The sequence below is a fragment of the Pan troglodytes genome, chromosome 10, assembly GCF_028858775.2.
Source record: "Pan troglodytes isolate AG18354 chromosome 10, NHGRI_mPanTro3-v2.0_pri, whole genome shotgun sequence".
NCBI lineage: Eukaryota > Metazoa > Chordata > Mammalia > Primates > Hominidae > Pan > Pan troglodytes.
Genome location: NC_072408.2, coordinates 37,114,766 through 37,186,854, shown reverse-complemented (window position 1 = coordinate 37,186,854; position 72,089 = coordinate 37,114,766). Strand labels below are relative to the sequence as shown.

General features: G+C 39.9%; 2 protein-coding genes across 5 annotated transcripts; both read right to left on the bottom strand.

Moving 5' to 3' along the window:
• Window positions 1–507: 507 nt before the first annotated feature.
• LOC129136578 (uncharacterized) lies at window positions 508–3,196 on the bottom strand. Its single transcript, XM_054663891.1, has one exon. The coding sequence runs from the start codon at window positions 2,420–2,422 to the stop codon at window positions 1,604–1,606; it is 819 nt and encodes a 272-aa protein (XP_054519866.1). The 5' UTR covers window positions 2,423–3,196; the 3' UTR covers window positions 508–1,603.
• Window positions 3,197–20,618: 17,422 nt separating this feature from the next.
• Window positions 20,619–69,077, bottom strand: LRIG3 (leucine rich repeats and immunoglobulin like domains 3). 4 transcript variants are annotated; one of them, XM_001167069.6, is made up of 19 exons: window positions 68,462–69,077; window positions 62,724–62,795; window positions 62,440–62,514; window positions 39,081–39,212; window positions 38,412–38,555; window positions 37,237–37,380; window positions 36,747–36,890; window positions 36,211–36,354; window positions 35,233–35,313; window positions 34,254–34,325; window positions 31,968–32,039; window positions 31,317–31,480; window positions 29,020–29,340; window positions 27,279–27,560; window positions 25,860–26,312; window positions 24,905–25,063; window positions 22,887–23,030; window positions 22,512–22,787; window positions 20,619–21,286 (listed from the first exon to the last, which is right to left on the bottom strand). In XM_001167069.6, the coding sequence occupies exons 1-19, from the start codon at window positions 68,695–68,697 to the stop codon at window positions 21,042–21,044; spliced, it is 3,360 nt and encodes a 1,119-aa protein (XP_001167069.4). In that variant the 5' UTR covers window positions 68,698–69,077; the 3' UTR covers window positions 20,619–21,041. The 4 variants fall into 4 exon arrangements, with proteins under 4 accessions (XP_001167069.4, XP_001166924.4, XP_016778629.3 ...); XM_001166924.8 differs by lacking the exon at window positions 68,462–69,077 and adding an exon at window positions 67,889–68,085; XM_016923140.4 differs by lacking the exon at window positions 31,968–32,039 and having other exon boundaries at window positions 31,317–31,528; window positions 68,462–69,041.
• Between the last annotated feature and the right edge of the window lie 3,012 nt (window positions 69,078–72,089).

Here is a 72,089-nt window from a genome sequence, read left to right as displayed (position 1 = left end):
TTATAAAACAAAACCAAACAAACCTCTTTTTACGTAGTTTTTCTTTTGCAGTGACTGTTCTATTTCTTGTTCCTCTGATAGTAGAATTGAAAGGATTGTTTATTTTTTTATCTATTTTTTCCCCTCCCACTCTCTCTTGAACCCACTGTAATCAAGCCTTGCACCCATGAATCCATCGAAACAGTGACTATCATGGTCACAAATGATCTCCACATTATTAAGTTTACTGATAAATTGTCAGTCCTCATCTTGTTAGCCGACTTGATATGGTCAGTATATTAGTCTGTTTTCATGCTGCTATAAGTGTTACCAGGGGTTCCTTGCTCCCAGAGCTACCAAGAAGGTGGCAGGCTGCATCCAAGATGGTGGCAAGCCTTGTGTTCTCTGACCTGGGGTTATTGGCCTCACGGATTCCAAGGAATGGAATCTTGGGCCAAGCAGTGAGTGTTATAGCTCTATTAGAAGCTGTGGGTCACGGAAGAGAACCATGGAACCCAGTGACTAGTGTTCAGCTCGATTAGGATGAACCCGGGCACATAGCTGTGCAGGAACAATGGCAAGCCTTTAGCCCAATCCGGAGCAGCAATGGGTGCCTCACTGGATCAGGAGCACAGCGGACACCCTGCTGGATCTGGAGGGATGGAAGTCAATGGTGGGTCTGCAATGGCAGCAAACAGCAGTGGTGGGCGGCGAGCGAAAGATGAGCTCGAGCCATAATAAACATGGACCAAAAGAGAGTGCAGTTGCAAGGTTTAATAGAGTGAAAACAGAGCTCCCATACAAAGGGAGGGGACCAAAGAGGGTAGCTGTTGCTGGCTCGAATGCCTGGGTTTATATCCCGATCATTGTCCCTCCTGCTGTGATCTCAGGTGATAGATGATTGGCTATTTCTTTACCTCCTGTTTTTGCCTAATTAGCATTTTAGTGAGCTTTTCTTATTACCTGATTGGTCGGATGTGAGCTAAGTTGCAAGCCCCGTGTTTCAAGGTGGATGTGGTCACCTTCCCAGCTAGTCTTAGGGATTCTTAGTCAGCCTAGGAAATCCAGCTAGTCCTGTCTCTCAGTATCCCCTCTCAACAGGAAAAACCAACTGCTGTTGGGGAGTTTGGCCAACGACCACTTTAACTGCCTCCTGCTGAATCGGGGCATAGTAGGGGTTGTGCAGTTGAGATTTCCTCGGGAGGGGTGCCTTCAATGTCATTAACATTGGAGCATGGGCTAGCAGGCCAGTCCAGGGGTCCACAGTAGTTTTTAGTCATGGACTGCATCTGCGGCTCCATTTGAAGAACTATTTGTAGTTTTACAGCTTTGATTCTGGAAGAGACAAACTTAACAAGGAGGGTAAAGATACAGGGATTGAAATGTATGGCCTGCAGTGCACGGGATTATTTCTTTGGCATGCTTCACAGGCCCCGACTATCTGCTTGATAGTTTCGAAAAGGCCTGGTCCAGTAAATAATGATTTGGCCATCTGATGGGTGCTATCAATGCCTAAGTGAAAGGTTTGGTGAAGGGTTTTAAGTAATTTCCATTGGTTAGCTGCAGGCAGAAGTATTTTTTCTTCTTCAGTGGCTAGCCATCCTGAGGGGAGGAAACTATGTTCTCATGAGGTTCCCCATTCTATTTCTTCTGCTGAGTACTGGGGTTTGGTTTCCCAGAGGGGATTACCCCATACTAGGTGTCTTTCTATAAGCATTTCTAATGGAGGGTCCTGCCTTGCGGCTCTTTTGGCTTCAATATCCGCTTGGCAGTTCCCTTCTATTTCCCTTTCCTTTCCTTTCGGATGACCCCAGCAGTGTAAGACTGCCACCTCTTCAGGTTTCTGTACAACCAATAATAATCTCCTAATGGCTTCCTGATGTTTGATAGGTGTTCCCTCGGAAGTTAGGAATTCCCTTTCTCTCCATATTGATGCATGGGCATGGAGGACTAGGTAAGCATACTTAGAGCCTGTATTTATATTTACCCTTTTTCCTTCTCCGAATTCTAGTGCCCAAGTGAGGGCTATCAGTTCTGCCAGCTGAGCGCTAGTTCCTGGAGTGAAGGGATTACTTTCAAGTATTCCATTATCACTGACCACTGCATATTCCGCTTTTTGAAGTCCTTTTTGTACAAAGGAACTTCCATCAGTATACAAGTTGAGGTCGGGATCAGTCAAGGGAACCTCTAGAAGGTCCCCTCGAGTGGCATAGGTTTGAGCAATTACTTGTTGACAGTTATGTTCTATCTTTTCTTCATTGTCTGGAAGAAATGTGGCTGGGTTAAGAGTTGCACAAGTGCGCACTTGCAGCACTGGCCCTTCAAGTAATAGAACCTGATATTTAAGTAAATGGTTGTCTGACAGCCACAAGTCTCCTTTAGCAGTGAGTATGCTGTTCACATCATGAGACGTCCACACAGTAAGATCTCTTCCCTGTATCATTTTAACTGCTTCAGATACTAAGACTGCTACTGCCGCCACTACCCATAAACAATGAGGCCAACCCTTTGCAACAACATCAATTTCCTTACTCAGGTATGCCACGGGTTACAAGCTCATCCCTCGGACCTGTGTAAGGACTCCTAGAGCTATTCCTGTTTTTTTTCTGTGACATAAAGAAAAGTCATGCCCCGCTGGCAAGCTTAACACTGGGGCTTAGGTTAGGGCCTTTTTTAGGGTCTGGAAAGCTGCTTCTGCTTCAGGTGTCCATCTTACTAAATGGGTATTGGCTTTCCGAGTCTCCTTAATTAGTGTATATAATGGTCTGGCTATTTTGCCGTACCTGGGAATCCATATTCGGCAGAAACCTGTTATGCCAAGGAATGCTGTTAGTTGCTTTAGGGTTTTGGGATGAGGATAAGCCAGTATAGGCTGGATACATTCCTCACTGAGGGCCCTGGTGCCTTTGGGTAATTTTAGCCCTAAGTATTTAACCTGCTGTGAGCAGAGTTGAGCTTTTGGTTTGGAAACCTTGTAACCACAGGTAGTGAGGAAATTTAAGAGTGCTTGGGTGGCTTGATGGCACAAGGTTTCTGAACAGGCAGCTAAAAGTAAATCATCCACGTGCCAAAGGACAAGAGTGTCCAGGTATGAGAGCTGGCTCAAGTCTTGGGCTGATGCCTGGCCAAATAGATGGGGGCCATTCCTGAACGCTAGGGGTAAAACAGTCCAGGTGAGTTGAGATGTTGAGTTTGAAGGATCTTCAAAGGCAAACAAGAATTGAGAGTCAGGATGTACAGGGATGCAGAAAAGGGCATCCTTAAGGTCCAGGACTATAAACCACTCTGCTTTCTCTGGTATTTGGGAAAGCAGAGTGTAAGGGTTAGGTACAGCTGGGTATAGAGGAACAACAGCCTCACTGATAATCCTGAGATCTTGCACTAACCTCCACTGTCCGTTGGGTTTCTATACTCCTAAAATTGGAGTATTGCAGGGGCTATTGCATGGTTTTACTAGGCCTTGGGCTTTTAGGTCCTTAACAATATTTTGGAGTCCTTGTTGGGCCTCGGGTCTAAGGGGTACTGCTTTTGGTAGGGAAAGGAGGTGGAATCCTTTAGTTTAACTTGAACAGGATGGGCATTCTTTGCTCATCCATATTGTCCTTCTGTTGCCCAGACTTCAGGATTAATTCCTTCCTCAAGCAGGGGACAACAAACAGGTGTTCCTTCTCCTATGTTCAGGTGTATAATGGCCCCTGCTTTGGCTAGGATGTCTCTCCCTAACAAGGGAGTGGGGCTTTCAGGCATAATTAGAAAAGCATGTGAAAAGAGTAAAGTTCCCCAGTCACAACTTAGTGGCTGGGAGAAGTATCTAGTGACTGGCTGTCCTAGGACCCCTCGGATAGTGACAGATCTGGAGGACAGTTGTCCAGGACAGGAGAGTAAGACTGAGAAGGCTGCGCCAGTGTCCAGGAGACAGTTAACCTCCTGGCCCTCAATGGCCAAGCATACTGGAGGCTCTGTGAGGGTGCTGGCATGGGCTGGCACTTGCCCTGGGCACCCTCAGTCCTGCTGCTGGATTATCTGGTTAGTGGCTTCTGACTCAGAGGACCTTCATCCCCTGGGTCAGTGGGCCTTCCAGTGATTCCCTTGGCATAAGGGGCATGGACGAGGGGGTGGCTTATTTCTACTTGGACAATCTTTTTTAAAGTGTCCTTGTAGACCACACTGGAAGCAAGCCCTATTAGGCATTCGATTTTCCCAGCTCTTCCCTTTCCAGAGGCTCCAAAGTCCGCTTGCCTGAGGGCCATGACTAAAGCGGTGGCCTTTTTTGTATCCTGTTTGTCCCGTTCCACTTGCTCCTCCTGATCTCTATTATAAAAAACCGAGGTTGCCAAGTTCAATAGGGTTTCTAAGTTTTGCTCCACGCCTAAGGCAGACTTTTGAAGTTTTTTTTTCTAATGTCTGCAGCTGACTGAGTGATAAACTTATCCTTTAAGATTAGTTGGCCTTCAATAGAGTCAGGTGACAGGGAGGTATGCTTCCTCAATGCCTCTCTTAGTCTCTCCAGAAAGGCAGTAGGATTTTCTTCCTTTCCCTGTTATAGTGGACATCATTGAATAATTCATAGGCTTATTCCTAGTTTTCCTTAAGTCCTTCTGGCATGCAAGTTACCAAATATCTGCGACACCAATCTCCATGTTCTGATTCTGTGTCCCAGTGGGGGTCTACACTGGGAACTGCCTGCTGGCCTGTGGGGAATCGTTCTCTTTCCTCTGTTGTCATCCTATCATTTACCTGAGTGAGATACCAGAGATCGCCAAACTCTCAGGCTGCAGTTATGGCGGCACTTCTCTCATTTGGGGTTAGTGTCTGATTTAGCAGTAACATTATATCTCTCCATGTCAGATCAAAGGATTATCCTAACCCTTGTAAAACATCAGTATAGCCATCAGGGTTATCTGAGAATTTACCAAGGTCTATTTTAATTTGCTTTAATCTGAGAGAGAAAAAGGTACATGCACTCTGGCTGGGCCGAATTATCCTCCTCCCACTGCTTGGAGGGGGCATAATCGGGGAATATTGGCACTCTTTGGTTCCTTGTTTACCCCTTTGTCTATCTCCTTTTGGACAGTTTGGGTTAAAGGGGGGTCCTTATTAGTTGGGGAAGGGGTCGGGGGCATGCTGGGGTAGGGAGGTAGACTCTGAGGGCTTCCTGTAAGGCATAAATCACACTTTTTACATAATTGCGAATTGTCTTTTAATGAAAAGAAAGTTTGTACGTATGGCATTCCACTCCATTTGCCTTCTTTTCTACAAAAGAGGTCTAGCTGTAAGATGGTGTTACACTTTATACTTCCCCCAGGAGGCCAGGTTTCTCCCTCTTGAAGAGGATATCATGGCCAGGTGGTACTGCAGAAGAATATAAGTCATTTCTTTCTTAGCGTCTGAGGGTCAAAGTTGTCTCAATTCTCCAGAATACATCTTAGGGGCGTTTTTGCCTTGGGGGGAACATTTCCCATCTGGAAAAAGAACATAGGGATGCCAGCACCCCTAGTCATTTTCCGATGAGCATTAGTCCTAGAGTGTCCTCTATGGTACTAATGCTTATTCCTTTCCAGGGTGCACAACCATGGACTTCTGCTTATCAGATTAGTTAAGCTCACTGATGCAGCAGTCCTGCACTCCTTTTCCCGCCTTTCTTGACCACAAAGAAAGGGGTCTGGGCTGCTGAATTCTAGTGGTCCTTTACCAGGGTGCCCAACATTGCTTTTGTGCTCAGGGGTGAGTCCTAGAGCTGGGCTGGGTTCCTGAGTATTTCATAACAACCCAGCTGCCCCATCAAGATGAACTCCCATAAACAGTTCTTATGCAAATTCATTTCAGAGAGGGTGTAGGTAACCTTTTGAGTCAGGATTGAGTAGTCTTTTTTGATTCTGTAAGTACTTTAAGGCTTGGCTGAGTGTAAACAGCTCACACGTTTGAGGAGACCAATTATTAGGCAATTTTTCTAACTCTGCTTCCACAAGAGTCTCCCTATCAATTACTGAATACTCATTGTGGTTTTTTCCTCAATCACCTGGGAGGAATCATCTATCATCCTGTCCTGAAGGGAATTCCTCCTAGGTCTTTTTGGACTTTTATATGGTAATTAAGATTTAAATCCCCTGTTAGGAAATCTGCTGGGTTAAGGGAATTATCAGTGGTTGGTGTTAAATTACCTTTTTTTAACAGGATAGCCCCATACTTTAAGATTTTTGAGTTAGTATGCTACTTTTTTCTTTTTTGACTCAGGATAATTCTGAACTGGTGAGGTGTGCTCACAATGAGGTTTCCTCACAATGAGGTTTCCTCTAAAAGTTTCTTTTCTACTTTCTTCTGTTAGCAAAGCAGTTGCCGCTACAGATTGAATGCACCTGGGTTACAGGGTTAATGAAGGGTTTTTGATAGGAAAGCTACGGGTTGTCAGTGGTCTCACTGTTTTCAGGCTATGCCCTTGTTTACACTGACAACAAGGTAGTATTGGAGTGTTATGGGGTCACGGAGAAGACCTTCAATTATCAATTATAGGTTTTAAATTTACCCTGGCTTTTAAAGGAATAGGGCACACTGATTTTTACTATTACTATCTTTCTCTTTCTCTTTGACTCCCTATTTTTCTCTCTCTCTCCTCTTTCTCTCTCTCCTCCATCTCTCTCCTCCGTCTCTCTCTCTCCTCCGTCTCTCCTCCGTCTCTCTCTCCTCCATCTCTCTCTCTCCTCTGTCTCTCTCTCCTCTGTCTCTCTCTCTCCTCTGTCTCTCTCTCTCTCTTCCCTCTCTCCCTCCTCTATCTCTCTCTCTCTCTCTCTCCCCTCCGTCTCTCTCTTAGCCATTTACAAACTTGAAGCCCTGGCAAGGGTGGTAGAGAATGGGTCCCACGTAACTGCCCATGTTGAGAGCTGTATACCTAAATCGGGAGGGACACCAGGGATAAGACTCCCCGGGTTTATTGTCTAGATGCCTAAGGATGCAGCCTAGAGCTTCCTTAGATCCCTTTGGAGATACAACTTGCTAGAGGAAATGAAGTCTGAACCATTAGTGCCTAGGAGGCAGGGATCAGAGGAAGTAGATTCGGAGGTAAGGAGAATTTTGGGGCTACACTTTCAAGAAAGTCCTGGTCAGGACCCAAGAGGTATGGGTCAAAAGGAAAGGTAGGGGTGCACACATGGGCAACTGTTAAGTAGAGACTTCTGGCTGTGCCATGATCTCAATGGGCTAATGCTGGGCGTTCGGGACAACAGGTTTCTGCCTCTAGTCAGCCCTCAGCTTCCCCAAGAAAATTGAAAGTGGAAGCTGGTTGTAGGCTCCCAACCCCAGATAGCCTCACACCTGAGTCTTAAGTCCGGTGGCCACACTAATCGTTTTTAACTGGCCGACAGGTGCTCGGTATTTTCCTCCAATTCTAAGGAAGGATAGGACAGAATAGCAAGTGAAAGTGGTCCAATATTACTCACCACTTTGGAGGTCCCTTCGTGGTCGCCAAAATGTTACTGGGGGGTCCTTGCTTCCAGAGCTCCCAACATGGTGGCAGGCTGCTTCCAAGACGGTGGCAAGCCTTGTGTTCTCTGACCTGGGGTTCTTAGCCTCATGGATTCCAAGGAATGGAATCTTGGATCATGCGGTGAGTGTTATAGCTCTATTAGAAGCCATGGGTCATGGAAGAGAACAGTGGAACCCAGTGACTAGTGTTCAGCTCGATTAGGATGAACCCGGGCACTTAGCTGTGCAGGAACAATGGCAAGCCTTTAGCCTGATCCGGAGCGGCAATGGGTGCCTCACTGGATCAGGAGCACAGCGGACACCCTGCTGGATCCGGAGGGATGGAAGTCAAGGGCGGGTCTCCCACGGCAGCAAACAGCAGTGGTGGGCAGCGAGCGAAAGCTCAGCTCGAGCCATAACAAACACGGACCAAAAGAGAGTGCAGTTGCAAGAGTTAATAGAGTGAAAACAGAGCTCCCATACAAAGGGAGGGGACCCAAAGAGGGTAACTGTTGCTGGCTGGAATGCCTGGGTTTATGTCCCGATCATTCTGCCTCCCGCTGTGCTCTCAGGCGATAGATGATTAGCTATTTCTTTACCTCCTGTTTTTGCCTAATTAGCATTTTAGTGAGCTTTTTTAAATTACCTGATTGGTCGAATGTGAGCTAAGTTGCAAGCCCCGTGTTTAAAGGTGGATGCAGTCACCTTCCCAGCTAGGCTTAGGGATTCTTAGTCAGCCTAGGAAATCCAGCTAGTTCTGTCTCTCATAAGGACATATCCAAGACTGGATAATTAGTAAAGGAAATTGGTTTAATTGACTCACAGTTCTGTAGGGCTGGGGAGGCCTCAGGAAGCTTAAATCATGGTGGAAGGGGAAGCAAACACGTCCTTCTTCATGTGGGGGACGGAAAAAGTGCCAAGCCAAGGTGGAAAAGCCCCTTATAAAACCATCAGATCTCATGAGAATTCACTATCACGAGAACAGCATGGGGATAACTGCCTGCATGATTCAATCACCTCCTATCATAGGTAATTGAATCATGTGTGTGATTCAATTCCGTGTGTCCCTCCCACAACACATGAGATTTATGGGAACCAAAATTCAAGATGAGATTTGAGTGGGGACACAGCCAAACCTGGACACTCCCAAATCTCATGCCCTCACATTTCAAAACCAATCATGCCTTTCCAATAGTCCTCCAAAGTCTTAGCTCATTTCAGCATTAACCCGAAAGTCCAAGTCCAAAGTCTTACCTGAGACAAGGCAAGTCCCTTCTACATAGGAGCCTGTAAAATCGAAAGCAAGTTAGTTACTTCCTAGATATAATGTAGGTACAGGCTTTGAGTAAATACACCCTTTCCAAATGGGATAAACTGGCCAAAACCAAGGGGCTACAGGCCCCAATCAAGTCCGAAATCCAATAGGGCAGTCATTAAACCTTAAAGCTCCAAAATGATCTGTTTTGACTCCATGTCTCATATCCAGGTCACACTGATGCAAGAGATAGGCTCCTGTGGCCTTGGGCAGCTCTGGCCCTGTGACTTTGCAGGGTACAGCCTCCCTCCTGGCTGCTTTCACAGATTGGCATTGAGTGTCTGCGGCTTTTGCAGGCACAGAGCGCAAGCTGTCAGTGGATCTACCATTCTGAGGATTGGAGGACAGTAGCTCTCTTCTCGCAGCTCCAGTAGGTGGCGCCCCGGGGGGAACTCTGTGTGGGGGCTCCGGCACCACATTTCCTTCTGCACTGCCCTAGCAGAGGTTCTCCATTAGGGTTGAACCCCTGCAGCAAACTTCTGTCTGCACTTCCAGGCATTTACACAGATCCTCTGAAATCTAGGGGGGAGTTCCCAAACCTGAATTCTTGACTTCTGTGTACCCGCAGGCCCAATACCATGTGTAAGTCATCAAGGCTGGGGGCTTGCACCCTCTGAAGCCACAGCCTGAGCTGTAAGTTGGCCCATTTTAGCCCCAGTTGGAGCAGCTGGGATGCAGGGCATCAAGTTCTGATGCTGCAGACAGCAGGGGGGCCTTGGACCCCCTAGGGGTCCCTCCTAGGCCTCCAGGGCCTGTGATGGGAGGGGCTGCCGTAAAGGTCTCTGACAGGCCCTGGAGACATTTTCCCCATTGTCTCGGCAATTAGCCTTTGGCTCATTTCTTATGCAAATTTCTGCAGGTAGATTGAATTTCTCCCCAGAAAATGGGTTTTTCTTTTCTACTGCATTGTCAGTCTGCAAATTTTCCAAACTTTTATGCTCTGCTTCCTCTTGAATGCTTTGCTGCTTAGAAATTTCTTCTGCCAGAAACCCCAAATTATCTCTCTCAAGTTCAAAGTTCCAGAGATCACTAGGGCAGGGACAAAATTTTGCCAGTCTCCTTGCTAAAGAATAGCAAGCGTCACCTTTATTCCAGTTCCCAGCAAGTTCCTCATCTCCATCTGAGACCACCTCAGCCTGGCCTTTATTGTCCATATCACTATCAGCACTTTGGTCAAAGCCATTCAACAAGTCTCTAGGAAGTTCCAAGCTTTCCTACATTTTCCTGTCTTTTTCTGAGCCCTGCAGACTGCTCCAATGTCTGCCTGTGACCCAGTTCCAAAGTCACTTCCACATTTTCACATACCCTTATAGCAGCACCTTCACTCCCAGTACCAACTTACTGTATTAGTCCATTCTCATGCTGCTGTAAAGGCATATTCAAGACTGGGTAATTTATAAAGGAAAGAGGTTTAATTGACTCATAGTTCCATAGGGCTGGGAGGCCTCAGGAAACTTACAATCATGGCAGAAGGAGAAGCAAACATTTTTCTTTACATGGCAAAAGGAACAAGTGCCAAGCAAAGGGGAAAAAGCCCCTTATAAAACTATCAGATCTCATGAGAACTCACTACCCCAAGAACAGCATAGGGGTAACTGCCCCCATGATAAAATTACCTCCCACTGGGTCCCTCCCACGATATGTAGAGATTATAGGAAGTACAATTTGAGATGAGATTTGGATGGGGACACAGCCAAACCATGTCCGTCAATCATTCCCCTCTCCTTGATACTTTTTTCACTTGGCTTTCACTACCTTTGCTTCTTTTCCTCCTATGTAACTAGTGGCTCCTTCTCTATCAGCTTAGATGAATACTCCTCATCTTCCAGACCTGTTACTGTTGGAGAGGCCCAGAGCTCAGCTTGGACCTTGTCTGTTTTCTGTCTATGCCCACTCCCAAGGTGAACTAATTTGGTTCAAAGGCTTTAAATACCATCTCTATGCTAATGACTCCTGAGTTTATACATTCATCCTAGATTCATATTCAACTACTGCCAACTTGACAGTTCCATTGAGATGTCCCTCAGAATCCATACATCTATCCAAAGCTGAGCTGTTTTTTTTTTTGTTTGGTTTTTTTTTTTTTTTGAGATGGAGTCTTGCTCTGTCGTGCCCAGGCTGGAGTGCAGCAGCACAATCTCAGCTCACTGCAACATCCGCCTCCCAGGTTCAAGAGATTCTCCCTCCTCAGTCTCCCAAGTAGATGGGATTACAGGTGCCTGCAACCATGCCCAGCTAATTTTTTGTATTTTTAGCAGAGAAGCGGTTTCATCATATTGACCAGGCTGGTCTTGAACTCCCGGCCTCAGGTGATCTGCCTGCTTCGGCCTCTCAAAGTGTTGGGATTACAGGCGTGAGCCACAGCGCCCCACCAGCTGACCTTCTCTATGAACCTGATCCTTCCGCAAACTTCCTCATCTGAGATTTGAAAACTCCATCTTTCATGTTACTTGAACCAAAAACCTTATGGTCATCTTTGAATCCACTTTTTATGTTATACCCTACAGCCAACCTATGGCTATATAAACAATAACCTCACTACCTTTACAGGTATAACTCTAGTCCAAGTTACTATCACATCTTGCCTGGATTATGAAATGGTTATAGTCTTCTTGCTTCCAGCCTTGCCCTCTTTAGTTTATCATCAGCATAGCCATAAAATGAACCTGTGAACATGCCTTCCCTCTGACCAAAGTCGTTCAACTTCTATGCCTGTCCCATAGAGAAAAAGCCAGAGTCCTTGCATGTAAGGCCATTTTTAGGACCCCTGTGTTACCTCTCTGGCTTCATGTGTGACTCTTTTCTCTCTTGGCCAGCTGCTTCTAGCTACCTGCTCCTGCCCCAACACCACTTCACTGGCAGTTTGTCCGTTCTGTGTGGAGTGCTTTTCCTGCACATAACATGACTGGGTCCCTCACTTCTTTAGGACATAGCTCAAATGAGTGAATTTCCCCTATCTAAAATTTCAGCCCCCACCCCAAATACTAGTAAACTCATCTCCTCGCTTTTTCTTTCTAGCACTAGTCACTATGTAACATACTATATAGCATTTATTTTGCATAATCATCTATCCTTCTCTATAAGCTCAATGAGAATAGCATCTTTTGTCACTGTATCTTCTGCAGGTAAACACAAAAAATAAAAAGTGTTCAATGCATGTTTGTTGAATAAATAGTAGGCAATGAATACATTTTAAAACTCTTCGTTGCTCTTCATTTTCCTTTTACCTTTCTGAAAACTCTTTTCAGGTTTCCTTTCAATTCCACTTCATCTGTTTGTCCTGTATACTTTTGTATCTTATCTACACACTCAACAAACTCTCTTCATCTTGTAACCTCTCAGAACCTAGACTCTAACTTGCATGCAAGTTAGATTCTCGCCTCTTCAATCTCGAGCATTTTCACATTATACCCACTTTCTAAGAGCCTATTGGAATTCTATTTTAGTTTTCTAATAAATCTTTCAAATTGTATAAAATAAAATGTATTATGTCCTCTCTCCAAACTTACCATGTTTCATATCTTGCTTAGTGATGTTAAACTCCATCTAATCACAAAAGCTAGAGCCACAGTCTCTTTCTCAGTTAGGAAATCCCTTTATGGCCAGAATAGCACTATGCTTTAATCTTCACCCAGCAAATATAAACATATATGCATGTGTATGTGTCACATATATGGTACATACACATGGCTACATATGAGACACAGAATTAGAGAACATATTTATGGACCACACTCAAGCAACAAAAAACAACAGACACACACACAGCAGTGACAGAGACTAAAGTCAGTGCTCTATAAAGCTCTAAGTCACAACACTGGCAGAGCCAAAAGCTTAATCAAGAGCCAAAAGTTCCCTTGGTGTTGCAGGAAATGGAGGCAGGCTCAAACTGGACACGGGAGCAGGGCTCTCCACCTACGGAAACAGCAGTGACCACTGACTAGGACTAAGGTATATGTCAAATCTGTGAACTTACAGCGCTTGAAGGAGGTAGTACTTGAGCCAATGCTGGCCAGCTCTATGACTGACTATGACAGGTACCTACATCATCCCTAGCTTTTAATACAAAAGCTGGTTCTGGACTAAGAGTCCCGTGGTACCACAAGGCAATCATAAAACCACTAAAAAGGGAGAGTCAACACTAAAAGGAAGAAAAGGAAAAAGATAAACCTGCAAACAAAAATTCCAAAGCACACAACCAAAACTAAGAGAGATGGTAAACGACACAGAAATTCTGTCAGTTTTGAAAAAATAAAAATACAACAATCTTGGTGATTTTGAAATAATTTTAAGATTATCAGAGACACAAGAAAGCACCATATAATTTTGTGAAACACAAGCAGGCAGATACAATTTAATAAGAAATGGCTAAAAACAGAAACATCTAGCATTCTGACATATGTAAAGATACAGTCCTTGACATAAAAAAGGACTTTTTAGATTGCAGCTAAAAATTAGAGCAGTAAGATAATTAATCTTAATAATTAAGATAATTATTCACCTAGAAAGAACACGTGAGAGTAAATGAGAAATATAAAAGATTATTTGAGGCTCCAAAACACATCTTAAAGGGATTTGAGAATTTAAGAGTAAATGGAAAGACAGGTAAGCAGTTTTCTAAAAGGTCAAGGTTTTTCCAGAATTATAACAAATTTTCAGATTAAATGTGCATCAGGTCAGGTATGTTAAATAAACGCACATTTAGAACCATTACAATGAAACTGAAAAGGATGAGAGATAAAGCAAAAAGACTTAAAAGCTACCAGACGGAAAGATGGATCAGTAGCAGAGCACTAACAATAGAGTGAGAACAGATTTCAACAAACGATTCTGAAAGACAGTCAAGTAAAACGACCACCAATTTAATACTTTTTATTCACTAAACCATTATTCAAGTTAGGGCAAGATGAGGATATCTTTAGACCCACAAAAGCCATGAGAACATATTTTTTAACAGGTTAAAATAATTCCTAAGGAATACACAGCTGGCTCTTGAACAGTCTGAATTTGAACTACATGGGTCCATTTATATGGAGATTAAAAAGAAAAAACCACACACACGGACCAAAAGTACAATATTCAAGGGATGCCAAACCTTCATATAAGGAAAGTTGACCTCAAATATGTGGGTTTCACAGGGCCAACCACAGGACTCGAGTATGTGTGGATTATGGTATACACAGGCGCTCCTGGAATGAATCCCTGGAGTATACTGAAGGACAACTGGTTTATCAAGAAGAAAAATTAACCAAACATAATGAAATTAAAGTGACTGAAGGAATGGTAAAGTATGTTGGTCATTCTAATAAATATGAATGAAGACAATGTAGGTGAGCAGGAAAAGTTTGTTAAATCACTATCTTTTCTTTTCTGGGAAGACAAAGAAGTATAACCCTTTATTAGTAAAAAAACAAGAGGAGAGGGATAGAGAGAGAGAGAAAACATGTTAAAATTTTAGTAGTAACTTTACAAAGAATAAAAATATAACTAACCTGTAAGTTCCAAACTAGCAAGGGAAAACAAGAAAAAATTCAAGTCAAGAAAAGGAGAAAAAGAAAAATGATGGGAAACAGAACAAAAAAAAAAAAAAATAGCAGAAAGAGTTCTGCAGAGCGTGGTGGCTCACACCTGTAATTCCAGCACTTTGGGAAGCTGAGGCAGACGGATCACAAGGTCAGGAATTCAAGACCAGCCTGGCCAACATGGTGAAACCCCGTTCCTACTAAAAATACCAAAATTAGCTGGGCATGGTGGCGGATGCCTGTAATCCCAGCTACTCAGGAGACTGAGGCAGGAGAATGGCTTGAACCCAGGAGGGGGAGGTTGCAGTGAGCCACTATACTCCAGCCTGGGTGACAGAGTGAGATTCTGTCTCAAAAAAAAAAAAAGAAAAAAAAGTTCCAAAGGTATTCATAATTCTCAAATGATAATAGCATGAACTCACTGTGATGGTTAATTTTACATGTCAACTTGACTGGGTTAAGGGATACCCAGATAACTGGCAAAATATTATTTCTGTTTTTGAGGGTGGTTCCATTAGAAATTAGCATTTGAATCAGTGGACTGAGTAAAGAAGATCCCTTCACACCAATGTGGACGGGCATCATCCAATCCATTGCGGGCCCAGATAGAACAAAAAACAGGAAGAAAAGTGAATTCACTCTGTGGTAGAACTGGGAAATCCACCTTATCCTTGTCCTTTGACATCAGAGCTCCAGGTTCCCAGGCCTTAGGTCTTGGACTGAAAGTTACATCATGTTTTCTGGTTCTCAGGTCTTTGGGTCAGGCTGCATTACATCACTGGCTTTCCCGGTTCTCCAGCCTGCAGACAGCATACTGTGGGATTTCATAGCCTCCATAATCACATAAACCAATTCCCATAAAAAATCCTCCCATATATCTATATATATCCTATTGGTTCTGTTTTTCTGTAGAACCCTAATACACACGCCTATAAAAAACTATAGATGACCATGTTGGGAAAAGTTTTAAGTATATTTTGATTATAACAGACACAATTTTTTTATTGTGATTAAAACAACACAACATAAACTTACCATCTTAAAATTTAAGTGTATAGCTCAGTAATGTTAAGCATATTCACATTGTTCAGGAACAGATTTCCAGAACTTTTCCATCTTGCATATCTGAAAATCTATACCCATTAATCAAGAACTCCCATTTCCCCCTCCTGCCAGCCCCTGTAACTACTATTCTACTTTGTTTCTTTGGCTACTTCAGATACTTCAAAAATGGCACAGTAAGATTGGAAATGACAAAACTGGGAAAAATATACCAAGCAAATAAAAAATTAACTTTGTAATGAATAGACAGATATCAGACACTCCAAGCAAGTTTAAACCCTGAGTAACACTGATTTTTAAGAAGTGGGCCATGGGAGATATATCAATGAAAGAGACAAAGGAAAAAGACCAGCAAGACAAGTAGGACTAGAAAAATGTAGAGATTCAGAAAGGTGCTACAACAATGTTTAAGTCCAGTAAAATAAAAACTGTAAACATATGGTCAAGTTTGGAAGTTAGGAAAACTGGCAATCTTGGCAAAAGCAATTTCAATTGAACATGAACACATTTTGATCTTCCTAGGTTGAAGAGGAACTAAGATTTTAAGACGTTTGAATGAGAAAAATAAGAGAGGGGATAATCTAGAGGCAAGGTTAAGGGAAGATAGATATTGAATTATAGGATTCTCACAATCATATTTATAGGTTGAGGACAAAGTTAAGATGGAGGGACAGCAACTTCTCACTCCAGCTACATCACTATAGTTCGTTCCCCCATAAACCCCATACTTCTTAACTTGGAGCCACTCACTGTTCCTACAGAAAAAAAAAAAAATCTCTTGATGCATGTGGCCATCTGTTTACCTTTAGTAAACTGCATAAGTTGACTTCCTGCTAAGTGCCCACACATCATCTAATTCATCATGTGATTACACTGCTAAGTGCTAGACCACATCATCTGGCGATTGTCAAAAACACAGATTGTTTCACTTCATTTCTTCCTAGAAAGTATCTGATTAACACAGAGGTTAACTGTTTTTAGTATTTCTTATACAATGATATCACAGCTGGCTTAGTAACTATCTGCTTCCCTGTGAGTTTCTCAGATGGTTCACAGGGTTCTACGGGAAAACAGCTATTATGCTTGGGGTAAAAGCAAAAGCTTTGTCTTAGAAGAACTGGATTCTGCCAAGTGAGAAAGAAGAAAAAACATTTCAGGACAAAAGTTTTGTCATTTATCTAGCACTTTCTTGAGAGAATATTTGTCTTAGTAATGTTACCATAGCCATAGCATCTAAGATAGCACCTAGCACGGTAGCCACTCCAATGTTTGCAGAACTGAAGATGAGATAATATATACAATGATGTTTAGTTTATAAAAGGACACGGTGCATAGGGGCGGATAAGGAGTACTGTATGGTCAAAACATTCGGGGGTGATGAGAGCATGGCTTGAAGGGTGAGCTGGGATGTGTACGAAAGGTCTTATATGACATAACTAGGATTTAAAATTAGTCATCGAAGGTTTTTAAACAGGGAGGTTGCCCATTCAGATTTATTTTAGAAAAAAGTATTTCTGGTGACAGCAAAGACAATGGATTGGATAAAACAAAGGAGGATAAAGACTAGTTAAAACACTGCTACAAAAGACAGACAAGGGGTGGAACTTCAGCTGTGGCAATGGGATAAGAGGGAAGGTATCATCAGCCTTGAGAAAACTCAGGAGCAAAACCATCAGGAATGGTGATTACTGGTGATTAAACAAGAAAGAGTACCAGAACTGGAACTGCTGTGGAATGCAGGTGGAGAAAAGAGATAATTGGCTTAGCCTGGGACACGCTGGTGAGGTGCATGTAACACTTCCAGGTAGTACAGTTAGAAAGTAAACATTCGGAGACAATCACTGCCAATAACAGGGGCCTACTGAGCTATAGCATTTAACACATCGATAATAAGTATTTATTCATGAACGTGCTTCCTGTCCCACTGATAATTAGAATAAGATTTTATTCATTTTTCACATCACCAGAGCATAAGAAATGTTTGAAAACTGAGTGTATTGTTACCAAATTTCAACTCTGAGCTGTAGTTAGATCAAAATAAAACCATAGGAAGTAATCTCAAAATAACCAACAAAACAACTACGATAACCTCATAAAAGTATTAGGTGTTGTACTGAAGAAAAAAAGAATTAAGAAAAAAGTTATACTTGTAAAATAGAAGACAAAGTTCAACATGAAACCCAACAAAGGTATATAAAAAAATTATAGAAGAAAAGCAAGAACTGTACAGCAGTTGTGAATTCCCTTGTCATATTCTTTAAACTGTATTCTTAAAATTTCTTTAATTAAAACATGTAATTTTAATTAAAAGCCACATGTGAATGTTGGTTTAACTTTCCTGGTATTCATGGATATCAACCATCATGCAGGCAGATACGGAATCCAGATCTGACACTAAAAAAAAATAGGAATGAAAAATGAACTTGTAATTTTTACAGTAGTAAGAATGGACTTGATAAATTATGCACATTTTAATCTAAAATATAGACTTTCATATGTTTTATCTTAATAATATACCTTGAGTAAAATAAAATGTCTTTGTCAAAAGACATCCCATTCAGTAACAGATTTTTCAACAACAACAAAAAACCAAATGGCCCAAGATATTGAGATAATTCAGAAAATATGTGGGCAAAACCTCTTCTCTATTAAAATAAAATACCAATGAAAATACTTCTGTGCCATTTTAGCTCACGTTTGAGACCAAGCAAGACAATTATTTCAGGACTTTCCTATTACACATTAGTTTAAGAAATGCCCCATAAAAAAGGTTAAGTTCTGGCACCTAGATATTTCTGGAGTATGAAAATTATTCAATTCATGAAGAAACTGTACCTCTCTTTGAAGACTAATTGTTTTCTTGGCAGGGTATTGTGTTATCCAATGTGTTAACAGAATGCTGTCTTAAACGATGAGTTCAAAGTTATCCTATTACATAAATCTGATCATTTCAGATCGCAAGAGTGGGAAGGACAGCTCAGGCATTTTGCAAGGACATTTGGTTCCGATCCTCTTGAAGAATACCAGTGTAGCACATCTATCATAATATTGGTTATAAATTACTTCCTATCACATTGAATTGAAAGAAATAAAGCCTCCCAAGTGTGTAGAAACACCAAACCACTTTCCTTGGTTCTGTCAATCTTTAAAAAGTAGTGTGGCTCTATTCTGAGCAGTAACTTTTGGTTTCTTTCTGTAGAAAGGCTGTGAAAATAAATTATATATATTCCACAGATACTTAACTTTCATAAAATTTTGCCAGAACTAAGGAATATTTTTCCCCAATATCCTACAATTAGTGCCAATAGTGGAATTAAGATATAAATAATACAGAAATTTTGTGAACATCTATTAAAATATGTTGTACATTAACTCATATCAAAAAGCATAGGATGATTAAACTGGAATTTTTAAGTATTCCTCCAAGCAATGTGACATTTATCTACATTAGGCTTTTTACCTTGAGTCTATGTTATTTTAGGTTATCTTACCACCTACTAGATTGATTTTGTTAATTCAATTTGGAGTCTCAAAATCATATATATTCTTTTCCTGCAAATGTCAAAGAGAAATCAAGTTCCTACTCTTTCTCCAGACAGTTAACATTACATCTAATCCACAAATTTCAGCACATACACCCAGTAAAAGGGTAAAATCATACTGATGTAGAGTGAATCTAATTTTTGAATTTCAGGCGTTAATGATTTAAACCTTTGTGCTTAAGTACGGAAAAATTAAATCCTTTAAAAGAAGTTCATAATAACTGAAAAAGGCCCCATCTGGCAATAATGAAGACAAATTAACAATAAAATTTTGAAAATCTGGCAATATGATCAAGCCAAAGCATACGAAATTACTTCTCTGTACTTAGTCACTGGTGGTCCAAGGAAGGATCAACTTCCTGTCTTGGATTCTGGCGTCTAAATTAAAGCAGGAAAATCGACTGCAATCTGGGTTCCAGGCTTCTGGCTCACAAGCAACAAAGCTCGAAACTCACTAAAAGCAGGAAGACTTTAACCCCAACATATTCTCTAAGAAGAATCTGCTTTTTGAATAGCTGCTTTCAGTTTAGTTCAAACACAAGACTGGCATAAATTCACACCTTGGAGGTTAGTTGACTTTTAAAGCTTATTGTGCTATATTAACTCCTTTTGTGCCAATTTATCTTGAGCAAGAGGGTTTTTCTTTAAACTACACATATGAGCTAGAATTTACTACAGAAGAAAAAAGTTTTATAATCTGAATTATTAAACTGAATTTTTTTTCCTTTCAGTTACTTTGAATTGTGTCATCTAGTTTTGAAAATATGGTTATATTCCAATGAGAACACATGGACACAGGAAGGGGAACATCACACACTGGGGCCTGTTGCGGGGTGAGGGGAGCAGGGAGGGATAGCATTTGGAGATATACCTAATGTTAAATGACGAGTTACTGGGTTCAGCACACCAACATGGCACATGTATACATATGTAACTAACCTGCACGTTGTACACATGTACCCTAAAACTTAAAGTATAATTTAAAAAAACAAAGAAAATATGGTTATATTCATTTTTCTGTGTATATATGCCTGTCATGTAATTACATTTTTCAATGAATACTGTTTTAAAACAAATGTTTTAGTTTTATGTGCTTAAGTAAGAGATTTTATAGTTTTTAACCAAAACTTGATGATCAAAGAAAATATTTTGGTAATTGCTCAAAAATAGCTTAGAAGTACCATTTATATACAAACTGCTCTTCCAGCAGAAAATCAATAAAAACAGAAAACAATTCTAGCAGCATCTCATTACAACCTGGAACAGTGCATGAAAGTCCACTTCTGCTAGAGCTATTTTAGCTATAGACATATGCAATAAACCACTCGCTTGCTGTAAGAAAAGGGACGGCAAAAGTGAAACTACTTGGATAAGCATAAGGCATCAGACCACGTAAACCATTATTATAATTAAAGAAACATGAATTGAGCAGTGATTTATGGTAGTTGTACTATATTACACCAGATGATAACAACAAATCTTTTTTTGTTTGCAGATTTAGAAATAAATTAATGTACCTTAAATCTCTGTAGCTCCTTCTCGTTTACAATTGTGCTTTCATATGCACAATCTGATTTCAACCTGTATTACAACAATCCTGGGAGGTAGAAAAAATGGTCATTTTTGTTCATACTTTAATGGGCTAAATATAATTCCCATCCGTTTGAGACATGATAATGTGAACTAATTAAGCCTAAATTGTGCTCAAAATAATAAAGATTGTTATTGTATAAATGGGGCTTGGCATCAAATTGACACATTTTATTAAATATAATGTGCAAAATATAATGAAGTAACTTCTATTTAAAAAATGGTACAAGGCAGGTATTATTTAAAATGCTTTCGTAACTCATTTTCCATAAAAAGAAATCTGGCATTATAAAAATACATAAAATAATCATGATTTATATCATTAATTTACGTAAGATACTTTTTTGCATAAAACAAAGTTAAAAAATAGTTTAAAAAGGTATTCTTATATGAGCATCATTCCCAGTATAAAAATTTTCATAACTTTTTGTAATTTTGGTTCATCTGTATAAATAAAGCATTTTTATCCTTTTAAAATTCATAACTCCATTTAAAAAACATAAGATTCTCTCTCTTTTAAATAAAAGTTCACTTGAGGTAGTATGTTAAGCTTTTCCTTTGGTCTCATTCAGTCTATGTGTCCAAGTCATAAGACTGAAAATTTGGAGTCCTGTAGTTTTCTAAAGTCTGTTTAAAGGTACAAATGTGATTTTCTTCCTGAAAATCTGTCCTTTCTTTCCCATCTTCCTCTGACCCAGAGTCCAAGTCTGGGGAAGAATGAGCTTTCAAATAAAAGGCTCTTGGCTGACAATCTGATGGCTGTCCAAAGCTTGAATAGGCATCTAGGTGAGGTCTCCTGAGAGCTTTTCCAAATGTACCTGAAAGAAAGAAACACTTTGAGCACATGGGTCCCTTTGCTAGCATGTGAATCAATAAAACCCATTGCAAATGAAGGAACATGAATATGAGTAAGTGTTTTCTACAAATCCACATTATGGCACTCACATACATGTACATCTGTGTTACAGCCAGATCACTTCTAGAATGGAGCAAAAGACATTTGCCTTCCCTCATATTTACATCCACTGAACAAATGCATCTATTCTTTATCATTTCTCATGACCCGTAGTAATGTTAATGGTCATGCAATAAAGTTCCCCAATATAAGTTTCCCCATATCCTAGCTGAGAGCCCAATTTTGGTGACGGGTGTGTTGGATGGTAACATCCAAGTTAACTGAGGCTAAATAAAGAAATTTTCTTTCAAAATAAACCTGCGTCCTGCCCTTTCTTCATTAATTGTAGCCAAATATTACTCAATTGAATCAAATTCTTGCCTCAGTTATACAAAGCATATTATTTTAATTTTTTCCAAAAAAGGAATATAAATAATTACACTGTGATAAAACATAACATTTCGTAGAAGTTGGGTAAAATATTTGAAAATTCTTTTTTAAATTTTATTGTCAACATGGCAAGTTGTGGCTGATTTTTCCATCTCTCTGTTCAGTGAAAAGATGACCTCAGCTCTTCCATCCTATTATCCCCATGCATCAGACGAAAAAATTCACTACCTAATCTCAGTGCCAGCCAGCATCTACCACCACCGACTTGGACCTTAAGGCTGGTTTTCTTGGCCAAAGGTAGTCCAGCTTGTCAGACTAGCAGTTGTTGCTAGGTAGGATGCTGTTTTCCACCCTTCGACTGCGGGTTCAGTTGGAAGCCACCAGACATACCAAACCACAATCATGCAGAGCACACAACTCCACCCCAAAGGCCGTGGGAGCCCAAAACCACTTTTTCCACATGGCTGACAAGCTGAGCTCCTAAGTCCTCCCCAAACCCTTGTCTTGGAGTAGATGCCACACACGGTGCTACCCAGAAAGCTCCTGAGGCTTAGTTATAGATTAAACACATCATCAAGTAAAATCCCACCTCTGACTTTGCTTTTGGAGGCATTTACACTAACTAGTCGGATGTCATGGCAGCCTCATTCAAGAAACCATTTTTTACCAGTTTGACATTCAAGGCTGTCATTGCTCTCTCACACACAACTTGGAGTATGGATCCTCAGACAAGGTACCTGATAACTTAATAAACTTACCCATGAAAGAATTACTCGAGGCAACCGATGCTGGCTCTGGATTTGCACTAAAATCTAAAGAGGACTTGTTTAGACACAGATTTTTCATTCCAGGTCCTTCATTTTGAGAGTAACTAGTGTTAAGTAGCTTCCTCACATGTGAAGGCCATGATATATTACTGAAGCTCCGTTCGCAGGATTCTTCTGAAGGATGAGAACATGGGTAGCACTCCTTTTTCTTTATGTAACTGGGCTCATAGTGGTCCATTAAAACTGTTCTTGGGTCAGGACTGCAACCTTTTTAATATGGGGGTAATAACAGAAGGAGATTACAGTTAGCACATCTAGAAGTCTCTCTAAGAAACAGAACTGTACTCAAGCAAGAAAACCACCTACCTGTATGATATGTTTCAAAAGGATCTGAGCCATACACATTTCCCTTCAAATACATAGGGCCTGTGGATCCCAAAAAGGGACAAAGGAACAGATCTGTGGCAGCTTCCACATCAGCTTCACTGCTATTGTCAATATGGCAGGTCCCTTTGAAACAAAAATCTTAGTCAATGATCCAATTATTCAAGTGCCATTCAACATTCTCCCCAGTTTTGGCATCTTCCATATTTACAGATGAAAGTTTGACTAGAACATCATATAGACAAAAAAATTGCAAAAATTTACAGTAGGGTTTTAAGAAATTTATTAGAGGACTTAATTAGCCATTGTGCTAGGTGTGGTGGCCTTATTGCTCACTTGGTTTCTACGGGAAACTGATATGTGCAGATCCTGCAGCCAAAGCAGCCATGGTCTAAACCACATACCATCAGCACTGTCCCCTTCTTACAAAAGGTCCCAGATGACCAGAACCAGGATTGGCACTTGGCCAATGACCTCTTAATGCCCATCTCAAAGATAAGCTCAGCTAAACATATCATCTCATGAGTATCTGAACCAAACAACACAGAAATGATATGCCATTTACTGCTGGACACAGCAGGTGAAGAGTAAGTGATATCATCAGGGTTAGAGATGTCACGATGACGCATGTGTCTGGGAAGCAGAAACTGGGCAGTAAGAGGTGGTGGGTTGAGAGAAAAGCAAATATGCAGAACGTGACACAGTAATGCTGGTGGCCCAGAGCTACTCTGGGAGCAGCCTCATCTCCAGCCTCAGCATCTAGGCAGCCTGGCATTATTATGCCCCAGTTCTGTCCCTTTAGGTTTTCCTTAAGTGTCTTTTCAGTTAACCCCATTATGCTTTAATGAGCTTGGGTCTCCACTCTTTGCCTCTAAACGGGTCTAACCAGAATACTCACTTCTATGCTCAGATCCTGTAACTCTATGCTCTTTATTTCTGGCTTGCCAAGCACTTTTAGTTTATCCACCTCTGACGAAACTGTGAAACTGAAAACATATACTTCTCTCCCAACTACAATGTCTCGCACAGAGCGTATAATAAATACTTATGGGAAAAGTTGGTCACATATTTTAGAATAACATCGATGGCTTCCACTTGCTGAGCCCTTAATATGTGCCTAGCGCCATGTAGTTTTCCATCTTCATTTCATTTGCACAAGTACCTCACCAGAAAGTATTGTATGTGCCCCACAGTACATGCAGTAAGTAGTAGGTCTTGTACCAAACCTGTGCTCTTGTATTATGCTGTCTCCATTATTATTCTCAAAACTATGCAGCATTGAAAGCAAGGGTCAGAATTAGACTTCTCAAAGAGGCTGGGTGCGGTGGCTCACGCCTGTAATCCCAGCACTTTGGGAGGCTGAGGCAGGCAGATCACCTGAGGTCAGGAGTTCAAGACAAGCCTGGCCAACATGGCAAAACCCCGTCTCTACTAAAAATACAAAAACAAAAGAAAGCATTAGCCAGGCGTGGTGGCATGTGGCTGTAGTCCCAGTTACTTGGGAGGCTGAGGCAGGAGAATCGTTTGAACCCAGCAGGTGGAGGCTGCAGTGAGCTGAGACCACGCCACTGCACTCCAGCCTGGGTGACAGAGCCAGACTTGGTCTCAAATAAATAAAAATAAATAAATAAAAAATAGACTTCTTAAAGAAAATAATGTAAACCATTAGACTTTTAAGCCCATTCATGTAACCAGTTAATATCATTTAAGGGCCAAAGAACATTTATAATGTAAAGGATACACAGATATCCTTTACACATGGAATAATTACATTTTTCTAAACCTACTAGTCTTTTTTTATTGTTAGAAACAAAGATTTATTTCTTTCCTAGTATTTAAGAGAAGGATATAGAACTATACAATTTCAACCTTGCTAGTGATCTTGGGCCAGGTCCTAAATGTCAGTGTTATCAATGTCTTGTGAAAATGAGTATCATATCTGAGCCTTCCACCATATGACTTCAAAACAATTACAGCCCACATTCATTTTAAACACTTACCACTACTGTCATGTTGTGGTAAGAAAAATCCAGCACCTGAAGATGTGACAAACTGGTGGTGGCTTCCACTTTCTGAAGACACGTACCCATCCTGCCTGTCAGCTAACGTTCCCTGAGATGACAAATAACTAGGAATATCTGCTGGCAAGTTGGTCTCATCTGTAATAAAACAGCAGCATTTTATTAACCAAGGATGATCGTTAATTGTCCCACAGGCATCCCGGGTGAATGGCATAGACTATTTTGGCTTCTGTATACATCAAATTAAGGGAGATCTACTCTGGCAAAACCATCTCGATTGTACAGTACTCTGGAACGGCAAATTAGGGCTTTGCTGCTCTGGGATGTATAAGCTGACTTTCTGTTTTATCACCCATTGGATGCACCTCCCAAATTTCAAAACAACAAATGTTTAAACAGATTTTTTAAAAGGCTGAAGGCCTAAGAATTTTCATGAGACAGTATCTAAGCTTTCGAATTATGCTTGATTATTGCCATATTCCCTGCTTAATATTACTAATCAATATCTGACTTTGCACATACTAATCAAGTCACAGCCCCTCTTCCACTAATAAAATCCAACCTAAGTACATGCACATACGCATACACAACAAGACATACAACCACTGCAGAGAGTAAACCTTATCATTAAAGGGCTGTTCCTGGTTCTCCATCACTATCTTATGAAGGAGTTAGAAATATTTTAGTCAGTGACTTGGATTTTATCTCACAGCCACAGGATACCCTGATGTCATTTTAACAAAAAGTATTAATCTTTAAACATCAGCTTTATTTGGGGCTGGAGTTTTTTAGCGAATCATATTTCTGCAGCTTGAAACAAATGAGTCACTCTTCTGAGATGAACTCAGACTCCAAGACACACGTTCTAGAAGTATTTGCAGAACCACAAAAACACATGACTCCCGTGACCTGTGCCAAGCTTCTGTTTACACACCTGTGTTGGTAATGCTGCAATCTTCATTCCTCCGCCTTGTGTGGTATATGATGACCACCCACACGAGTGACGTGCCCACCACACAGCAAACCACGGCTATGATCACAACACCCACAGTGGCCCATCCGTCATCGTCTAACGATGGGGCTGTCATCTGAGGGGAGTCGCAGGTCGGAGTGGGGATCACACTGAGGCGCACGTTTCCTCTCTCAGTGCCAAGGGTATTAGACATCTCACATGTGTATTTCCCAGCATCACTGACATCTGAGTCCACAATAATCAGAAGCTGATTGCCTGCTGCAAAAAAGTGCCTCTCGGTTACCACCAATGGGCTATCATCTTTGGTCCAGTTCAGTCTGGGGGGAGGGCTTCCTCCAGCAATGCACTGTAGGACGGCTGTTTCTCCCTTGGTTACAGTTCGGTCCAACAGTGGCCGCAAAAATGATGGTGTTTCTGAAATAACAAGTTATGCTTTTAATTTCCCAAATAAAATTTAGTTTCCATATCATAAAATGTAGCATTTAAACTTATTCAAATTGTAACCTAAAATTTTATTCTCCCACAACTTACTGGACACACTTTTCTAAGAGCCTAAACATATACACCATTCAGTATTTCACTATTCTGCTGTCATTTACTCATAACACCAGTTAAGGATAATATCTACTATTTTAAAAATCTCAGCTTCCCTCACTTTTGCAAAAGTCGGGAAGCTGGTAGTAGGGGGGAGAGTGGGAAACAAAAGCTTTTTAAAAATAGAAAGTACAAAAATAATTTCAAGCACAAGGGTATGTTGATAAATAAAAAAAATCAGAATGCTTAAGTTTTTTAAGTGAAACTTTTTAGGGCTGGATGCCTGGGCCTATATTAAAACTCTGACAATAATTTACTTTTATTATTTAGTATCTTAATAGGTTACTTTAGCTCTTTCAAAGATACGTGAATAATAATTGTGTTTACATTTTTAAAAAGCATTTGTTTAGGTAAAAGATGAAAAAAAACCTCTGACTTCCGGAGAGGTATGGTAGGCTGAGAAAAGAGAGTAAGGCCTTCCCAATTTGTTCCTACATTTTTTTTTAATGTTCTTTATGGTGTTAAGACTACTGATATGGACAGCACAGTGGGGAAATCAGAGGAGGGTGATCCCCCATAAAAGGGAAAGCATCCCAACTTTTCCTCGGCCCCTCTCTTCAGGATGGAGGGGGCAGGGATTCACCTCAGTGGCCAGACTTGAGGATGTCATGCAATCCCTGACTTCAAAGTGTTCAAGAGGCCATTTGCATTAATACTTTCTAGGAAAAGGCAATGCCCCATACATCTTCATCTCTTACTCTCACAACTTCTGGTACTTAGGGACCTTGGATGAGCTAGTATCTTCAAGACTGATTTATACTACAGAATCTTAACAAATTCACCCACCTAGGACAGTCAGAGTTGCATTTGCTGAAATACTTCCTGCACTGTTCTGAGCTGTGCAGCTGTATACCCCAATGTCCTCTATCTTCACATCCACGATAAAGAACACGTCATCCTCGGGCATCACATGCATGCGTCTCTCCCGTGCAGCTGGGAAGTCTGTGCCCCCATCCTTCTGCCAGGCTATCTGGGGGGCTGGGTGCCCCACAGCAGCACACTCCAAGCGTGCCATGGCCCCAGCTCGGATGGTGAGGTCCATGGGGGTCTTGGTGAATGAGGGAAGCACTGAAATCAGATAAACAATATAGGCATTAGCACAGTGGAGTCTTACAGGTTCACTTGCATTCCTTTTTATTTTTTTGTTTGTTTGATACTTACAGATTGTCCCTGACATAGATTGGGCATTCCAATTTCAAGTCAAGGAAACTAAAGTTGAGATGGAAAGATTAAAAGGCTTGCTCAAGGTTACAGATACAGAAACAGTGAAGTCAGGATAAAACAGAGATCATCTGATTCTCAGAATGAAGGTCTTCCTGCTATTTTCTGCCACTTTTTAGTTTCCTCAACAATGAACTGTGAGATCTTGGGTGTATCAATTAATCTCTTTGTACCCTGACCACTCACTTCATCTATTTTTTTTAAAGTCTCTCCTGGTAGCTCTAACATTCTGTGACTTTTAAGATACATGTTTTGCCCTACAATTTAAACTCAAAACTGTTCTATGTGCCAGGCCACAGCCATCATTTGCTGAGTGAATGCATTAATGAATCATATTCAAAATCTTCTACCATGGCAGATACAGATAGTTAAATGATAAAGTGGCAAGGATCCTACTGTAAAACTGTATACCTACCACATAAAGCAAACAAGAATAGACTTCTGTTAACAGTGGCTAACAGTGCATTTACTGAGCACTACCTTGTAGCCATTTTGCTACATCCTTTACACATATTATTTCACTAAATGAGCATAATGCCTCTAGGGGGCAGGTCCTATTATCCCTAATTGAAAGATGTGGAACTGGAGGCGGAGACGTGAAGCAACCTGCTGAAAATCACGGAGGAGTGGCAGGATTCACACACAGATCTCTGAATTAAAGGCAGTGTGCATCCAGCATGATGCTTTGCAGCCTTCCAGATCAGTATATTACACTGTAAACTCTCAAAGAGGAAAACATTGCTGGGCACGGTGGCTCACACCTGTAATCCCAGCCAGCACTTTGTGAGGCCAAGGTGGGCAGATCACAAGGTCAGGCGTTCGAGACCAGCCTGACCAATATAGTGAAACCCCGTCTCTATTAAAAATACAAAAAATTGGCCAGGCATGGTGGTGCACGCCTGTAATCCCAGCTACTCAGGAGGCTGAGGCAGGAGAATTGCTTGAATCTGGGAGGTGGAGGTTGCAGTGAGCCAAGATTGCAACCAGGATGTCATCTAGCCTGGGTGACAGTGCAAGATTCTGTCTCAAAAAAAAAAAAAGAAAAAGAAAAAAAAAGAGCAAAAACATGTCTGGTTCATCTCTGTGTTACTCACCACACTGAGTACGGTGTCGTCTTCAACATAATTGCAGGTTTAGATACAAATAACCAAGAATCTTAATTTTGTGGAATGAAAGGTAGGGAAAGGAAGAGTCAGGTGGGGAACTGTGAGAAGAAAAGACAGGGTTAAGATTAAGAGAGAAAAACAGGTGCTTTCTATTTCTAAAAGGTATCTTTAAATGCTAAAGGAAAAGTCAGATCACATACTATTTACTGTAAGCTTGGCTTTGACAGAGTAGGATGAACCAAAGTGATTGGAGATGACACACTGATATTTCCCCTCACTGGCAAATTCCACCTCGCGCAGCCGAAGGATGGTGGTATACTCCATCACCTCGCCACCTTGGGCCCGGAGGTGTGCATAATTTTCCATTTCGGCATCATGCAGTAGTTCATTGTCTTTTTTCCAAGCAAAAGTCATTGGGGAATCACTGCTGCTGGCAGCTGAGCAGATGAAACTCAAATTGGAACCTTTTATTGCCGACTGTGTTTCTGGCTGAACCGTGATCTGGGGTTTGGGAAAATCATCTGTTAAAAATGGAGAGGAGGAGACAAAACAATGTTAAGGCTCAAGAGTCCAAATACTACTCAAATTTGAACACCAAGAAATGCAAAAACAGTGGCTTAGGTTTTACCCTTTGTGTATGTTTTCCAGATGGACTAGCCGTCCCCGTGTTGAAATGATATACTGGGAGAGTATTTATAAAGTAACTCATTCATCTCGAATACAGATGCAGATCTATTTATCAATCACTATTACCTGAGAAAAGACTGTTATTTTGGAGCTATCAGAAAACCCACACTTTATTCCTGATCCGTTATGCTTTCTATAAGTAGAAGAAGAAAGCAGTTTAAAAACTTCCAGGCTCAGGGATCATTTTTGAATGCTACTACTATCAGAAACTGCAATTGTTCCCATGTTCTCCCCAGATAATGAGCAGCAAAATTAGGAAATCAAACATCAATCATGATTAATCAACAAAGACAGCCATTAACACTCCATTTACCAAAACAGAACCACTATTAAAAAACAGTAATTTAGGTAGAGGCAAAAAAAAAAAAAAAAAAAAAAGCTGATAGCAAAAGAAAAAGCATCTGTAAAACAAACTGTAAGACACTGGCTTCGGCCTGGAGCTTCGAGCGGCCAATCATGCTGCTGTGCTACCCTGTCAAAGCTACATTATAATTAAAGCTAAGCAACTCTTTCATTCTAACAGTTATTTTTAGTTCTCTGTTACTTTTTGGAAAAGTTACCTTTTTGAACTTCAGTTTCTCAGCCATGATCTAAACCCAGAAGGAAACATCTGAGATCCACCAAAGCGTACCATTTGGGTGCTACTACTATTAGAAAAAACAACTTTTTATGTGTATTGAATGGGTTATGGGGGATGCTTTGATAACTCCAGTGCTGCTATTTTTCAATGTCTGCATATTGTAATCGAGGTGTTTTCTGTACTATTCTGAAATTCTCATCTAATAAATCGATGTTCAGATTCACAAGGAAGTGAAAAAAACTATGGATACTATACATGTGTTTCAACGTAATAGGGGGATCAGATCTTGGGACTAAAAAACTATGAAATAAGGACCATGGGAAAGGAGCAGTTCAGGCCCTTACAGATGAATGCCAAAAGCTTATTCAGTTCCAAAAGCTACATCAGAGGTTTTATTTCCAGAAACTACTGGCACTGCTTAATGCTGCAACCTAAAAATATATATCGTGGACAAAGCAGTTTTAAGTAAATTTTTAAATGCCAATGCAAAAGAAGGTTCTTAATATTTTAACACCCATGCTTAAATAAAAGCAAATTCTGATTTATTGGTTTATAAAACATATTTATTTTTACAGAGGTCTCCATGGCAGCTAATAGTAAATAGCAGCATCATGTAATAGACAGAAAGTTGCACCAGAGATGAAAACTTTTCTTTTAAATCCAGATCTGCTACTAACTAGCTATGTAAAGTTCAGGTAACTAGATTTCTAATGCTGAGATTCTTGGATGCTAAAACAATGGACCTTAAAATTATTTATAATAAATTCACATTTCCTATTACTTGTAAATGTTTTACCTACCAATAGTTAATTTTTTAGCACCCCATAAATCATTAATAATTTTCTCTTTCATGTAAACCTCCCAACAAGCCTCAGAGTTGGGAAGAGAAGAAAGGAGAGTCCCCATTTCATGGATGCAGAGACTAACATTTAGGGAATTTAAGTTAAGTAGAAGGGCTGGGATTATCCTTCCATTCTCCCAAGATCCAATTTCATTCTCATTCCACCACACCATCCTGATGCCAAAACAAAGATGAAGCAATTTTAGAAAACTCTCTTTCCCATCTGTGAAATTAAAATAATCAGCAAACTATAGACCCATTTTCCTCTACCTCAGCAGAAATAAAAGCTTTATAAAGAGATCATAAATCTATTCAAAACCATTATTTGGATAAATGGGAGGGGGAAAAAAGAAGAATAAATAAAAGGCAAGGGCAATACTTATACTCACCACACACAAAGCCATCTGGGCTAACAGCAAAAATGCTTCTTCCTTTTAGCAGCTGAGGATGGGCACAACTGGCATTTACAAAGCTCTGAAAGTTGTTTTCCGCCACCCACTGTGGGAGCCATTTTAGTTGGCAATCGCACAAAAGGCTTGATGTATTTAAATGCCTGAGGAGAGTAATTACATTCAATTTGTTCTGTATGAAATGCAGATTTCTACAAGTAAACCAAACCCAAGTAAATATTAACAAAGCAATGAATTTGGAAACTGAATACACACATCCCATGGAATAAGTATCCTACAGTCCATTTTAAAATACAAGAAATGTATTTAGCATGATTTTCTGTTGTTCTTACTGTCCTACTGAGACAGAAGTGTTGATTTATCAAAAGTTCCTTACAACTGAAAAAATTACTACTATATTGGGTGACTGTACTATATTTGGTCCCACAAAGTTGCGAATTTAAAATAGAAAGAAAAACTCATTTCAACAAAAAGAACAAATAAACTCCTTTTCTGTTGCCTAGTATAAAAATTAAGTAATGTTAAGAATGTGCCAGGCACTTTTTATAGATACATAATCCAGGATGCCACACCATATGACAGTTTTCCCCTCTATACTTTCAGACTCCTAGAAGGAAAAGAAAAGCTTACAATTGTTGCAGTTTCTTCATTTGTGAAAATGCATTGCCTTGTAAAGACATGATTGCGTTGTCACTCAGGTCTCTGAAAAATCACCAAATCAAATGCATCAGAGCAAACTACCATCATTTCGTGCTTTTGGACAAAGTTTGGGCCCACACTGCCCACCCCATTTGCCAAATAAATACTCCCTCTATGTGTTAAATACATGACTGGGGCAACCCCAGGAGAATCCACTGCAAAGCTTGTGCTGAAGACCCAGGGCATTTGTGTCACAGATAGGTTTTGTTTTAGTGAAAAAGATTCATTTCTGTCATCACTTAAAGATTATTTGACTCATTAGGGCCCATGTTGTTCTATTATTTCATTCTATTACTCTTTATTCAAATTAGCAACTATTGGAAACTTCTAAATATACAAATAAAATTTCTCATAATTACGCTTTTATAAAACATTTACACAGTATTTTTGAAGATATGCACTCAGTTAAGTGATTTACAAGTGTTACTGCATTTATTCCTACAACAACCCAAAATATGACGGTATTACTACTTAGCTCAGCACGAAAGGGGAAGGTAAGGGTTGAAACAATTATTTTCAATTCCAAAACCTGTGCTTTTAACCATTAACCTAATTCTGTCACCCACAGCTCACTAACATAAACGCAGTAAGATGTTCAGACAAGATATACTTGTTAAAACGAATACTTCAGGCAGGAAATTCATAAAATGAGCACATATTCTGGGTTAATTCTCTTTATACAGAGACTTACAGGCACTCTGCATTAAAGTATTCACCACAATGATTACCACTCTGTTTTTCTTTACAGGGGTCACTGTATACAAAGGGAATATTGAGTGAGACAAGTGGGAAGAGAAGACAAAGCAAGAAGGGACCAGACATGGCTAGACGAAGAGGCTGGGGCAATCAAGGAAGATTTAAGAAAACTGAAGCAGAGATTAATACTCCACTGATCCACTAATTCCACGTTCCCAGAAACGGAATGGGCCAAATGACAAACCCTTTTGGCTAGTTTTCTTTTCAAAATAATCGGTTTCAATAAATACTGCAATGTTGGTCTGCCCTTCCAAAACTCAGCTTTGCAGAATCATTCTACTATAATTTGAACTGCCGCACTCACTGTCAGGGTGGCTCACGATCCAAGTCTCCCTCAGACGAACTGGTGCAGTCAGAAGGTGACAACACAGTGGTTTACAGATAACAGCTAAATCTTCACTCTCAATACACAGCACACATAGGAGAACCCAATATGTATTTTAAATTGTAACTTCTTCTGTCCTGGTTAATACATATTAAAACTTCTGGATACAAGCATTCCTTAACAGTCAGAGTCGATATTATACATTACTTTGTACTTTTACTGTACAAGCGTAAAACATACAACCATGGTTATAAGCAGCTGGTTGGTTCCCTTAGTTAAAACATGCAAGTTTTGATTCCTATCAATGTTAGCTAGCTTTCCTCTCTTAGTGGCTGAAAATTCCTGAGCCCCTAAATGACATTTCAGAAATGTGTGCCAGGAGTTACTAGGAGCTACTGGGAGTAGCGGCAGAGATTGTACAGGCAAGAGCTAGTGTGATGCAGGGACACTGTGAAAGTCGGGGCAGCTCTGGGTTGCGTCCTGCTTCTGACAGCTACTAACTGGTGGGTCAAGACGAAACGAAAGAAAACAACAAAAAAGAGAACAATGGTAAGGGGGGGTTGTATGTTTCATAATTAAACAACAATAAGAGACCAACAATTCTCAAAGTAGTGCTAAAACTCTCCTATGTCACTCTTAAGGATTGTGGAACATTGTCTTTCTTCTTTAAAAGCCAAGTCATCTCCTTTAACTGTCCAGTGGAATCAATAAACTCTTAGAACCTCCGCTTAACAACAAAGATAATAATAGCTATTGAGTTGTATTCTAAGAATTAAATCAGAATATATGTGAATATGTGGTACAATGCCTGATATGTAGTGGATGAACTGCACCTAGTAGTTTTTTTTTAATTAAGTAATCACTGTTTGAGAAAAACAATTAAAAACCCATTAAGGAGATATAGCTTTTGTCCTTAAATACAAAGGAAAGCATATACCTGTATACTTCTATATAGGTAGGTAGGTAAGTAGGTAGACAGAGAAAGAAACAGAAAGATAGGCAGATGTTTAAATATATTTTATGGAACCGGAAGGATGCCAACAAAATTACATTCCAGTTTGTTTTATCTTTCATGACACATAAGTAAAAACCATCTTAGAGATTCTCTTTAGGGTAACTAAATTCTAGCTACTCACAGATGCTCCAATGCATCCAAACCAGTGAAGGCTTTTTTAGTAATAGATCGGATCCGATTTCCTTGGAGTATCCTGGGGAAAAAAATTACATTGGAACACTTAATTTAAAAAGCCATTTTGGGGTGGAACTCTCATAAACAGAACTGCTTTTTAAATTATGTGTGAGCAATTCCATTTTCTTCAATTAAACAATATATCCTGTAAAAATGTGTCCATGCCATCTATTTCAATAATGTAGTTGAACATGGTTTTTGAAGCATTCAACAAAGAGCCCAACAAAAATAGGTATTCAGTAAGTCACTCTGCTGATTAAGTTAAATCACTGTTTTTCAGAGTCCTTTTAGGAATAGGTAGAGACTTTATTTCAAGTAAACTGTCTCAGAACACTAACAAAGCAGATAATAGTGAACGTTTTCTCCTTCCTCTCCTTCTCTGTGGATACCTTCCATCCATAGGAGTTTGGTACTATAGGGAGCTGAATTTGAATACTGCTGGCTTAACACATGTAATTTGACCATCTGCAAGACCATTTTATGGCTAATTATAAGATGTTTTCATCCTGTTTTGCTTGTAACCAACCACAGCATTATCAGTGGCTACTAGATTACTTCATTAAAAAAATTCCTACGAGGACAGTACAACATTGAGGATTTCAAGCTGTGGAAGTGCCTGCACTAACTTTTACGCAATGATAATTCCAAAAGTCTAAGCCCTCAACATAGATGAAAATTATTATGAGGATATTAAAGTAAATTACACATACTAAAATGTTGAATAAAACATTTTCACCTAAGGAAGAAAAAGTTAATAATATACATCTTGTGCAACAGCAGGCATCTGGGGAGAGGATCAAGGGTGGTAAGCAGATTAAGCACTGATTTCTCATCTCTTCATGATGTCAACTTGTATAGCTGACTTCAGGGAAGACAAAATTTTTAAATCAAAGAGTGAGCTAAATTATGAGGCAATTCATACTCACAGTCGCCTCAGTTTGTCAAGCCCAGAGAAAGCACCATTCATGTCTTCAATAGTCCAGGAAATTTCATTGTTCTTCAGATCCCTAATTTTAAAAGAAGCATTCCCTTTAGAGTGATAAGCTCAGAAAGCCTAGTATCACCACGCAGGTGGCATATCATTTGTAAAAAATTTCTCATAATTCCCCACATTATCTCCACCTCTCTCAAAATAATAGGGAACTCTTTTTCTCCAACTTACTTCTTACACCCTGCCTGACTCCCTCAACAACATTTTAAGTTTTTCCCTAAAATCAGAAAAAGCTGACACTGGCCCTATTAATTCCTCTATCAAAATGACTACATTCTGTATGATCCGAACAGTCTGAAAAATACATTAAACTTTAAAACCACTCTTCCAACCACACATGCAGAAGTTCGCCAAAGCATACAGTATGTCTTTCAATTATGTAATGCTTCAAATAGCGAACAGAGCAAAAGTTTCTGACAGAGCAAAAATCAAAAGCCCATTGCACAACCTTAAATTACCATTTGAGAAATTTGTCAAAGGTCAATTAATTCAACTCCCTTTTCTTTCTCTTAGAAGAGAGATCAGGTTGAGGATATAACTGGCATGATAAACAGTATCTTCCTTGCCCTTTGTAGACCTTTTTGCTCTAAGTAATTTTTAATCTGTATTTTACAAAGAAAACTTAGTGGACTTAAAATTGTTTCCCTCTTAAGCAGTTACCAATTTCCTGGAGATCCTGAGAAGGTTCACTGTAATCACCAAAACAAACTGATCACTGTCCTTTTTAATCCCTTTACGAAACACATATGGATGAAATGGATCCATTTTAATCAAACTGATCTGGGAAAGATTAAGATACTACTTCTGAGGCTGTATGCATTTCCTTGACAACAAAGGAAATCTGCTAGGAGAAAAGTGCGCACATTTAGGAACCAATTACGTTCGTGTACTGACAGCAAAACGTGTAACTTACAAAGTCTTTAAACTGGAAAGCCCCCGGAAGGCACAATCAGCAATGTAGCTGACTCTGTTGTTCCCAATGTGCAGTGTATTTAGTAAGCTTAGGCCAAGGAAGCTTGAATCATCTAACCTTGATAAGTGATTGAAAGTTAGGTCCCTGTAAAGAAAAAAGAGAAAAGCAATAGCTTTTATTTTTCAATTCAACACAATGATTTGTTTTCCAAAAGACAGGTACTATATGAGCTACACTAATCCTTATTTTTAAATTCTGCCTTAATAATACCCAAGTAAATATTTCTAATATCAGTAATTAAAAAAATACGTTCTCTTTACTTGAAAATAACCATCATTGCTTTTGCCAACGTGCCACAGAACTGCAACAGTAGAACTGGCTTCAACTTATCACAACAAAAATAAGACTAGGTTGCATGTGAAAAAAGCTGTCACCTTGGAAACTTTGTTATGAAAATTTCACACATCAGTGGTAAGAAGCTCATGCCCTGGCATGATCCCTGCTCTCAAACCTGAGGAGAATAAAAGGCAACTCACAGCTCACTGAGCTTCTGGCAGAACTCCCAGGCATCAGGGCTGATCCTGTTGATGGCATTTTGGCTGAGATGAAGTTCCTGCAGCATCAGCAAGCCGTAAAGCCAGCCTTTGGTAATCTCTGTTAGGTTGTTATGGTCCAGCTGCCTACATTTACAGTAAGAATCAAAAGCAGGATCAAAACTTCATTATCTAGTCTCTTCAAAGGGGACATATGATTACAACCTATTACAGATTCCTATTGTTATTAGATGTTTAGCTTTTGTTATATGAAGACGTCAGCAAAAAAATACTATATAGTTTATACTATACTAAATTTAGGTACTTATAAATTATCGATCACATTACCTGAATCAAAACTGAATACTGACTTATAAGTAAGATTGTGGATGATGAGATTTTAACATAGGATTTCACATAAGACCTGCTGAATGTACACTGAGCATTCTATGATCATACTACCTCAGTAGGAACTGTGATAACCCACACTTACAAAATTTCCATGTTGCTCAGCCCCCAGAAAGCTCCATCCATAAGTTTCGTTACTCCATTTCTTTGCATTTTCAGAGACTTCAGAGCACCAAGCCCTTGGAATGTCAGTCCATCTACATTTTTAATCTTGTTTCGGTTCAATTCGCTGCATTGAGTATTACAAGAGTTAGCTTATATGACAATTAAATTCTGGAGGTAGTAATAAAATGTGTCATTACTACAATATAGTTCAACCAGTCAGTGTTCAATTACATACAGTGTTTTCAGTTTCTCAACATTTTTACTGCAAAGAATTTCAATTTGTTAAGCAGGCAGTGAATTTCCTACTGAAATGTGTCATGTGTTTTTGGAATAATAAAATACTGAAACTAGACTGCACTTTAATTTCTAAAGTCTTGTCCACTCAGTATAGACACAAACAAATTAAGATTTGTTTTTAAACAATCCAGAATGAGATTATTAAATGTTACACTAAAACATGAGGTCTATCAAGGAGCTGGGCCTCAACTTTATCCTGTACAATCTGTTTACAAGTTGGTTACTATCTTTCACCCTTCTTTTTAGGTTTAATGCTTTCTCTTTAAGGCAGTAGTTCTCAGCCTTGGTTGCACACTGGACGCAACCTGGGAATTTTAAAAATTTCTGAAGCCTGGATCTTACCCTTAGAGGTCCTAAATAATTGGTGTAAGGTGTGGCCTGGGCAGTGAGATTTTTAAAAGCTCCCCAAGTGTTTGTAATGTGCAGCCAAAGTTGCCCTATTGCAGGAGTCTGTTCACAGATCGCTCTACCATTATTAACAAGACAGATCTTTACAGCCACTTAAGCTATCAGAGCCTCCTGGCGTTGCCGGTATTATTCTCATAAACCACAGCCGTTGAGACCTCGGATTTTTTCAGTGCCACAATGGCACTTTTGTACCAGCGTTGTTCAACGATTACACTGTTCACTCTTTCAGTAACAATCTAACGTGTCTTGTCAAGCAGCAGCTGGCACGAGGTGACGAGATGATGTTTAAGGCTCTTTCCAATTTGGAGATTCTACAGCTCCAACTCTCAAAGGAAAGGCAGCTACATCCTTGTTCCTAAACTCCTTTTTGCCACATTGTAGATTTTAAGGAAAAGACACCAAGGGTTTGGAGGAGGTGAGAAACAGTATCTAAGAGGACATTTTACTTACAGATGTTGCAGTTGGGGCAGTTTAAACATCTTGGGTGGGATAGCTGAGATTCGGTTCCTGTTCAGCTTTAACACAAGGAGTGTGTTGGCCAAATTGTCAAAATACCCAGGTTCCATTGATGTGACTCGGTTGCTGTTGAGATACCTGTTGAAAGTTTAAAGATGAGCTTCTCCTTCTGATTTATTTGCAAGTTAAAGTGCAGGCCATCTCTGTATTAGAAGGAGTCTCCAGAGAACTTAACCATCAATGGAAACTTAAAATAATTACTTTTTAGGTCCTCAAGGACAGATGTTAAGATTCACACATATTGCTGGGAAAAGAGTGATTAAAATATGTGACGGATACAAAATTTTTTTATAAATATCCACTTTTTATGACATTCATTTATTAATAAAACATAGCAATGGTCTGATTTTGATTGTTTTTTTAAAAATGAGCACTTTTCACACCATCTAGGTTTTCTAATAAAAAACATGTAATTTTTTGTAATCTAAAAGTGTAAGAATAAACTGAAGATTGTGGTCATTCGAGCTTACAGCAAATTTCAAGTCAATAAATTATACTTTCAATCCATCAGTAGTAAAGTAGACAAAGTTTGTTATATCTTATTTTTTCATTGTAATATTTTCATTACAGGTGAAAGTTTTTGCTAAAGAAAACTTCACTTACAGATATTTGAGCTGTAGGGCTGGAAATGCAGTTTGGAGCTCTGAAATATTGTTGCTGCTAAGGTCCAAAGTTTCAAGGGACTGAAACTCTTTCAGATGTTCAGGTAGTATTTCAACAATCCTGTTTCCAGCCCTAGAATTAAAAGAAACCACAGTTAACAAGGTTAACGGTACAACAATCTGAAAGAAGAAAAATATTTTCTATTCCTGACTGGTTCTTCAGAAATATGGAACTGACTAATCTGAACAGTACTTTTAAAAGTTAAAGAGCAATACCATGGCCATTTTAAGTTATTCATTAAATTATAAATCATAATATTCAAATATGTGGAAAACATTCCTATATAAATATGGGGTTCTGTTTAGCAGCTGTGGCTGTCTAAATGCTATGCACTTAAAGACAGCGGTTTGATTTTTCTTTATCCTATTTTTCTTTTTTTAAAAAAATTTTTATTTATTGTTATTTTTTAGAGACAGGGTCTCACTCTGTCACCCAGGCTACAGCGCAGTGGCACACTCATAACTCACTGCAGCTCAAACTCCTGGGCTCAAGGAATATTCCCATCTCAGCTTCCAAGTAGCTAGGGCTACAGGTAAGTGCCACCTCATCTCGCTAATTTTTTTGTACAGTCAGGGGGTCTCACTATGTTGTCTAGGCTGGTCTCAACTCCTGGCCTCAAGCAATCCTCCAGCCTCGGCCTCCCAAAGTGCTAGGATTACAGGTGTGAGCCACCACACTTGGCTATTTTTCTTAACAGCTCTGCTCCCTTCTCCTTATTAAATGGTATACAAAATGCCTAACACCAAGGTGGCATACCAGGCACTCATGAGTTAATTCCCTATTCCTTCTTCTTGATTCCTAATCTATTTCCAATTCTTCTCTTGAAAAGTGCCCATATTACAGGTGCCAATGAATTTAAAATACTTGTCAGATTGGGGATCTCTCTAGAACCATGCTAGAGAGATCCCCTTTTCTTTAAGAAATAGCAAGTTTCAAGGCACTGCCATAGTCTTCAATACCAATGAATATGCTCCAGCCCTTTCAACAGTACAAAAGTATTACATAAGAAGAGCACTCCAGTTTGAATAATCCCTTGGCATAATTAGATCCAAACATGTTTTACATTAAAAGTCTTAAACATCAGACCATGACGTCCAGTATGGCAGCCACTAGCCACATGAGGCTCTTTAAATTTAAATTAATTCAAATTAAATGCTAAAATTTCACTACTTAGTCACAGTAGCCACATTTCAAGTGCTCAATAGCCATCCACTCCTGGTAGCTATCAAATGGTACAGCACACATACAGAATGCTTCTACCATTGTGTAAAGTTCTACTGGTGACTGTTATACTGAACAAATGGAAAGAAACAAACAGAAAAAAAAAAAAAAAGAGGCCATTTCAAAGTTCTTCAAAAGTCATCAATCAATATAGTAACTCCCAAGGGAAAATGCAGCATTAAATGACAATTTTGTTAGAAAATAGCAATCAAACGGATGTGCAAGCCATCATAATTGTCATATTAGATCAGGCAGTTTGGTCTTTTTTAGACCATCTTTCGGCAGGAGAAAATAACGTCAAGGTAGAAAGGATACCTACAAATCATAGAAAGGTCTCCTCTTTACAACGCAAGAAACAATGAAACAATCTGAATGCTCTAAACAGAATTCTGTGTCTTATATAAGTCACACACTTTGTACAGGGTCTGCAGTTAATCTTCAATTAAAAAGAAAACTTACAAAATATATCTTGTGTATTTTTTGCACCCAAAACTGGATTTCTACAGTGTTCTGAGCTCTTCTGCATTATTATAACTCATCAGTCTCTCACTATCACAGTAGGTTCCCAAGTGAGGTGTACCTCTTACATATTTTCACAAAATCTTGTTCTGCAAGCTGACGTTGAACTTACACCACTGGTCTTCTCTGCCATACTGAGATATTCTTAGAAGCAGAATTCTCTCTATATATCACCCTTAGAATGTGTATAAAATCTAATAATATTGAAGATCGATTAAAGTGCCAAGCCCTATGCTAAACACTTTTCATATATTATGCCCTTTAATCATAATAAAATTTCTCTGGTACAGACATTACAAAACATCTTAAAATTAGGGCTTTTCACCTAACAAGTTCAAGCATTCCCAAGCCAGCTCAAAGAATAAGTCTGATTGTTCCTAAAGCAATCCCTTAAGGCTTCTTTCACAGAATACAGAGTATGAAAGATATTCTGGCATTTAATTTCTTATGCAGATATGTACCTCCCTTGAAAAGGCTGCTACTTCCCACCTTGCAAAAATGCTGAACTTCTGGTTTTAAACCGATCTGGGAATCTACCCTGGCTCATTGAGCCATCATCATGCCAACACTAAGAATGCCCCAGAACAGAGGCCCTCCCAATCTGTGCTTGCCCACTTTGCAGGTGAGAGGAGGCCCCAGGGCTTGTGTGTATTTACCATCTACCAGAGTCAGATGGCCGACTTTCTGTCAGGTGCCACCTTCTTCACAAGAGAATAATAAGGGGACAAAACGGGCATACATTTTAAAATTAAAGAACAAATTAAGAAAGCTTCTCGAAATAGTGTTAAAACTCTTCTGAACAGTATTTTTAAGGACTGTGGGTGGATTGTCTTTTTCCAACTTTAAAATCCAAGTCATCAGAAAATCTAATGTCAGGTAACTAGCATAGATAATGTATATCTTAAGAGCTGAACTTTATGATAATAGTAAAGTTTTAAAAAAGAGACGATTCAGCAGTCCCATGTACAAGTCACAAATGAATATCAAGCCCTTCAGATTCCCATAAAGTCTTAGAGGCTTTTGTTTAGAGTCAAGTCAGCCATGACCTCTGATTTTGACCATTTCCCACATCTGGATTTGCCTGTGTATAAAGTCCTTGATCTAGCTGTGAGGTATAGGGTAATGCAAGTGAGACAATTAGTCAATTCCTAGGTCCCGGAGATGGATTCCATCCAGGAGACAAGCCACAAGGCCTTAGGGTCAGGGTGTGTGGGTTAAATAAAACCACACTGCTCTAGGGGACAAAAGTTTTCTCTTAAATGCATAATCCAAATGTTTGCATTAGTGGGATGTCCTCCTACAAACACTGGAGTCACTCTGAAGTGCCCGAGTGCCCCTCTCTCTATCCCCTCCCCTATCCCTAGCCCTACCTCCCTTCAAACTTTGCATCTGGTTTTGGTCCCCAGGCTGTCTGAGGCAAGTATAGCTACACTTGTATTTAACAACAACAAAAACAAAACACTCAGCTATGGATGTGTGCAATAAATAAAGCAAATTAGTTGGGGGTGGGGAGGCAGGGAGGCCCACAGCTGTCTATCACGTTGGTCAAATAAGGCTACCAGTTAGATAACAGACCATACAATCTTTGGTTTATATATTCGTTTGTTTATAAGGTAATTATGAACAAGGTATTAAAACTGCCAATTACTTGAGTGACGAATAAAATTTTCCTTGCAGTAAAAGTATGCTCCAGCCAAAGCCAGCAATTTCCTGAACTGCACACCTCCTAAATTGCAGTGTGAAAGTGCTCAGTTATAGATGGAGCGTGCACAGTGCTGTCTTTGTCAGCACTGCTTCCTAGCACAAAAATCCCTTACAACTGTGAGAATAATAGTCCTTGTATCACAAAAATTTAAATCTGTCCTAATGGAACTGAATTAAATCCAAATACTCGTTTCTTATTAGCTCTCAGACTAACTGGCAAGTAACCACCTGATATACACCATAACAGTTTAACACAAAACAAACAAACAAAAAACTTGCTTTGTATAATAAAGAGGGCTAAAAATGGGAGACAACTACCTTAAAAAAGCTAGATTAAAAAATCTTTTTTATCATCTAAAATCCTAAAAAAAAAACATATTTTATGGAGTTGGTCAAAAATACCCACTTCTAGAAGACAGAGATTCAACTCAACCCCAGCTTTAATTTTTCTCCAAATACGAGTAAATGCCAAACTTGATCAACACTTTAAAAAGCACTGTAGTTAATTAATATTTTTGGCAGGAAATGTGCAACGCTTGAACAAAAACAAAACTCTGAATACCTTTTTCCATTACTTAATGTGGAAATACCATCTTTCCATTGTTCAAAAATCACAAAATAAACTGTAAATACTGGGAGGTGTTTCAGTCTCGTACAAATCCATCTTAGAGACTAGGAATATTTTGGTCTTCTATGTTTGTTGATAGTACAGGGAGTTCCACGGTTAACTAATTTCTGAAGTGAAGTATAATTAGTCCCCTGTGGACACACAGACCTGGGGACTTGGGTTGGTCAGGAACGCCAGATGGTTCCCTCAGGCTTCTAAGAGGCCACTGGAAAAACAGGAGAACCAGGTATTTTGGCCTCAGCTTTTCGGGTCCAATGATAATGGTTTCATTTTGTTGCCTATTTCACTTTTCAGCCAACTTTGCCAAATACCTTTAAAATGCAGAGGCAAACATGGCTTACCATTTTCATCTGATGATATTTACTCTGAGAGCACTGGAGTTCTACATGAGCAAGATGGACATGCCCCTTGACCTCACAGAGCTTAAAGTCTAGTGGGGAGGATAGCAGGCAACAGGGAGCTGTCCAGTGTGGTAAGTGCAGCGACAGGAAAGGAAGAGTGGGCAGTGGAAGTACTGTGGACAGACTTCTAGAATGTTGGAGGTCAGCAAAACTTCCCAAAGGAAGGGAAGAAACGGCCACACTGAGATCTGTGGGATGAGTTAGCTCAGCAAGGGACAGTAGAGGCTAGCGCTCTAAGCCGAGGCAAAGATTTGGGCAAGTGAGAGCAGAGCAAAGCTTCCCTTAGAGGAAATGAAGGAACACCTGATGGCTAAGTACAGAGTGCACAGGTGGAGACTGGAGAAAGAAGAGGCTCAAGAGTGAGGCCACTGGGAGATGACAGCAGTCAAGTTGGGCCCTGGAAACCACATCAGACATTTGACCTTAATCTCAAGATCAACTGTGGGGAGGGGGCCAGAGGATGTCAAATGGTGGGGTGACAATATCACATGTACATTTTAGAATGGCTACTCTGATGGCTGTGGGTGGAAAGACTAGGAGGAGGAGGGCATGACCAGGTGCAAGGGCACCAATCGGAGGCTCCTAACTTCATGCAGGACAGATGACAGAAGGATGACGGGCGACCTTGATGCCCACTTGGGGGGCGAAGCACCACACTTCCTCTGGTTTCCAGGGCACACACTGTGCTTTTCTCCTTCCCTGACATACAGGATCAGCTCTTCCAGCTCTGCAGCCTCTGGCCACAGGGACCCAGTTTAGCTCTACTGGAGTTCTCATTCACTATCCATTACCATTGCATTTGGTGCTTCTGATATGGGAGGTTTTCTAAGACACAGAGTGCAGACTAGGGTCCCCCTGTGCTCAGGTGTGAGATGCTACTGCCCAGAACAGCCCAATACTGGCATTTTAATGCATCTGTAATCACTAAGAAAATGGATAAGTGCATTATTCTCACATATAAGAACTGTGCTAGTTTGTTCAGATACTCTTAACACCTGCCTTGAATCTAAATCTGGACCAAATTAACAACAGTAAAATATAACTTATGAGGTTAGTGATATGACCACTTAGTGTGATGATTGGTTCTACTTATTGATTCACTGTAATCTCCAGAAAGCATAAGTGCCTCAAAAGAACCTTCATGCTCTCTTAAGTGGATATAAATGGCGTTAGTTTAATTCCAGGGTCTGAAAGGAGAACCACAGAGTGGACTATTCTTTGTTAGTGAGGAACCAGAATATCAGGTTTTCTCACGCTGGAATTTCTAAACCAACAAAAGTGTAGCTTCCTGTTGAATAAGGTATATCTGTCAATAGTTTTAGCTGTCTCCTACCTAGTACACGGATAACAGGCAGCTTAAGACCTTGCAGCTGTGATGTGTAAGGACATGCAATCTAGGCAATTTAGAGAAGGTATCTGCATGCAGCATTTGCCTTTTAGAGGATGTGTGCACTGAAATTTAATGTGAAGCCATTTTTTATGTTTGCAATACCGTCTTTCCTTAGAATGCATCACTCTAACCACATCCCCTAAGTCCAATTCAGTGATTGCAACTAACAAATTGCTGAATCTGTGGTCATTCCATACAAACAACCATCGAGCAAGCAGATTAAATGTATTGACTGGTACAGCCAAGCCTGGCCCCAAGGAAATACTAATTTCTATATATAACCTGCAAACAACCAGCTTAGCACCATTTATAAAGGAATTACAAACTGTTAAAGAAAACACTACATTCTGCAAACACATTAAAGGTCACTTATATTTCCAACAATAACCCCCACTCCCTCTGAAAAGCTTCCTTGAAAACTATCTTGACTGGAATAACTAACACCCCATAATATCAGGCAACTTTTAACAGAAATTTGGCAAGCAAAGAACTCCTCTCATATAGATAAAAAATAAACTGCTCATCTCTTTTCTAAAAAGATAATTAAGAGGTTTCATTAAAAGAACACATGTTTAGACTGGTCCATTGGTACTGCAGCATCAAAGAATAAAGCCAACTGAGGAAACTTGTGTAAGGAGACAGATTCTTGATGAAGAATTAAGGACACTAACCAGCAAATGAGTGTTGGTGTAAGAAGCAAAGAATCAGTTCTTTCAGCAAAAAGTCAGGTCAACATAAAATATAATTATCCTTTGGATCACAAACATAATAAAGATGGCCACGTATTAATATTTTAATATAGAGGTCCTGCAATAATCAGTGTCTTATTCATGGACCAGTCATAACACATGTTAAAAATGAAAAAAGAAATATGAGCCAAGCTCCACGGTGCATGCAAGTAATTCCAGCTATTTGGAAGGCTGAGGTGGGAGGATTACTTAAGGCCAGGAGTTCAAATCCAGCCTGAGCAACATTGCAAGACCCTGTCTCTTAACACAACAACAACAAAAAATCAATAAAAGAAAAATAAGTCAAAAGCCCCATTCACACCACATACAAAACAGCCCTTCTTTGACCTCCAAGTATAAATTCAATCTAGTCCTTCATGTAAATGGAAATTTGAAAAGCAAATCCTAGAAGACAACAGGATAAAGAAAACATTGAAAAAATATTTAATCTGAAGTAATTTATGTACAATAAAAATGGACTCTACTTTGATTTAGTAAACTTAAAAATTTTTACTGTTTCTTTTTTGGGGCAGAGGCCTTCCACAGTCATTTTCACATATCGGACCATTGATCTGGTTTGAGTCTCCCCTACTAGGCTTGTGATTTACTTGTGAGTGGAGAGAACCTCTGATTTATCTTTGGTTCCCCAGAATTCGGGATAAAATGAATGGGTACAAGACCCCAGAGTGAACAAACTGGAGTGCAGACACTCAAGAGCAGCTGTAGATTGCACCATAAGGATTTAACTTAGCTATTGTTCAAAATGCATATAAACGTCAGAAAACAAAATGTCCATTACTGCTGCCAGCCAGAAAGCGTAAACATAAAACTGTGATACTCTATATTAATCAACCTGCTGATAAGATCTGACACAGTAACTCAAACTACAGCTCCCCAGAGAGGAGATTTAGATTCTATTCCTGGTTCTGTGTCTTTATCTACTACATTTTTGTGAACCTTAGTTTTCTCACCTGTAAACAGAGGGAAATGAAATGAAATGATCTCTTCCAGCTCTAATGAGTTGTGACTCTAGATCTGGATGAGAAACACTGCAAATGACCAGATTTGCTGCAGAGAAGTCATACAACTGCATCATGTAAATACTGTAGCCTCTTGTAGAACCTACCCTCCCTCTTGGGGGTTTCTTTCACCTCTCTCCTCCTGGGAGTCCCATTACCTGGCTGTCTAGTCTTCCTCTTTCTTGGCTTGCTCCTTCATTTTCCTGGGGTCTATCTTTTGTTAGCTTTGCAAGAAACCATGTGTAAAAGCTGTCACTTCATGTTTGAAAATATCTTTACAGGACAATTTGGGTGTGTATAGTTTAGGTTATTAATCCTTTTCTCCCTTTTTTTTTTTCTTCTTGAGACGGAGTCTGGCTCTGTTGCCACAGTGGAGTGCAGTGGCACGATCTCGGCTCACTGCAACCTCCGACTCCCTGGTTCAAGCAATTCTCCAGCCTCAGCCTCCCGAGTAGCTGGGATTACAGGCACACGCCACCACGCCCAGCTAATTTTTGTATTTTTAGTAGAGATGGAGTTTCACCATGTTGGCCAGGATGGTCTCGATCTCCTGACCTCATGATCCGCCTGCCTCAGCCTCCCAAAGTGCTGGGATTACAGGTGGGAGCCACCACGCCCAGCCTCTCTTAGGATTTTGAAGACACTGCTCATGGATAATGCCAGCTTGGGGAGCCAGAGGCCATTCTGACTCTCTGCACCAGTGTTCTGTAAACTTTAGCACACATCAGGATTGGTGGGCAGGGGCTTCTGGAAGACCAGATTGTTAAGCCCACACCTTCAGGGCTTCTTTTTCTCTGGGTGTGGGTGGGGACCAAGGAAGTAGCATTTCTACCAAGTTCCCAGGTGATGGTGATGTGCTAGGAGCACAGTCCTCATAGGACAATCTTTGCCTTGTTTTCATTGAGACGTAACTCAGTAGGTCCTTTCAATCTAGAAATGTATATTCCTCACTTCCAGGAAATTCAAAATTTTGTATCTTTCATAGTTTTCTCCTTTCCATTTCCACTGACGTCTCTTTGTGAAATTCCAATTAGATAAGTGTTAGCCTTTTTAGTTCATCTTCCTATTTTCTTATTTTTTCCTCCCATGACTTCCATACCTTTGTTTTTTGGTTCTTTTTTCTGAGTTTTTCAACTTTCTCCCAACATTTTTATTATGTTTTTGAAGTGTCTGGTACTGTATTTTTAACTTTTCTGAATATTCCTTTTACTGTTCTTTTTCATCATGTTTTTCTGATTTTGTGGACATAGTACCCTTTCTTTTCTCTCCAAAGATATTAAATTTGTTTTGATGTTCCTTTCTCCTTCCATTTATCTCTGATTCTCATTTCTCATTTGTTTCAAACTCTGACTTCATTGTTAGAAACGTCTTCAAAAGTCTGATGATCACTGGCTACTCATTCATACTTAATAAAAAGCAGTACTAAAAGCCTCCTGAGGGCTGTGTGTGGTATGGGCTTGTTGAATGGTGAGTGCCAGCACAGGTGAAGGAGGGACCTATTTTAGGACAAAATGGCCACATGTCAATTTCTGTGAATCTTCTCTCAAACTCTCCAATCTCCAGTCTGGTGAGTAGAGCTTGGATGCTACCATCTGGGAAGGCTAACAGGAAATAAACTGAGGGCTGGGGGTGTTGCCTTCAGTATTCATATTTGACTTAATTTTCCTGATTTCAGAAGATGTTGCCCCCCTCAATCATTACCCCTGCACAGCTGGGCCTCTGTCCTGAATCCCAGGTACTTTCTATTTAAGGTCTCCCAAAATTAAATTTCCAGACCTCTGTGTCATGGGAAAGGTAGTTACTGGGCTGAGTTTTGGAGGGGAAACCTGGAGGTCTGATTACTTCTTTCCTCCTATACAAAAGTTTTAACCAATCCTGTTTTCAGTCCTACTCTGCACTCCCATCTTTATAGGTTCTAAATTCCTAAGCCACTTTGAGGTTCTCAAGCACCTTTTTTTTTTTTTTTTGATCAACTTCACTTTTTCTCTCTTTTAAGTCAGTTACAATTTATCCATTTGCTTGCAAAATTTGTATGGCATCTTTCATTTGAACTGTATCTTCTCTTCATGTTCTCTATTTTCTCTTTGCTCCCGTTGGTATGCACTTTTTTATTCTTTTACTTTTATTTTAAAGGGATTTTAGGAAGGAGCAGAGTGAAATAAATGCACTCAGTCCATCATGCTTAATAGCACGCCTTCAATAGAAATTCAACGAATGAAACCAGTTTTTCTCTAAACACTAAAATAAAACCATTAAGTTACTATAGTCTGTTTTACTGAAAAAAAATTCAGCTTAGATTTGTGTATTTTTTAAAATTAGCCTACATAAAGAATTTTCACTTCAGATGATAGTAAAAACCAGAAAACACTGCATCAGTTATCATATAGACAGTTGATTCCATATAAACACATCCAGTTAAACTAATTTCATTTTATTTTCTGATATCGTACACAGACCAACGGACCAGAATGCAGACACAGAATAGCTTTATTTCACCCGAGTATTTATCTTGTCCTTGTGAATAAGGCATAGAAAATGTGGTGACAATTATCACATAGGCAGGTGAGTTCACATCCTTTGTCTTTATTCACAGACTGGCATTAACCTTTAGGGAAGCAGCTGGTGGCAGCTACTGTGGCCCCGTGCTGTCGACATTTGTATGAACATAGAGATGTGAACGACCAAGTGCAAATGCCACAAAACTAAAAGTGTAATTCACATATTTGATGAATCATGATCCAAAACCTCTCAATGTACTAAAATATGCTCAAAAAGCAAGATGAGAATTGAGCTGGGATAAGGCAGTGTTTTGGAATTTTAATCAGGCATTTTTACAAGGCCCACATAAAAGCAATTCTTATGAAAAGTGACAACAAGCTTACTAATAACAGCTGACTACAAACTCAGTATGAGCCAATAATACAACATGGTACTTAAAATGCTAATATAATCTGAAACTTCATTAATGTCTGGTATTCTGGTTGAGAGATGACCCCACCATATTCTGTATAAGTCAGACCACATCTCAGTTACCTTGTTCTGGCCATTGTGTTTATACTGCCATGCCAGACAGGTGTGTGATGGAGCGGACTTTAAGGCTTTAGACTTGCATTTTCCAGTATAACAGCCACTAGTTATGAGTGGCTATTTAAATTTACATTGAAAATTCAATTCCTGGGTCACACTAGCCACATTTTAAGTGTTCAATATTCATGTGTCTAGTGGCTACCACCGGGTACAGCACAGATACAGAACATTTCCATCACTGCAGAAAGTGCCATTGGACAGCACTTGTCTATACCCCATGTCATACAAGAAATGGGAATGAGAATTTAACCCAGGAGAAGGGAATGCTTTAAGAAAATCTCATATTTTAAGACTCACAAGAATTATGCAGAAAAGAGAACTGCTCTCTCTAGCACACAGAACGACAACAGGTAGAAGCTGCTGAAGGGTAGACCTCTGCTTAACATATAACAAGACCTAGCAATTAGAATTAGTCACTACGGAAAGGCTGCTCACCAAGAATGAGCTTTCGTTCTTAGAAGTGATTAAGGAGAGGGCGGTCAGACAACCACCCTTCCAGGGATTTCTCTACAGAGAAAAATGTCTCTTCTGATTCCAAGTTACTAGAATTATGCAACAACGCACTAAACTATCAACAAATGGGTTATAACCAGTTATATAATATAATATAGCAAGCTGTTCCTAACTCCTTTCACTTTTTCTTTGAAATTTACATGGCAACTGTACTGAGGAAATTAAGACAGGAAAGGCCAGAGGAGAATAAGAGAAAGAGAGATTTATACAATTAATTGACTACTTCCCTGAGTCTGTAAACATCCATTCATCTTTGAAGAGTACTGTCCTCTATCCTAGGTCGATACTTTGTGTGGGATCACAAAGCGATGTGACTCAATTCAAAAGCATCTTATTCTTAAAAAAAAAATGTAAAAAAAATGCTCATTTTGATTCTATTTCATAATTTCTTATTTTAAAAATGGTTAAAATTTCTCATGCACACTAAAAATGACAGTCGAAGAATGTCTACTATGTTTATCCTACACTGTATGGTACCTGCAGCATGAATGTTATCTTAATATTTCATTTTGCCTTCCACCTCACTCTAGAGACTGCTCTATCTGCTCAATAAAGCTATATGAGAGACACGGAGACGGCAGGCAGGTGATTTTAAGTATTAGAAAGGAGGTGTTTATATTTATAATTGCCTTTTCTTTTTTTTTCTTTTTTTATTTTTTCATTATTATAATACTTTAAGTTTTAGGGTACATGTGCACAATGTGCAGGTTAGTTACATATGTATACATGTGCCATGCTGGTGTGCTGCACCCATTAACTTGTCATTTAGCATTAGTTATATGTCCTAATGCTATCCCTCCTCCCTCCCCCCACCCCACAACAGTCCCCAGAGTGTGATGTTCCCCTTCCTGTGTCCATGTGTTCTCATTGTTCAATTCCCATCTATGAGTGAGAACATGCGGTGTTTGGTTTTTTGTCCTTGTGATAGTTTACTGAGAATGATGATTTCCAATTTCATCCATGTCCCTACAAAGGACATGAACTCATCCTATTTTATGGCTGCATAGTATTCCATGGTGTATACGTGCCACATTTTCTTAATCTAGTCTATCATTGTTGGACATTTGGGTTGGTTCCAAGTCTTTGCTATTGTGAATAGTGCCACAATAAACATATGTGTGCATGTGTCTTTATAGCAGCATGATTTATAGTCCTTTGGGTATATACCCAGTAATGGGATGGCTGGGTCAAATGGTATTTCTAGTTCTAGATCCCTGAGGAATGGCCACACTGACTTCCACAAAGGTTGAACTAGTTTACAGTCCCACCAACAGTGTAAAAGTGTTCCTATTTCTCCACATCCTCTCCAGCACCTGTTGTTTCCTGACTTTTTAATGATTGCCATTCTAACTGGTGTGAGATGGTATCTCATTGTGGTTTTGATTTGCATTTCTCTGATGGCCAGTGATGATGAGCATTTTTTCTTGTCTTTTGGCTGCATAAATGTCTTCTTTTGAGAAGCGTCTGTTCATATCCTTTGCCCACTTTTTGATGGGGTTGTTTGTTTTTTTCTTGTAAATTTGTTTGAGTTCATTGTGGATTCTGGATATTAGCCCTTTGTCAGATGAGTAGGTTGCAAAAATTTTCTCCCATTTTGCAGGTTGTCTGTTCACTCTGATGGTAGTTTCTTTTGCCGTGCAGAAGCTCTTTAGTTTAATTCGATCCCATTTGTCAATTTTGGCTTTTGTTGACATTGCTTTTGGTGTTTTAGACATGAAGTCCTTGCCCATGCCTATGTCCTGAATGGTAATGCCTAGGTTTTCTTCTAGGGTTTTTATGGTTTTAGGTCTAACGTTTAAGTCTTTAATCCATCCTGAATTAATTTTTGTATAAGGTGTAAGGAAGGGATCCAGTTTCAGCTTTCTACATATGGCTAGCCAGTTTTCCCAGCACCATTTATTAAATAGGGAATCCTTTCCCCATTGCTTGTTTTTCTCAGGTTTGTCAAAGATCAGATAGTTGTAGACATGCGGCGTTATTTCTGAGGGCTCTGTTCTGTTCCATTGATCTATATCTCTGTTTTGGTACCAGTACCATGCTGTTTTGGTGACTGTAGCCTTGTAGTATAGTTTGAAGTCAGGTAGCATGATGCCTCCAGCTTTGTTCTTTTGGCTTAGGATTGACTTGGCGATGCGGGCTCTTTTTTGGTTCCATATGAACTTTAAAGTAGTTTTTTCCAATTCTGTGAAGAATTGCCTTTTCTTTCATGTTTTAAATTTAGTACTTAAGCAACTTTCAGCCAAAGAGAGAGGAGGTGGTACTGCTAGAGCTCTGTTTCATTGCTTTGGTCTCTATCAAATGAGGACCCTGAACCTCTGCCCTATAGAAGACAACTGAGAAACCAAAATAAGGCAGAGAAGGGGGAAAAATAACTAGGCCAGGACAGAGACACATGTTGAATCTTGCCATCCCAATCATGAAAAGAAACTGGCTGTAGCTTTATTGTCTTGTCTCTCTTGGTAGAACAAGTCTCCTTTTGGCACAGAGAAGTCTCTTGGTAGAAGCTGTACCTGATACTTTAAAGCACCAACTGAAATGGCTATTACTGGAATGAAGGTGAGAGAGGGCATGAGGGAATAGTGTGGGTTCAGGATAAATATCGGTAATACAAGAGTTTTTGTGGCAAGCTATACTGAAAAGTCAAGTCATGCAGGTGGGAATGAATTTTACGGGCTTCAAGAAACACCACAGAAAGGTTGCCCAAAATGGGTCATTGTCAAATCTAAAATTGTCATTACCTTGGAAAAACCAAGTCTTATTAAGGAAAACAATGGAGACACAGGAACAGAAAAGTTACCCATATATATTAATCTGGACTAAGCCATCCATTCATTCATCCAACACACATGTACTGAGCATCCACCATGGGCCAGGCACTATGCTACATACCAGGGTTGCAATGGGGAAAATAACAGACATGATCTCAGCTGCTGTAAAATTTCATTTTGGTGGGGGAAACTTTTAAAAGAATAACAAATAGATGAGTAAAAAATACAATTACTTATATGATGATGAAGTAGACATTATAATAAAGAAGATATAAAAATGTATAAGGGGAAACCTAAGAGTCTTGATTTAAACAGTGCAGGCAGGGTGAGTATTCTAGGCAGTGGGAAATACGTATGCAAAAGAACACAGGGCTGGAACAACCTGGCACATCTGGAGAACTGAGGAGTGACTCCAGAGACTGCTCAATGGGCCAACAGGATGCAGATCATGCAGAGCATTGTATGTCTTGAGAAGGATTTTTTTCTTCACCTAAGAGCAATGGGAACTGTTGAAGGGTTTAAGGAATCATGCAGCAATTACAAATTTATGTGTCAAATACAGTCATTCTAAATTGAGAATTCAAAAACCTAGCAACCTTGAATTCTGGGGGCCAGTTTATATTTAAATGTGAAGATAAACTTACAGTGTTTGTCACAAATACAGCTCTGTGTATGGTAAACTCTCTTTTATGTGTAAGTCATCTATAAAACATTTAAAATCCAATAAAAGATTACAACTTATCATATTAAGACGTTTATGTGTTTATTTTGTAAGACTTGAGCTTCATAAGTTTATTTCCATTAAACGTAATATCTGGTTTGTATGTACTGGTGAAGGTTGCAGTCCCCTGCTGTGGTTTTAACATGTGTCCTCTCCAAAACTCATGTTGAAATGTAATGTTCAATGTGGTCGTACCGATAGGCCCTTTAAGAGGTGATTGCGTCATGAGGGCTCTACCCTCGTGAATGGATTAGTCTATTGATGAATTAATGGTTTAATAGATTAATGAGCTATCATGGGAGTGAGACTGGTAGCTTTATAAGAGGAAGAGACACCTGAGCTATCGTGTTCAGGCCCCCTTGACACAAGATGCCCTACACCGGCTTAGGGATTCTGCAGAGTCCCCACCAGCAAAAAGGTTCCCCAAATGAGGCCCATCAACCTTGGACTTCTCAGCCTCCACAATAAGAAATAAATTCCTTTTCTTCATAAATTAAAGACTCTATAGGTATTCTGTATAGCTTTCTGCATAGGTTTCAGGTATTCTGTTATAAGCACAGAAAATGAACTAGGACAACCTCTAATAAAATGATGTCCTTTACATGTGAAGCAAACAGCCCATTCATCTGCATCAGGACAGCACATGTCCTAGATAAATTTGGCAGTAAAGATGTCAAATTCCATGGGTTTCTCTATACTCAGATCAGAGTATAAGGATGGGATATGGTTTCTGTCCACTTAATAAAAACAAAACTCTCCAATTTCCCCAGAAACTTAAGTTCTGACTGTGGCTAAAGCTGCTCCTCAACTTCCATAATTAATATGAAAAACTGATGACCACTTTTCAAATACTGAGTTATAAAAGTTCCCTTTTTTTAAAAAGGCAGCAACTATTTGCGCTCTACTGCACGTGACTAAGAGATACCCTCACTTGAAAACACATTTAATGCTTGCCTTCCCTCTTTGCAACTTCACCTCTGAATTCAGAGCATATTAAAATGTCAATATTACTTTAAAGTTATATGTTGAGTTTGATGAATTAAATAAACTCTGTGCCATGTACTCAAGCAACAGTCTCTCAAATGTTTCCCAAAGTTGTTTTTTTCATGGTCTGATTTTTGGAATGTAATGAGAAATGCACGCTTATGAATGAAATTCTCACTTAATATGGTGCTGGGTTCAGTATATAAATAGCAGAATATTGCAGATCTGATTTGTGATCACTATGGCCAACTCTACCCTATTCATCATTCATAAGCCAACGCTCCTATGACTCCCACCTCGTGGCCAGTTTCCCTTTGTGAGAAAAAGAGATGTGGCCCTAACACATGGTAGGGCTCACAACACTGAACAGCTCCAGGGGTCAATGGAAAAGAGGCATTTGGCAAGTCAAAATTATTATCAAAGCCACATTTATTTGTTTTTATCCACTTGATTTTGAAAATTAAATGACTTTAATGAATGAAAATGAAATGACCTTTAGTACTATCAAACACAAGGAGAAAAGTAGATTCTTTGCTTAACTGTAGTCATTTTATTCCCCTGCTTTAAAAAAAAAAAAAAAAAGTCTTCAATGAAGACTCCCCAAACATGCAAACCACCTAAGCATGGAAGAAGCTTCCTGAGCTGATCCCTGCAAACTCACACAAGTTTCCTTCCTTCTCCACCTCACTTCCCCTCATGCTCCACACATCCTGAAACCTATGTGCTGGTACATGCCCAGGCATCTTCCACTGTCCCAGGCACACTCCACGTGTGCTATGTCTTTACCGTCTGTCTTCTCTCTTGTTCAGAGCACCTTGAAAGTGGAGGCCAAATCCTATTTTTCCTTGTTCCCTAGCACTTAGCACACAGTAGGCATTGTTGCTGGGCATTCTGAAGAGCTTGAAATTCACCTTATAGATACAAAAGCCCTCAGGCTACAAATATTGTTGTTATTTATAATTGAGTACCCACCAAAATTATTAGGAACCATGAAGAGAGTTTTCCTGAAAATTCACCCCCAATGCAAAATGGTTTTTCCTTCCCTCATCTCTTGCTGCCAGGATAATGTTTCTAAATCCTGCATTCCTCCTGTGACCCTCCCATTCAAGAATCCACTTTGGCCCACTGCCTCCAGTCTCTGCTCCTCTGCCAAGCCCACCACAATGCAAAAGCAGCAGCTGCCGGCGCTCACACTTTCAGAACTCTTTCATGTACATTATGCCATTTGATCCTTTACCGGAACCCCAGGAGAGAGATGGGCAGACATCTTAGACTGTTTTCACAGATAAACAAAGAAAAGTTAATTAAGTCTGTCTAAGGTCAGACAGGTTAGTAGTGTGAGACGAGACGAAAACCTGTGCATCTGTGAGTCCAATTTCCAGCTCAGGGCTCTCTTCTAACGCACAAGGGCCCGTGATTTCTCTCGTCTACTCGATTCTTAGTGAGCACCTTCTGTGTGTCTGAGACTGTAGTGGGCTGAGGGGATTGAGAGCTCGCTAAGATAAAAGTTGGACCCTGGAAGGAGATGTGTGACCATGTCATTAGAGACTACACATGCTGTGCTTGTGAAACCTTCAAAACTGGAAAAGAAAAATCGCCATCCTTGGGATTCTACAATAACTATAGTTAATGACATACAAATTGCCAATACTCCCTACCACCCAGTATTGATCTCTGTAGCACAGCAATGGGCATGACTGTCCTAATTTCCTACACCCCCAAAGCATCTCCAATACAGAAGGATGCATGATGTGATGGAACCACATCTCGCAGCATTAGGTTCCAAGCCAGCAGATGGCGGAAAACCATGTATCATCAACACACCCTTGAAGATCTCTTATGACACCAGCAAGGTACTTTATGTAGACAGTCTTTCCCTCTCAATGAATCTAACATGGGCAGTTTTCCTTCAGTGTGGGAAGAGATCAATGTGGAAAGAGGAGGGTTTTGTCACTGTTGTGCATTTTAAATTTTTAGTTCAGGGCCTGTTAAAGTAGTTCAGAAATGTGAAGGGCACGGGGGCTGTGAAAAAGCTGTATGCCTGAACACCAAAGTCACCCTCAGTGGGCTGAGATATTCATGCTTAGAAAGGCATATGGGAAAGGGGGCTTTTATTTCCCACCTCATACATACTCCAGGGCATGCACTCACCAGCTAGGGTGGTCAGCTGAATCCTTGTGTTAAGTGACTTCTCTTGTTCTTTTTTTCCTTTTAATTATTGCTGCTATTGTCAGAATTATTATTATTTTCTCAAGCATGCATAGTTGAACACAAGTTATGTAAAACATAGGTATGCTGTTGCCACTGTAAATCTTTAGCCACTGGTTTAATCTAAGTGTACAGAAGGAGATCTGTCTGAATTACGCTAAGTGCAGCAGCATGTGGTTATTCCATGAATATTCTTTAATTCATACATTCATAGATAATGTAATTCATACATTAATTAAGCACTAACTTATGCCATATACCTGCATTAAGTGCTGAGGAAAAGAAGAGTTAGCTACAGAGGCCTCAAAATACAGCAGAGGAGAAAAATATAAACAAAATTATTTAATTACTGTGTAAGTTGGATATACAAGGTAAGATGGGCCTGAATGTGGCAGGGCAGGCTCAGCAGAGATGACTCAATGTCCCCAGAAACACACACAACTCCCTCCCTCACTTTCAGTCCCCGATTCAAGTATCTTCCTCCTGGCAAGCCTTTCTCTACATCCCCATTTAAAACTAAAACCCCTCTTTGGCCACATGCTTCCGACACTTCTTCCCTGCTGCTTCTCTCCAGCACTTAATCCCCTTCTGATCACATCTCTTATTTATTTTTTGTGTTTCTCCTTCCATGAGCAGGTCAGCTATAGAGGGCAGGGATTCCTGTCTGCTTTCTGAATCCTAATCTTAAACAGTACCCAGAACATAGTAGGATTTGGTAAATATGTGCCTTTCCTGACTACATTAAAGAACAATTGCCAGAGCTCTCTAATCCCTTCATTCTCCTTTCTTTCCCTTCATAGCATTGATCATGAAGTGATGTTATCTTTTCTTTTCTTCATTTATTTTTCTCTCCTCACTAGAATGGAAGCCTCAGGCGTCAGGGTAAGAGGGAGTTTGTATGCTTTTTCACTGGGTGTCCTAGCACTTAAAAGAGGGCTTGGTACATAGTAGATACTCAAAACATTGTAGTTGAATGAATCGTCATCCTTATCACAGCTCACATTCACTGAGCACTCAGTACATGCAAGACAGCTTTACCTGTATTCCCTGTATCTTCACAATAATTCTATGAGATAGACATCAGCATTACTCTCATTTTAGAAATGACTGACACAGTCAGTCAGTAACTTGCCCAAGGTTACAAACCTGGCAAAGGGTGGAGCCAGAAGTTAATTCCAGGCCACCTGACTTGAGCTTTACTTTTAATCACTGTTCTACTGACGTGACTTCACTGGAGAACAGGCCACCATGGCTTCTCAACCGTCATGTGGTTTAATTATCTGCCCCTCTAAACCATCCTCCTGCCACCTCCAGGTCATTTGCCACACTAAAGACAGTATGACATTTTCAAATAGCAGATCTGATCATGTCATTCCGCTTTACATCTCTTCAATGGCTTTCCATTGGTAGAGTACATGTTTTGGTGTCCTACCAGCAAAGGTAATCAATATATATAACCTCTCTGGAATGATGACAATGTCACCTCTGGGAAGATGACAGGCTATAAAGACAATGATGGACTAAGAAATGCTTTACTTTTGAGATAAGAAATAAAGAGAAAAGGCTTAGTTGATTATGATATGACCTTTATCAGTAATTCTAGAAATATTTATGCAATATCTGATAAGAATATTGCATATGTTAAAATGGATACTCCTGGGCCCCACCCAAATCTACTAATTTAGAATCTCTAGGGATAGTGTCTGATAATCTAACCAGTACCCTGGCAGGGCGCGGTGGCTCACGCCTTTAATCCCAGCACTCTGGGAGGCTGAGGCAGGCGGATCATGAGGTCAGGAGATCGAGACCATCCTGGCTAACACGGTGAAACCCCATCTCTACTAAAAATACAAAAATGAACTGGGTGTGGCGGCATGCGCCTGTAGTCCCAGCTGCTGGGGAGGCTGAGGCAAGAGAATGGCGTGAACCCGGGCAGCGGAGCTTGCAGTGAGCTGAGATTGAGCCACTGCACTCCAGCCTGGGTGACACTGCGAGACTCCGTCTCAAAAAAAACAAAAACAAAAACAAAAACAAAAAAAAACAAGTACCCTAGGTGCCTCTCTGACAGTCACTGACCTAACATTCTTCAACTTTAGGACACCAGGCAAGCATCTGCATGCTGGGTAACACTATATAAACCATTAGCATCAAGACTAAGACCCAACTAGCTCCATTTAATAACCAACAAGGCTCTTTTGTTCAACTACAATGCTGTAGAACTCACAGATTCAAACTTCCCTAACCCAAGGCACAGATTTCAATCATGTCCAATGCTCGAGCAGGTCATTCCACACCACGCAAAGCCAGAGTTCATACATTCAGAAAAATCAACTCCCTCATGTAAGCCAGGTCAATAGAGTTTTACTGTAAGATATGTTCATTCCAAAGACTATTCCACTTCTTTTAAAATATGTCATCCTGCAATAGCTAGGATATTGTGAGAGAAAAATTTAAAAAACATACAAATCATGCCTTGCACCTAGCACACTGGTTGACTTCTGAGCTAGTTCTGTGTGGGATTCAAAGGAAAGCATGTCTATTCAGGCCTTGTGCATGCTAAAAGATTCCTAAAAAGGTTAGAGATGAGCTTTGTTAGTGGGAAGATTATCGCAGATTCCTATCATCCCAGATTCCCTGATATTATGAGAATAGGTCCCTAACTGAATTTGTCTCTGGACATGCGGTACCCTTTGATCTAATTATCAGCTCCTGGCTCCTATAGCTAAGAGAAGACAAAAGTCTCACCAGGACAGTCTTCTCTGCATGCAGCCCCTCCAGCTGGGAGGGGTCTTCATGGCACAGAGTAGAAAGAGTATGGAGCAGTAATATTAAATCCTATGGTTAAGACTTCAACTAATTACTCATTTTCTTTACACACAAGCTTTCAAACTATTTAACCTGTGCAAATAACTCATAAAAATGTTTTCCTCTGCAAAATGTAAAAGATACAAACAAAAAACAACCACAAAAAACTCTTAATATGAAAGTCAAATCATTCTAAAAACTACTTTGAAAGATATGAGATTTAATTGTGATGCTACAGCAAGTTTTCAATCTGTGTCACGTTATATATATATGTCACTTAACAGATTTTTTTTAATCTCAGAAAAGCATTTCAGAACTCATTTTTAGCTTTATTTTCAAGTGTTTCTATATAAAAGAAAATGTTTTACTCTACACAACACAAATTAAAAGTGCTTGAGAAACAATGATTGTATATTACAATATCCAATCAAGCCTGCAGGAGGAAACAAAACATTCGTAGATGAAAACAACCAGAGAGGTAAATTTTTCAAGATATTTCATAGGTATAAAAAGAAGTTTTTACTCTCCACATTGAATTATCAGGCCCATGATATAAATTACTCTTCGCAGAGTCTATGTAATCTAGGTAACACATTGGATGTATCATTATGTGAGACGAACAAAGCAATCACTGGCCAGAGGTATTGTAACACATTAAGGAGAAAGAAAGTGAAATTATTCAGGGTGATTTCACACCCAGCACTTGCTAAAGTGAAACACAAAAACAATATGGAGAAGAGGACAAATTTTAAAGGAGCACAAGTTTCTAACTTTTGAGAGATCATTGTAGCTTTCTAATTATAAGTTATAACGTTAAAGTGTAAAACACTAGGGGCTGGGCGCAGTGGCTCACACCTGTAATCCCAACACTTTGGGAGGCCGAGGCGGGAGGATTACGAGGTCAGGAGATAGAGACCATCCTGGCTAACACGGTGAAACCCCCTCTCTACTAAAAATACAAAAAACTAGCCGGGCGTAGTGGCGGACGCCTGTAGTCCCAGCTACTTGGGAGGCTGAGGCAGGAGAATGGTGTGAACCCAGGAGGCGGAGCTTACAGTGAGCCGAGATCGTGCCACTGCACTCCAGCCTGGGCAACAGAGCAAGACTCTGTCTCAAAAAAAAAAAAAAGTATAAAACACTAGGTTACTTATAATTTTCTAACTTCCTCACAAGTTCTTAATGCTCTCAACGCTATACCATGCCAAAGAGTAGACTGCTTTCCCCATGCCGCCCAGATTACAAAACTGCACTGCAGATCCTCTCAGCCATGAAGTATGCCATGACCCTCAAGCTCTCTTAAACATACTGACAGAACCTGCCAATATGCAGTGCGAGGACAGCAAGAGCAAAGTGGAATTTAAAAAGGCCACCTTGGTCAAACAAGAATAGCTGCAGATGTTTACGATACCAAAACCAGCACTCCATTTAGATTCTAAAATTTTAAGCAATTGTAAAAGACAAAGAAAAAAGGTATTTATGCTAGCATAAAAATGTTTTTTAAATACAGTGTTTATTTGTCAAATACCGACTGCTTTTTCTTTCATTCCTTTCTGTTTCTGATCTTTGGAAAAACCACATCAGTATCAAATGTCACTTAGCTCTTATTCAAACAGAGGAAAGCAGACACAGCGGCTGCACCCGTGACTTAGCTGACCTGGGCCCTCAGTAAAAACAAACCTCTATAAATCACCAGATGTAAGCAATTGGGTAGTGATCACTCTATTAATTGAACAGCTTTCCTGAAATTTACTGTATAATTTCAACCCTCCCAACACCTCTCTCAGAAGCAACTAACAATGGTGGTTTTTTCCTTAAGTTGCTTAAAGAAAAACATTTTTTAACATCAGTAGCTTAAATATATTTTTAAATTATTTAAGATTAAGGTGGTAAGCTAATTAGATTTTAGAAATTAAACCACAGGCATTCTAAATGCTACCTTTAAATGCTGAAAGTCAAAATTATTCCAAAACCTACGTCAGTGCATGTATATACAACATTACCTACACTAAAAATACAGAAAACTTGGTACAACCTTAATTGTATTTGAAAACTCATATTTGCAAAACAACCTGCAAAGTTATTTCTGTCTTCAGTCACATATTTACTTTTTTTGAGTTGATGTCTCTGAACTCTGATTTCCACTGCAGGTACCACACTTAAAAGAGGATACTCCAATGGCTTATTCTCAACTCCGGTTTCTCCTCACAAAGCAACTCTGATCATTCTCCACTAGGAACTACGTAATACATAACCCACAGATCCCCATGCCAACCATTGAGCGATACCAGAATTAAAGTCCTAGTCTACAGAATATGATAAAATACACATTTCTATGGTGTAAAGCTGGCCTCTTTGAATCTCGAAGACCAGTTCGGCAACAACAGCAAAGTGTAAAGTGTGTTGTTATAAGAATACATGAAATTTAGCGGTGAGAGAGTTAGAGGCTAGAAAACAAGTTAACCAATTTAAAGCGCGTATCTTTACTATGCCCTGAAAAAAAATATTCCATTTTTTTCTTCTAAGATCTCTATGCTAGTCCCTATGGAACTCCCACTCAAGGTTCCTGCAAACATACATGAGGAATTCTGCTGATATTCACTTACAAGGAGAGAAGTGTAATATTTGCCGAGACTGGTCCCAGATTTGGAATGGTCTCCAATTCATTGTTGTTCAGTTTCCTACAAATGCCAAAAAAGAAAAAGAAAAAGAAAAGCTGATTAGGTAATCTGTAAGTCACAGAGGTGAAAACTTTACATATTATTTCAAGATACCTCCCAAGTTAAAAGTTTTGAATAACTTACTATAATCCAAGTATTCCTTACGGTTAAATAGTATAAGGGGTAATGTATTTTACTCAAACCTTAAAAACAAAATAACGAAGACTCACACTTCTCGAAGGCTTTGAAGGTGGCTCATGGAACTTGCCTTGATGAAAGGTAATCTGTTGTGACTTAAGTCCCTATAAGAAAACAAAAATAAAATTATAAGTCATTTCTAAACATCACTAATAGTGCTAACTGGGCTTATGAAGTATCTCTATGAACACTAGTGGGAGCAGGAGAAATAATTGGTCTATTCTGTCCACAAACTAGATGGCAACCAAAATGCCAAACTCAAAAATACAAGCTCCAAGGACAAAATTAGTTTAGGGAGACTGGCAGATTCAAATACTTTAAGCCCACAAATGTTTTAAGAGATGTTTTTTGGCACATGGTGAACAGATCTTTTGTGAACTGGCAGGTCTGCTTCCGCCTCCCATCTCCCCACTCCTAACCTGATATGATGACGTCATGGTTTAAGAAAAGGAGCTAATTAGGCAGGTTGCTCAAACTAAAGCCTCTATAGAAATCTTTTTATTGTCATACATTTAAGCATCAATGTCCTTATTGCAGTCAAGGAAAACAGAAATTGCTTTGCATACATATTTGTTTCTCTGCGTTAAAGCACCAAATCATTTAAAGCATTATTTTGTGTGTGAGTGTTGAGAGGGTAGAAAACAACCTGAACCCTCTGCTTTCTTAAATTCCCCAAATATCAATATCTGATAATATAAAATTTAAACCACATCGCCATCTAACAAAGTTCAGCAGATTGCACAAAAACTTATGAACAGATTTCAATCATTAAAATAAATGTGCTTCTTAATAACTCAATTTAACTTAGTAACAATTTCCATAGAACATCATTACTATGAAAAACAATAACAAACTCATACATATACAATACTCTAGGCTAGAAAGTCATCTAAGATTCAAAATATGGAACAAATTCCAGCAAATATTCTTGGTTATATTCCCCATATGTGTTAACACATTGACTATGTGCCTTCAAAATAGCGTAATAAAAATGAAATGGTTCCAGAGTGATGAAAAACTGGGATAACAAATAGTATGGCTTGAAGCTTCCCACTGAAAGGGTTATCCAACCCATACTAATTTTTTTGGTGTTTAAAAGGGAGTTTTTTAAATAACCAAAGTTGATTGGAGAAAAGCATGAATTATTTGTTATATGCATAAGTACACCCCTCCTAAAAAATAAATAAAGAGAAATCACCTCCAGAGAAGCACAGTGTTACTCAGTGTTTAGTTAACAATTAGAAATCAGAGTTCCTTTCAGTCTTTGAGTTTCTGTTTTGAGAATAAACCTGGATTCTCTTTTTCACCTAAAAAAAAAAAAAAATCTGCAAGGTTTTATTTGAAGTATGTTTGCCCAAAGACCTACCAGACAGTGACAGACATGAGTAGATTTGTTCTGGTAGAGTTATAACATGAAAAAAATCTGGCACAGTCTTTAAACTATAAAAATCCTGCAATTACAACCACTGCTGTGCATGCTCACCACGCTGGCTGGAGCCAGACACTTTCCCTCGCAGCCCAGCTCAAGTCCATCTGGAGTTCATCAAGGAAACCGTGAGCCCAACAACTCACGTTAGGATTCAAACAAAACCTGTGTGCTTTTAGCACCCCAGACAGTCACAGATTTCCCACATGGTTTAAAAAACAACCAAGGAAAAGAGTCTTTCACCTGGGAGGTAGCCTGAGTCAACAGAAAGTCTCATTTGGATCCACTTAACTAAAGAGCATTGAGCCAGCGTAAAACTGCATCCCCTATTGTTTCAGGTCTTAAAAAGAAAGGGGAAGCAATCTGGCATTAATATTTAACACAGGTGATTCTCTTTTTAATTAAAAATAAAAAAACACTAAAACTGAGCACTAACTTCATTTTAAGGATTATTTCACAGGGCAATCCTGTGAGAGAAATGAGACGGAGTGCTTAACTTTTTTTCAACTAGTAATGGGATAAGATTCCTCCTACAAAAGCCCTGTAAAAAATAAGAAACTCCCTTCAGAGACCAGTGCACATGCTGGGGACCCCTCATTTCTGATCCAGAAGCAGGAGCTTGAAACTTTGAATATTTCAGTTATTGCAACACATTTCCCTTCCTGAGTTTTGTGTACTATTAAAACTACATTATATGTAGGACGAAAAAAAACGCCCCTTAAATGACATTTACTGCTAAATACTTACAGCTATGAAACTTTTAGTGTACCTAAATTTAGATTTAATATAGTTTACATTTGAGAAATGATTACTTTCCAGTTAAGGGATGTCACATTTTCCTAAATCTTCCTTACATTGTTTTTATGGCTAGACCATTAAAAACAGATTCAAGTTGTACAACGTCGATGTTTTCTTAAACCCAGATCATAAAACATTCAATAAGAAAGGCAGATTCTTCATGTTTAGAGTTCCATTAATAACATCTTCCCCACAAAACTTTTACAAAAACTTTTTGTAGTGGGGGTTAATGAATGGGAAAGGTAGTAAGGTACGGAAGTGTTAACTATGTACCCAGAGCTCAGCTGGCCAACACTTGAAAGTCAAACTCTTTCTATATTGTTAGACAGACTTCTCTCTTCCTGAATATTAGCAAATGAATAAATATATATGAAAATAATCAATTTGCAACATTTGGTTCAAGCTATCATTTTCTTCCTTTTAGCATTTGGAAATCTGACTTCCAAGTCAAATTTTAAATGCAAATCCAGCACAGCTTCTTAATCAATCCCACTGGGGCCTGCAGAGCTGCTAATTCAGCACAAATCTGGAAAGCTGAAAAACAAAAAGCCAGGCTATAGCTGTTTTAAGACACTGATCCAAAGTGACTCATAAATCAGCCTGCTATATTCAAGTTTTAGTCTGGAAAATATAGAAAAACAGCTGTGAAAACCATAAGGACTATTACCCCCACCCCACCCCCAACTGTGGTCGGGACCATAAGATTTATAACAGGTCAACACTAAAGAAGTCACACCAGCAGAAACTACCTTTGGGACTTTCGCCTGGGTCCTGTTGAGAACTCAAACATTTCTACATAAGACAAATAATTCTGAAATGCCAGTGAGAATTTAATAATACTGGAAGTTCTCATTGGCAATTTAGCAACTTTTCCGTCTCTGGGCTAAATAACATTCTAACAAGCATTCCTCTTTAGGTTGAGAACTGTTTAAGCGCAAACTCTTGACATAAACTCTAGCTTGCCTTTAATGGCAGTTGTGAGCAAGGCTTGGCGTAGTTACTGGGTTGTTTTTTTTTAGACAAAGTCTCGCTCACATAGTTACTCTTTAAGAGCCACTTTCATTAAAGCATTAGAGGTTATTTTCTAAAAGGAGTACTGATACAGTATTATTATTTTACAGCTCAAACTATTCGACTTTTCACACATGGGACTCCTATAGTAATAAATCACAACCAAATAAAGTGGAAAAAATACATACACACGTAATTTTTCTTAAACTTGCAAATTCAACAAATGAAACAAAAGATAGACACTGAACTTTTTCTGAAAAGTGCTTTCATAAGCCAGTCCAAAGACAAACTCCTACTATTTTGATTACCCAAGGAAAGGGAAGGTAAGATATGGGGAACAAAAACATGCATTTTTCTATTTATATCTGAACTCGGAAATCATCTCCTTAAGACGATTTTTCTAATTACGAAAAACTTTAGTAGCTTTTTAGACCACCTATTCTAAAATACCAAATAACAGAGAAAGTAAAACTCAATTCCACGTGTTTTTCTGCTCCTTTCAAAAGTGGAAAGAGGAGACCTCTAGAGCTTTAGGTACAAACAAAAGAAATATTTACAATAAAGAATCCAGACCACATGGTTTGGTGACACCTACAAAGATGGTTAAAAGTCACAGAAGTACAGGAATGACAGAGCTGTCCAATGAGTGATCACAGCAGGGTTTCTGACAACAGACTGAGTGCTTATTTATACAAGTGGAACTTATTTTCACATACATTTAAGGAATGTGGGCTAGTATTGAGACAATTTACTGCTGGCGGAAATGTAATTAAAGACTGTGCTAACCAAATAAACTCTAATTTGTTTTTAGTGTGCCACCAAATTATCTGCAAAACAAAATCCTAATTAGGTCAGCTACTTTTAAGACAATGTTTAAATAGGTATCGAACCCCTTTTGGTTCAACTCAACTTCTGATCAAGGGCAACACAGATTTTTTTTCTAAACATCTAAATCCAGGAAAAAAGAAAAAAAGTACTGCACACTAGCATGATCACAATAGACAACTTGACATTGAAAAACTATCGAATACAAGTTAGATGCCGTGAATAATCTAAGCATATCTAAATACACTCCAGGAAGCACTGTATTCATTTTCTCTTTCTCATCCCTCTATTATTCCTAAGTGTTCACCTCCAGTCATTTACATGTTCAGTTCCATATGTTGTCAATAAAGCCATTCACTCATAAATAATGCAGCATGACCTCCACAAGAGGCAATTGAACAGAATTAGCCACAACTAATTGAAAGTCTCCCTGCTTTCGGTTAAAGACCTTATCTCCTCTTCCAATTGCAATAAAAACTACTAAATAAAACGTCCCAAGATAAGAAATTAAATATCAATCCAATACTAATTCTACTTTATTAAACTAAGGCTTATTAAAAACACAAAGAATATACTTTCTGATGGCCAACAATTCTACATTCACAAAAGTTATTTAGATTAGCACAATAATTTTAAAATATAAATTCTTAAACACCTGACCAAACCTCCTACCACATTAGGGCATTGGAATAGTTCACTAGAATTGTTTTAAAAACTTAAAATTTTCATTGCAATTCTGCTAAGTCAAAATATAAGATTACGTATGAAGTGCACTTTTACTTTAAACAGAACAACTACTTTAAAAAATACAAATTTTGATTGTTTACTTTTTACAGCACTCCAATTTTAAAACTGGGACTGAGGAAGAAAAGAGATGACATTTGGAAAAGATCAGCATTTCCAACTAAATTACATTTTCTTCCTTGTTCTTCACGCAGTTGGCAGTGATTTCAGGTTTTCAGACTTCGCAGCTAAAAATCCAAAAACTTGCGTAAGAGCTCCCTGCGCTCTCCCCTAAACCGTCTGGGCGTTCTGAGGAGCTACAGAAATCACGCCCTTGATTCTGGATAATCGAGTTCCTCCCTTTCCATAGCTACCGACCAGTCTTTACAATCTGGTTGAGGAGTGGGAACTTACGGTCTGCTAATGTGAAAAAGCAAGCAGAGGGAGAACAACAAAAGTACGTCCACCATAACTTGGAGAATGACCGAATTCTGTTGAGGGGGCTTCCCAAATGAAAAGCCTGACTTCAGTTACTGGGTGGGAACAGGAAAAGGAGTCTGACGCAGCTAGAAACTAAAACTGAACCAGACTCATAACTCAGCGAGAACTGCAAACTCCTGACGTGTGCAGGTTGCCACTTATCTCCCCTGGGCCTGGCAGGAGCAAGCATTTGAACCCCTTGGCTAGCTTAGGGCGCAGGACTTCATCCCCGACCTCTGGCGTCGTCACTGGCCCCCACCCCTGGTCTACCTGCAGCCAGTTAGGACGCGCCAAGAGCCCACCTGCGCCGCCCGCAAAGCACGTGGGAGGGAAACTGAGGCCCGGACAGTTCTTTTTCCACGCCCACGGAGCGCCGATCGCGGCCTGGGCCAGAAGGAGCTATACGGCAAAAAGGGGACTGCACGCCGAACCCCATTCCTCGCCGGCTCCTGTTTTCTCGAATCTCCAGCGGCACGGGCCCCCTCCCCCCGCGGGAAGAATACTTACAGCCGAGCGACCCAGGACGGGAGTGGCTCGGGAAGACGCGCTAGCCGCTTACGACTGCAGTCCAGCAGGTCCCCGAGGCAGCGGCAGGGAGTGGGGCATGGGCGCTCAGCGGCTACCCCAGAGGGCTGCCCGAGTTCCCCGCGACCGCCGCTGTCGGACCGGCCAGCGCGCCCCAGCACCGCGCACAGCAGCAGCCCCAACCCCGCGGCGCGCGCACGGAGGCTCGGCGCGCTCATCGCGGTCCAGCGGCCTAGGTCTCTACCCGAAGCTCCCAGCCGGCGCGCGCTCGGGGCCCGGCACAAACTTCCAGCCGAGGGTGCACGCCCGCCTTCCCGGTCGCGTGCGCGCTCCTCCCTCGCGCTGCCCGGTTAATTCCTTCTTTTACTCCCGGCGGCGAAGCCCTTTCATGCCCCCAAACAGCAGGAGGGAAACCGAAAAGAACTGCCAACTGCAACAGAGTTGCAGCTTGAGCAGCGTCGGCTCGCCGAAGCCCCTTCTTGTCTGCAAAAGAAACTTTTTCGCCTCCACCCCGCGGCGCTGCGCCAAGTCCCCGCGCGGCGGAGTAGCAAGGCGGGCGGGTAGAGGCCGACGCGCGCCCATTGGCCGACCCGGCTGCGGGCGTCCCCGTGGCCACGTGACAATAACACCGCTCCAGCCGGGGGCCTACGCGCGGGAGAAAGTGGAGCTGAGATTGTAGGAAATTCAGAGTTATATTTTCCAGCCTCTCCAGCCAGAAGTCTCCACTACGTCGTGGGAAACATATATCAAATGGAGTTGAAAGGCAAAAGGAAGTGAGCAAATACTGGGCTAGTTCTCGGAGTTGGAGGTATTTAGGAGAACTTCAGGGAAGTAAAGTTTAATTAGCAGTGTTTTCAGGAAACTTTTCAATTCCAAATTAAAGACACTGATAAATTATCCTACCATCCACAGATGAAAGAGTGGTTTCAATGAAAACAACTCTTTTAACGTTAATGCTGGTGGGTTTTCCCCCATACATCGGCTTCAAAAGTAAAAACAATAATAAAACGTAAAACTCGTGGTTTTGGAAAGTGTATATTGAATTACAAATAGCCAGCCTTCGTGCACTGGATAAAGCTGGGCGGGGTGGGGGATGGGAGATGACCTTCTAATAGACCTCGATGGCAATCATAGATTCCTGGTAATAGTAATAATAAAAGTAGTCACAGTGACATTTCAAAGTAAAATGAAAACTAAGACCTTGGAGGAAAAAATTAGTATATGCACCTTGGTCCACTTGCGCTTTGAGTAATGACACATGTTGATTGAGAATGCTACCAGGGTAAAAGTACCTCCCGGCCTCCTCAGCTGGGGGAGTGGATGTTTGGGGCTGGATTCAGGCTACAGGACTTCCCAGTGAAGTTTGTTCCTTAACTTACAGGTGATCAGCGCCACAAGATGTTGAAACTAATGGAGACCGCAGAGATCATGTGCTAAGGGGCCTTCCTCCTCTGGGTAAGGAAATAGAGAACGTAACTAATGTGTTTGTTGCAAAAAAAAATAAAAATAAAAGCAAGACAGAAAACATGAACAAACCAAAAAACAAACCCTGGAAGCTTAAAGTAAGTTTTCACTTCTATACATTGTTTATTGCATGCTGTCTGCCCAAGCTTGTCTGTCCTTGGAGTTGCGTAAACTGCTCATGATTGAGGAGTGGAGATAGCTTGTGGAGTTGAGACTTTAACCCTGACTCTAAGGCCCATTGATTTTTCACTGTAGCAAATCACTCCCACTTACGGGGGAAGGAAAAGACTCACTTTGAAGTTAACACACCCTATTTTAGATATGGTATCCCATTTTCTTATTTCCAGCTACCATTAACAACAACCCTACTACCTTTTTGGATGATGTATAATTATAATTAGAAAATATCTATAATGATGGCACCTTGGTTTTGAATTTATGATTTTGTCTGCTTGGGAGTAGACAAAACACACTACAGTCATGGTAAGGATTTTCCAGCTCAGTATCCCCCATCTATTTTTATTTATTTATTTTATTTTTTTATTTTTGAGATGGAGACACTCCAGTCTGTCACCCAGGCTGGAGTGGGGTGCAGTGACGCGATGTCGGCTCACTGCAACCTCTACCCCCTGGGTTCAAGCAATTATCCTGCTTCAGCCTCCCAAGTAGCTGGGATTACAGGTGCTCACCACCACACCCGGCTAATTTTTTTGTATTTTTAGTGGAGACAGGGTTTCACCATGTTGGCCAAGCTGGTTTCTAACTCCTGAGCTCAGGCTATCCACCCGCTTTGGCCTCCCAAAGTGTTGGGATTACAGGCGTGAGCCACCACACCCGGCCCCCCATCTATTTCATACAAGGAAAGTTAGGTATAATTCATTGAAGTTTTTAAAAAGAAGAAAGATTCCATTGTACACATGCCATTATGCATAAGCAAGGTAACATCAGTATGGAGGCTTGCTCTTGAGACATGAGACATATGACAGGGATATAAATGTGCTACCATTTTGGGGAGTTTTGGCTCATTTCCTTTTCTCATTCTTTATTCTCCTTGTATAATTTCATCTTCTTCCATGAATTCCATTTACATTTACATGCTGACATATACAACATCCATATTTCAGCCCAGGTCTTTTTCCTAATCTTGAAATCCATATGTGCAATTACCCACAGGTCATTAAAAATTGGATGTTCAAATGTAACATGTCTAGAATTAAATTTCACCACCCTTGAAACTGACTTGTTTCCTCCTGAATTCACTGTCTTAAAGAGTGGATACTTCCCTCCATCCAGATGAATGCCCCAGAAACCTGAAAGTCACCTTAACATTACTTCATTCTCACCACCACCACCACAGTCAATCAATTAGCAAGTCGTGTTAAAGCTAGCTCCTAAATGTATCTTCTCTCTGTAGAAATTATGCAAATCCAGACCACCAGCAGCTCTTGCCACCTATCAGGCATTCCACTGCTTTCTCCTCAGGGCAGTTAAGTGATATCTCTGAAGGTCAAATCTGAGCCTGTGACTCAACTGACCAGTTCTTTTCTTGGGTTCCTAGTGTCTTGAGAATAAAGTTCAAATTCTTTAGAGTGACTTATACAGTTTTGTTTGTTTGTTTTGGCATTGAGCCTCTACTTATCTCTTTAATTCATTGTCTTTCATCATTTTTCTCCTACTCTAGGAGCTACTTGCAATTCTCTTCCCAGCTGTATTCTTGCCTTCAGCCCTCTTGCAAATGGTTCTTCTGTCCAAATCATTCTCTGCTCCTTCTTCTGCCTGGTTGATGGCATTCCTTCTTTGGCAAACACTTCCCTGAGTCAGGTTTAACCATCTATACCTCCAGTATACTTCCAGCACATCAGTATTGACTGGAATGTAATAGACCATTTTCACTCTAACCCCCAGGTAATACTACAGAATTTTCCGATAACCATGTATTCCTTATCGCCTTTAAGGGTTTTACCAGCTATTGTGAAGTTAAATTACCTAAGTTTTCAGTACCCCAGTTTCTCAGTCTGTAAATTGGGAATACAATAAAAAACGATCTTATCTGGCTGGCTTCCATTTATCAGTTACTGGATTAGCAGTCACTCTGTTCTCTCTGTACAACCTGACTGATGCCTATGACCAGCTGAAATCTAGAAAC

What these genes read in the sequence shown, in the direction of transcription:
- LOC129136578 (XM_054663891.1), bottom strand. Translation starts at nt 2,422, where the DNA reads ATGATACAGGGAAGAGATCTTACTGTGTGGACGTCTCATGATGTGAAC.
- LRIG3 (XM_001167069.6), bottom strand. Translation starts at nt 68,697, where the DNA reads ATGAGCGCGCCGAGCCTCCGTGCGCGCGCCGCGGGGTTGGGGCTGCTG. An exon ending in CTTGACAAACTGAGGCGACT is followed by an intron (nt 34,326 to 35,232) that starts GTGAGTATGAAT and finishes TTTTTTCCCCAG; the next exon opens with GATACTCCAAGGAAATCGGA. An exon ending in ATGAAGAAACTGCAACAATT is followed by an intron (nt 31,481 to 31,967) that starts GTAAGCTTTTCT and finishes TACTCTCCTCAG; the next exon opens with GCATTTAAATACATCAAGCC.